The sequence below is a fragment of the Humulus lupulus genome, chromosome 4 (genome assembly GCF_963169125.1).
Source record: "Humulus lupulus chromosome 4, drHumLupu1.1, whole genome shotgun sequence".
Lineage (NCBI taxonomy): Eukaryota > Viridiplantae > Streptophyta > Magnoliopsida > Rosales > Cannabaceae > Humulus > Humulus lupulus.
The window spans coordinates 56,857,065-56,929,153 of record NC_084796.1 but is presented as its reverse complement, the minus strand read 5'-3'; the positions used below and the strand labels follow the sequence as shown (position 1 = coordinate 56,929,153).

General features: G+C 41.8%; 2 protein-coding genes across 3 annotated transcripts in view; one reads left to right on the top strand and one right to left on the bottom strand.

The window, feature by feature from the left end:
• Positions 1 to 41,648: 41,648 nt before the first annotated feature.
• LOC133830458 (protein JINGUBANG) lies at positions 41,649 to 43,347 on the top strand. The gene has a single exon (XM_062260434.1). The coding sequence runs from the start codon at positions 41,835 to 41,837 to the stop codon at positions 43,188 to 43,190; it is 1,356 nt and encodes a 451-aa protein (XP_062116418.1). The 5' UTR covers positions 41,649 to 41,834; the 3' UTR covers positions 43,191 to 43,347.
• A 28,309-nt stretch (positions 43,348 to 71,656) lies between these two features.
• LOC133830456 (uncharacterized) overlaps positions 71,657 to 72,089 on the bottom strand; it is an 11,116-nt gene continuing 10,683 nt past the window's right edge. For both annotated transcript variants that reach the window (XM_062260432.1, XM_062260430.1), the window contains exon 7: positions 71,657 to 71,930. In XM_062260432.1, coding sequence (XP_062116416.1) covers positions 71,883 to 71,930 — 48 coding nt within the window. In that variant the 3' untranslated portion in view covers positions 71,657 to 71,882. The remainder of the gene's footprint in view (positions 71,931 to 72,089) is intronic.

The window sequence follows — 72,089 nt, the reverse complement described above, 5'->3', positions numbered from 1 at the left end:
AAAGTTATGAAATCTTTAGATTAATTGCTGCTAGTACGGTCCACTAGTATTATGAATACATGTGACCTAGATCTGGGTTACTAGTGTAGTAGGACACTTTAGTGGAGCTACTTTGCATGCTGAGTGTTTACCGAGTTTTTCGGAAACGAATAACTAACGGAATAATAAAAAGATAAGAACTGTAGAAATGCTGAAATGTAACTAAACAAACAGCGTTTTTACGTGGTTCAGGCGTTAACAAGCCCTAGTCCACGAGTCGATGTTATTATACTTGGAAAAGGTTACGGTAAGATGGTTGGTGCACCAGAACTTCACACACTCACAGTGTTTCTCTCGGGTTCTCTTGAAGAAGATGAAGCTAGAGAGATTTTAGTAGAGTTTTTGCTATATGATTTGTTCGTCCCTCTTCTTGTAAAATGAAGGGGTCTTTATAGCTAGGGTTTTGGATTAGGGTTTTTCTCTACGTACATGAGTCTTAATTACACCAGCCATAAATAGGGATACAATTACTGTAGTAGCATGGCTACAAGACTCTATGTGGGTATATTTACGTGAAAGTATGGGGAACACACAAAGTCAGCCGTCTTTTCCAAGTTGTCAGCGGAATAGTAGGCGAAAAGGTACCCTTAGGCGTGCTGGGATGTGTGCGGCTTTGACCTGACGGGCGTGTCAGGCGGGATCCTGTGTCAGGCGGATATCATTCCAAATATGCCTCCTCCAGGACTCGACCGTTTGGCTTTGTTCCGTGCGAGGCACGGAACTGCTTCCGCGGAGACCACTCGAAGAGCTTCTCCTGGAAGGAGCTTCCCCGAAGGATACCCCTTCGGGAGTCCGGGAGAGTTGATGAGTTTCCGTATTGTGCTTGCTTGGAAGAGTAATCCGGACACCAAGCGGGAGAGGTGAAGCCTTTCTGTTCATCCGCGAGCTCTGGTCACCTACCGTGAAAGACATCGATAATTCTGCTTCCCCGAGGCCATCAATCTAAACGCTATCCGGAAATCTGGATAACATTTACCCCCCAAGGTCACGGAGCTTTGAGGGATCCGGGAGCTTGTACAATCGGTTTCTTAGTTTAGGCGAGGGGGCACCTTCTGTGTTCCCGGAAGGGTTCCTTTTTCCCGCCTGAGTGTTAGTATGAAAAAGAAAGGGAATTTCTTCTGTTTGAGATCAAGTACTCAAGTGCGGCAAGGACCACGTGTCATTCTGGGAATGGTTCTGCGACCAAGACGTGTGCGTGAGGCGACTGGCTGAGTATGCGTGCGTCAGTCATCTGACTAATGATTTGACGGTTTTTAATGGTACTCCGGGCCCGAGGTGGTGTAATGATGGGAAATAAATACTTTATTCCCATCCGAGGAGTCATAAATAGGATCGTCGCTTCCTCTCCAGCCGTTGGATCTGATGCACACGGAATGGGAAGATCGGGACCGTCCACTTGAGGAATTCGAAACGGCCTCTTCCCTGCTATAAAAACGAGGGAAAGGGCCTTTCTTCCTCTTTACGCTTTCAGATTCTCCATCTTTAGGATTTTCAGATTTCCAAACCTTCGAACTCTCAGGCTTCCCAGCTTACGTTCCCCCGAACTTGCCATTTCTTTTGGTAAGTATCTGGAAACTTTTCTTTTTGATTTGGCAGTGGGTTTATTCCCCGAAGTTCCTGGTTTGAATCGCCGTTCGTCTTTGCAGCTTTTACTTCTCGCGATCGTGCTGTGCAGTGATCCAGTTACTCCTTCAACCTCCAACTACCCGAATATCAGTAAGTATTTCTACTTTGCTCTTTCCTCCCAAACCTTAGGTTGTTGGTAGTTGTTAGAGTAGAGGTTTCTGCCATTATTGCTTATGTGCATGTGTGAATAGGGCTTTGGTAGGCATGTGATTGATTGTGAGTCGATAAGTAGCCTTTTCTGCATGTTTTGGCGATTTGCGTTTGGAAAGTCGTCCCTTGTTTTGCTGTTTTAGGGCATAAGCATGAACGCCTTTAGGGTGTCTTTCTCTGGAAAAACACTTCTTTTGGTGGGCTTAGGCTCGGGGTCTGAGTCTGGTTCCTTGCTGTCCTTCGGGTGGCATGGTGCCAATCCCTCGGTAAGCTCGGTGGGAGCCTCTCCAAGCAGTTTTCGGGGAGGGTCTCCCCGACGCCTTTGATACCACTAGGGTATGACAAGGGTGCTGACTGCTTAGAGTGTTTTCTTCTTTCTTTTCTTTTGTCCAGTGACGAACATCTCGAAGGAACAACTCCTTGCTGCGGGGGAGGCTGATTCTGCCCAAGAGAAGGGCTCTCTTGTCGCTGGTGGAAAGGGGAAAGGAAAGGCGAAAGCGGTCGCGGCTAGCCCACCAACCTCCAATAGTTCCATCTGGGAGATGTACCAAAAACCGAACCTTTTCAGGAATTATGGCATGCTGGAGCTGTATTCCTCTGAGGCAGGCCTAAAGAACATCCCAGGTCTGATGTGGCACTGTCTGTCGGTGCTGGGCGAGTCAGCTAGCCAGAGTCACGAGGGCTTTGGTGCCTGGAGCTGGGCACACATAGTGTGCGGGGCGCACTTGCCCCTAAGGAGTTACTTTGCCAATTTCTGTGTGAAGGTGGGGATTGCCCCCTTCCAGTTAATTCCTCCCAGCTACAAGCTCTTAGCAGGGTGGTTCATCTTTTGCAAGTCCCGGAGACTGGAAGCTCCTACCCTGGAGGAGGTGCTGTACTTTTACGGGTTGAAGTCTCAGCCTATGAGGGGTCATTCAGACAAGGTGGGGTTTTACAGGCTAGAAAGGCACCCGGACGTGATGTGCCCCACTTGTCATACCGCGAGGGTTCCAGACCTCCGGGAATACTGGTTCCTGACGACTGGCTTCCCGCTGAAGAGGGTGCCAGCCCTATCTTTGGACTTCAAAATCCCTGGTAAGCGCTCCTTCCTCTCCTTTTCTACTTTGTTTCTTTGCACTTGATTTGCTTTTTGGGAGGATCTCTAACGCTTGTATTTGATTTTCGCAGAAGTCGTTCCGCAGACACCTCGCTGCGCGGAGATGATAAGGAGGTCCAAGTTCTACGAAGGGCTTTCTGAGGAAGAGTTGAAAGTGGAGGGACTTGTGACCTCCGAATCGTTGAGGGAGTATGGGCTACTTGCCTCCTTCCAAAACATCGAGCCAGTGAGTGGCAGGGGGCAAACTCAGGTGTCAGCTGATATCCGGGAGCAGATTGCCCTGGAGCTATCTAAGGTGATCACCCAAGCAGCTCGGGACGAAAATACTCTATCTCCTAGTTGGGCGGAGAGATTCCCCGACCCCCAGCCGGAGGAAGAGGAGATCGAGGCTCGCCACGCTGCGGCTTACCCTAACGAAGGGGCTCCGGGGGCTAGTACCTCCGGGAGAGGTAAGACTAGTTTTCGATTGATCCACACCCCCAGCCTGTCTGAGGTTTCCCGGACCTCTCAGATGGGGTTTGATCCCCGTTTCCTTAGGCTAGATCTGCGTAGGATACCTTTCGACAGGTATTGCGATAGGGTAGATGAGCTCCTCTGGTGTCTGAGTGATGGTAGTCTGCCAGAAGGTGTCATCATGGTTGACCCTTCTTCTCTCAGCATGTCATTCCCGGACTTCAAGGAGTACGGGAGCTTCCTGGAGCAGGAAGCGATGTTTTGTTTTGCTCGGGGAAGGCCATCCACGTTTCTCGTGCATGGTCGTCCCTTTCAAACTTTTCTTTTTCTTGTTTCTTGTTCCCTGCCGGCGGACTTGCTTGTGCTTTTATGTTGTTGATTGTCTTGTCTTCCGCTTATCTTCTTTCTCATTGCTTGTTGGTTCGTTAACCTTGCTTTGTACGTTTCTTGCAGAGTATCCCGAAGCCAAGATGTTGGGGAGGGTTACTTTGCTTATTAAGAAGGCTGCCACCAGCCAAGACCCGTCCACGGGGAAAGGACGGAAGACCAAGGCTGGTAGGGGAGGTAAGGCTGCCTCCCCCAAGAAGACAAGTGGCGAGGCGCAAGCGTCTCCGAGGGTAGAGAAGTCCCCTGCTGACGGGCCTTCCGAGACTATGATGGTCTCGAGTAGCAGCAGCGACGGGGAAGGGCTTGTGTTCCCCGTGAGGACAACTGGGGTGAGCAAGCGTCCCGGAGAAGATGCTGAGGGCGCTAAGAACAAACGCCTTAGACACTCTTCTCCCGGTCGAAGGCAACAACAACAGCAACGATAGCAACCACAACTATAACAACAGCAGCAACAGGAACAAGAGAGACAATCACCAACGCCGCAGCAGCAGCAACAACAACATCCAAACCAGCAGCAGCAACAAGGGCAATTACTTCTGCTGCCGCAGCAGCAAAAGCAACAGACCGGGGCCTTAATACCCCGGCTGCCTCCTCCTCCAGCCCAAAGGGGGTCCACCCTTCCGGGGTCTCCGTCTTCTCAGACAACCAATCTTCCCCTGCCTGGCCTGAAGTTCCACTTTCCGCGGAAGCCAACCAGTTTTCCCGCTGCTCTCTTGGAGGGTGTAAGACGGGCCGATAGTTTTTTGAAGAGGCGGTTAGAGGCGGAGAAGGCCGTTACTCAGGGAAGGGCAGATAACTTGTCTGCCGTGAAGAGAGCTGAGCTGGCCGAGGGGGTGAGATCTCTTCACCCGGCCGGAGCGGTTCTGGATGGTCCAGCCTTGGAGAAGAGGCTGGTGCCCAGGCTCGGACGTGCATTGGCGCCGTTCGGAGCTGAGATGATGGAGGACATGGCCCTGAGCTTATGCGAGCTCAATTCTGAGAAGTGGGCCATCAGTAGCAGCAAGGATCCGCTGTTGCTGACACACGCTGTGAAGCAGCAACTGTCCGGGGTAAGCCGTCAGTTGTTATTTTTTGGGATCACCTGTCTTTTGGTCCGGCTTTAGCTCATTCTGTTGTCTTTCCTTGCAGGCCTCTATGATCGCGGAACGCTCGTTCCGGGAGGTTGGTGCAGCTCTGGTTCAGCTGGAGGAGAGCCAGCTGGCTCGCCAGGCCTTGGAGGCGGAGAAACAGAAGCTGACCCAACAGGCCTTGGGGGCTTCGGAGAAGATTGATCAGGCCCGGCGTACGGCTGAAGAAGAGGCGGAGAAGAAATATCTTGCCAAATATCAAGAGTACCGGGCCAAGGCAGAGAATGAGTTCAGACAGCGGTCAGATGGGATGAAGGCCGAAAACTCCAAGCTCCGGGAAGAGCTGTCCCAAGCCAAGGTGGAGAAGGATACCCTGGAAGCCTGCTTGCAATCAAAAAACGATCTCCTCCTTAAGCGGCAAGAGGAATATTCCACTCTTCAGAGTAAGCTGCACGAGGAGGAGCAACTCCATAAGAGGAGCAGGGATCTCGTGTCTATGCTGCAGTTGGGGCTCGCCGAGAAGGATAAAGAGATCGGGGCCTTGCAATTCACTGCCAGGGGGCATGTGACCGAGAAGCAATCCGTGCTGAACCAAAATAGGGAGCAGCGCAAGGAGATTGATTCTCTTAAGGGGGAGCGGGATGCCTCCAAGGCCGAAATGGAAAAATTGAGGGCCCAACTAACTGTCGCGGAAGCACAGCTGGCAACCTCCGAGGCGGAGCGCTTGAAGGAGAAGGAGGATGCTGAGGTGATACTGAACAGGACGATTAATATATCGCATGTGGTCCTCATGCATCAACTCTGGAAAGTGAACCCGGAGGTATTAGGCTATCTGGGAGATGATGCCGAAGCCATGAGGGAGAAGCTACTCGTGTGGGATCAGGGCCCAGAGGCGTACGTCCAAACTTACAACATTGACGAACGTGCTGAAGCTCCTGAGGCGGGAGATCCCGGAGAGGCGGGGACCTCTGAACCTTCTCATGACCAAGTTCCTCCTTCCAATGAGCCGACTCCGCCAGCCTCCGTTGAAACCGATGCCCCCGAAGCTGCGGTCGTGGAAGCTGTAGTTACCCCCAATGCTTGAAGGGGTTTTATCTTTAATTATTTTTCATTTTGAGTTTTTCATTGCGGACATTTTTACCATAATCATAGCATTCTCCTTTCTTTTCTGCCGAGTTCTTCATTTATCCTTGCGCTTAGGGTAGACATTTATACGGTAGAAACTGTTGTAGGGGCGTATGGGGTTTTGGTTCCAACGGCCAAAACCTATGCACTTCCCACTTGAAGCTTTAACGGATGATGTCTTTTCCCACGTAGTTTCTAGGTTACGAAGGTTTCCTGGTTCCAACGGCCAGGCTCCTTTCACCGTATTTTAGCTTTCCTGAGGCAAATAGCCAATCCCGGGACTTGTAGTTATACTGTCGCTGGCTTTGCTAAGGTGAGTCGTTCCATTGTTTGGAACGGGAGTTCTTTTGGTGAGCGTCGCTAGACTTAAGGTTAGATCTTTGCGAAGCAAAACTAACTGTTGTTGCGAACCTCATTATGGCTGACTTCAGGGACCTGGCATGGAGCCCTGCGAGGCAAGGCTTATTGCTATCGGGGAAATCGCCACGCCCACCAGGTGTGATCCTGGAGCAGGGGCTTTGCGAAGCAAAGCCGGCTGTGAGTGGGGGGATCAAGCATGTCTGCTTCTGGAGCTGAAACTTGCAATGGCCATGGAGCTTGCCATGCATTATTTTGTGAGATCCGGAGTTGGAGCCTGCGAAGCAAGGCTTACAACGGTCGCGGATCTTGCCATCTTTCGCCTCGCTGGACCCGGAGCTGGAGCTTGCGAAGCAACGCTCTACAGCGCTCGCGGATCTTGCCAACTTTCGCCTTGCGGGACCCGGAGCTGGAGCTTGCGAAGCAAAGCTCTACAGCGCTCGCGGATCTTGCCATCTTTCGCCTTGCGGGATCCGGAGCTGGAGCTTGCGAAGCAAAGCTCTACAGCGCTCGCGGATCTTGCCATCTTTCGCCTTGCGGGATCCGGAGCTGGAGCTTTGCGAAGAAAAGCTTTACAGCGCTCGCGGATCTTGCCATCTTTCGCCTTGCGGGACCCGGAGCTGGAGCTTGCGAAGCAAAGCTCTACAGCGTTCGCGGATCTTGCCATCTTTCGCCTTGCGGGACCCGGAGCTGGAGCTTGCGAAGCAAAGCTCTACAGCGTTCGCGGATCTTGCCATTTTTTGCCTTCCGAGATCCGGAGCTGGAGTTTGCGAAGCAAAGATCTACAGCGATCGCGGAGAATTCTGCAAAGGACTTGTCAGGGAGTTGGGGGTTTTTTGGCGTAGCTCTATGAACGTGCCTCAACCCCCAGTCCCGTCCATCGCTGGGCTACACAGGAGATAATTCTCATGATACATAATGGCAGGCATTTCCATGGCAATTTTCACATAAGCACATAATGCACATATGACACGTAATGCAAGCATGTTCATGGCAACAAATAAACCTAAGCTCAACAATTTAAATATTTCAAACAATTTAAAATTTTCAAACACAATGCTAGCACATAAGTGGTGTTCTGTGTACGTTTTGTTCAAGGGGCGTATGGTTATGCCTTAGCCATGTATACCCCCCAAGTGAGCGTGGGGTCCGGACGTCTCCGGACCGCGTGGTCACTTGTTAAAACGCAGCTTTGAACACAGGGATAAAAAGTGCAGTAAAAGCGGAGTGAATCTCTCCGTGTTTCATTAAATTAGCCTGCTAGGCGTGAGTTTTACAACAGGGAGGATTATTTCCACATTTTTCACTTTTGTTATTTTCACCAAGGACTTCCGACTGGATGGTCCGGGGCCTACTGGTAGTAACGGCGGAGGTGCTCCGCGTTCCAGGCGCGCGGGACTTTAGATCCGTCGAGTCTCTTTAAGTGATACGTCCCATGGCCCACTTTTTCTTGGACTTCGTAGGGGCCTTCCCAGTTGGGTCCGAGGACTCCTACTCCCGGGTCCTGCGTAGCAGGAAATACTCTCCGTAGGACAAGATCCCCAACTTCGAATGTACGGCTCTGGACTCTCATGTTAAAGTGTCGGGCTATCTTGCCTTGGTACATTTTTAGTTGGACCTGCGACTGCTCCCGGAGCTCCTCGATCATGTCCAAGGACTCCTGGAGGAGGGCATGGTTCCGGGTAGGATCGTAGGTGTCTTGCCTGTGAGAGGGGATCATAGCTTCTACTGGGATGACGGCCTCGCAACCGAAGGTCATGGAATAAGGCGTGTGCCCCGTCGAAGTTCTCTCTGTTGTGCGATAGGCCCAAAGTACTCGCGGAAGTTCTTCCGGCCAGTGAGCCTTGCAGGCTTGGAGTTTTTTCTTCAACGTGGTTTTTAATATTTTGTTTACAGCTTCCACTTGCCCATTAGCCTGGGGTCTGGCGACTGCGGAAAAGCTTTTGATAATTCCATGCGAAGCACAGAAGTTCGTGAAGTGTTCACTGTCAAACTGCCTTCCGTTGTCGGACACAATTTTCCGTGGAAGCCCAAAACGACACACTATATTCCTGATGACAAAATCCAGTGCTTTTTTTGATGTGACCGTGTTCATAGGTTCAGCTTCAGCCCATTTGGTGAAGTAGTCTACCGCGACTATGGCGTACTTCACTCCACCCTTTCCAGTTGGGAGGGAACCTACTAGGTCAATGCCCCAAACGGCGAACGGCCAGGGGCTGGTCATTAGGGTAATTTCTGTAGGCGGCGCTCGCAGAACCTTGGCGTACCTCTGGCACTGCTCACACTTCCTGACATAATCCACACAATCCTTCTTCATGGTGGGCCAGAAGTATCCTTGTCGAAGGATCTTTTTGGAGAGGCTCAGCCCGGAGGTATGATCGCCACAGAAGCCTCCGTGAATCTCATGGATGATGGTGCTGACTTCGGTTCCGGCAACACACCTAAGGAAGGGTATGGACAACCCCCTGCGGTAAAGCTTTCCATCCATAACCACGTATCGGGGAGCTTGATATTGGAGCTTCCTTGCGTCAGCTTTATCAGTGGGGAGCTCTCCGGTGGTGAGAAATCTGAGGATGGGTCCTATCCAGGAGTGGGAATGGTCGATGATGGCGTTTATCCTTCGTGTCTCAGTACTGGGGGCTTCTAAGTGCCCGATGGGGACTAAGCCATACTGTTCAATCTCCGGGTCCGTTGCAAGCTTGGCCAGCGTGTCCGCGAGTGAGTTCTGGTCCCGGGGGACCTGGCGGATTTGGTAGCCTTTGAAATGCTGCAGTAGATCGCGGGAGAGAGACACGTAGGCAGCCATCCTTTCGCCTTTCGTCTGGTATTCCCCGGATATTTGGTTTACCACAAGTAGGGAGTCGCTGTATACTTCGATTTTTTGGGCTCCGAATTCTCTGGCCAGTCGTAACCCAGCTAACATGGCTTCGTGTTCTGCCTCGTTGTTGGATGCTAGGAACGCGAAACGGATGGCGCTCTGGAGCTGATGCCCTTGGGGAGATATTAGGATGACCTCCGCTCCAGCTCCTTTTTCATTTGAGGCTCCGTCTACATAGACCTTCCAGGTGGGAAGTTCCGGGACAGGATCTTCCGGGAGGTCATTCATTCCCGAGCATTCCACAATAAAGTCCGCGAGAGCTTGACCTTTTATGGAAACACGCAGTTGGTAGTGGACGTCGAACTGGCTCAGTTCCATGGCCCACTTAAGCAATCTGCCAGAAGACTCGGGCTTCTGCAGGACTTGTCGGAGAGGGTGGTTGGTGAGTACTTTGATGGTGTACGCCTGGAAATATGGCCTCAGCTTCCGTGAAGCGATCAGCAAGCAGAGGGAGAGTTTCTCGATCATCAAATATCTGGACTCGGCGTCCAATAACCTCTTGCTTACATAATACACAGGGAGCTGGATACGGCCATCTTCCCTGACGAGAGCGGCACTTACTGCGTGCTCAGTCACAGCTAAGTATAAGAACAACGCCTCTCCTTCGACAGGTTTGGACAGAATGGGAGCTCAGGTTAAATGTTCTTTGAGGTGTTGGAAGGCTGCTTCGCATTCGGGGGTCCACTCGAACTTCTTGTTCCCTCGCAACACATTGAAGAAGGGGATACACTTGTCAGTGGCCTTGGATACGAAGCGGCTGAGAGCAGCTATCCTTCCGGTAACGCTCTGGACATCCTTATGCTTCCGGGGGGAAGGCATATCTATGAACGCCTTTATTTTCTCAGGGTTGGCTTCCACTCCGCGGGAGCTGACAATAAAACCGAGGAACTTCCCAGACGAGACCCCGAAAGTACATTTCTTTGGATTTAGTTTCATCCCGTATTTTCGGATCACGGCGAAAGCTTCCTCAAGGTCGTTACTGTGGTCCCCGGAGGTCTTGGACTTTACCAACATGTCGTTCACGTACACCTCCATGTTCCTCCCCAGTTGGTCCTTGAACATTCTGTTTACCAGACGCTGGTACGTCGCCCCAGCATTCTTCAAACCGAAAGGCATGACCACGTAACAGTAGACACCCTTATCCGTGAGGAAACTGGTGTGTTCCTGGTCCGCGACATGCATCTTGATCTGGTTGTATCCGGAGTACGCATCCATGAAGGATAAGAGTTCGTACCCGGAAGTAGCGTCTACCATCTGATCGATTCGCGGGAGAGGGAAACAATCTTTCGGGCAGGCCTTGTTTAGGTCCGTGAAGTCAATGCACATTCTCCAGGACCCATCGGGTTTCGGGACCAGAACTGGGTTGGCCAACCACACGGGATAGTGCGACTCCTAGAGAAAACCTATGGACATCAATTTGTCCACTTCAGCTTTGACGGCTTCGGCTCTCACTGGGTCCAGCGGCCTCCTCTTTTGGCGAATTGGAGTTGCAGATGGGTCTATGTTGAGTGCGTGGCACGCAACATTGGGATTAATCCCCGTCATATCAGCGTGGCACCATGCCAGGATATCCTGATTATCCTTCACAGTGGCCACGATCTTATCTCGAACGGCCGACGGCAGGTTTTTCCCCACCTGAATGACCTTGGTGGGTTCTCCCAGGTTGAGGATCACCTCTTCGACTTCCTCCATCGGCTCTATTGCTTTCTCGATTCCCACTCTTGGGTCGAGTTCGTCAAAGTATTCCTCCTGAGCACCCCCAGTTTCTGGCAATACTTCCGCCAAAGGAATGGCAGCAAACGTCTCTCGGACCGTGTAGACGGCTCGGACGGAGACGTTATAACAGCTCCGTGCACTTCTTTGGTCTCCTCGGAGGGTGCCAATACGCCCATCGTCGCATGGAAACTTCAAACATAAGTGGCGTATCGAGGTTATGGCCCCACAATCGATCAGGACCGGTCGGCCTAAGATGGCATTATACGCCGTGGGGCAGTCGACCACCACGAATGCGCTATGCTTGAAGGCACAAGCGTCGCTTTCTCCTCTGAGGGTGACTGGAAGTTGAATTTTGCCTAATGGCATGAGTGCGTCCCCATTGAAACCTTGAAGCTGGATGGGGCATGGGGCCAGGTCCGTCTCGGTCAATCCGATCGCATGGAAGGCCGCTTTGAAGAGGATGTTCACGGAGCTTCCGTTATCGATCAAGATCCGTGAGACCTTCTTATTGGCAATCTGGGCTTCCACTACGAGGGGATCGTTGTGGGGGAAGTGCACATGTCGAGCATCGTCCTCCGTGAAGGTGATGGGAAGATCCATCATTCGGGGACGTTGAGCAGGTGATTGGACCAAAGCGCACATCTCCTCGGCGTGCTCTAACTCCTTCAAGTACCTCTTCTGGGAGTTGCGGGTACTTCCGGCAAGGTGTGGTCCTCCGGAAATGGTGGCGACGTGTCCGTCAACGGGTGGCGGAGCAAGGCCGGGCGGATATGGGTTGCCTAGTCCTGGAGCCAACAAGGCAATGGGCGCCGGAGCGGGTGGAGCGGGAAGTGCTGGGAACTGAGACCCGGGAGCTTGGGGGTGACCGGCTCCAGGAGCGCTAGCGGCCCCCCTCTGTCCCGGGGAATATGCAGCTCCGTGAACTACCCCCTGTCCGGGATAGATAATGGGTATCCTCACCCACTGACCGAGGTGTCCCGCTCTTGCCAGGGACTCGATCTCATCCTTCAGCTGAAGGCACTCATTCGTGGTGTGCCCCACGTCTCCGTGAAACTCACACCTCTTATTGGAGTCTCGCGGACGCCTTCCTCCGTGAGACACTTTCGGGGGCTTCCTGTAGTTGACCATATTACAGGTCGCCCGATAGACATTCTCTCGCGAGTCTATCAAACTGGTATATTCCGTGAACTTGGGCTCATAGTCCTTTCGGGGTTTCTTTGAATGGTCTCCCCGGTTGGAGTTTCTTCCGCTTCGTTTGCTCCGCGATTGGCTCAAATTTCGTTCTGGGGCTTCCGCTTGCGGCTGCGGCATGCCAGGAGCGATACTACATCCGGTTTGTACTGCTCCGTACCCAAAGAAATGGGTTTGACTCGGCGTCTGAGCAGACGCGGAAGGCCCATACACACTTGGAGTGAATCGGGCTCCTGGAAGCGTGAGGGCTGGTGCGGGAGCTTGCGAAGCAAAGCTCGGCGCAGTCACGGAAGGGGTTGGAGCCGGGGGAACTCCAAAGGCCTGCTGGTAGGCATCCTCAAGGTTGATGATTCCCTGAGCTTTTGACATGAATTCGGACAGTGTTTCTGCCCGTCTCCTTTACATTTCCCCCCATAGCAGGGAGCCGACAGTAAGGCCCGATTGAAGGGCGATCAGCTTCATGTCATCGCTGACCTTGGTTTTTCCAGCAGCTTCCATCATTCTCTGAATGAAAGCTTTGAGGTTCTCAGTGGGTTGCTGCTTGATGTTGGTTAAGGAACCAACCTCCATGTGGTGGTCGCGGGCAGCAATAAACTGCCTCCTAAACGCGGACTGTAGCTCCTTCCAACTGTGGATTGATCCGGGAGCTAATCTTTTCCACCAGTCCTCCGCGGACTTGGTAAGGGTGAGTGAGAAGCACATGCATTTGGCGTCCTCACTGACACGCGCCACTTGCATCATTTTATTGTATTTAGCTAGGTGGGTACGCGGGTCTATCCTCCCATCATATAATTCTATGTGAGGCATTTTGAAGTTATCCGGGAGGGACGTTTCCGCGATCCTCCTAATACATGGTTCCGGGTCTTCCTCCTCAGAATCTGACAGGGCCCCACTTTGCTTCCGGACCAGCTTGGTCAAGGCAGCAATCTGTTCCTCGAGCCTCTTCGTATCACTTTCCGGGAGGTCACGTCCCCGGAGCTTGTCATTAATATGATTTCGGAGGTCATCTCCGCGAGGCCGGGCCTTTTCCCCTTTGGCCTTTTCATACTTGGCCTCCAACCTTCTTCTTAGGTCCACCGTGGACCAGCTATCTTCGGAGTGCGAGTTCGCAGCCCGACCGTCCTGATTGACGGAATCACTGGGGCGGTTGTTCCTTCCCCTAGGCCTGGGTGCCTTAGCACCGGGCCCTTTAGGCACAGAGTGCCCCCTTGGGGCTGAAGGACGTCTGGGCTTAGGAGCGTCAGAGACCTTCTGCGCGCGGGGGGGGCAGTCGGCCTGGTGATTCACGCCTTTAGGAGGTGCAGGGGCGTCGGCGCGCACAGGCTCTCCAACTTTTTCTTTGCCCTTGTTAGGGGCGGCTTTGGATGGTCCAGCAGCGGCTGGATCCGGCATGGGGGCATCAGCGCCACCTAGAACAGAGGCATCCTCGTCTGAGTCGCCTAGATCTCCGAACTTACTTTGGAGGCGTTCCATCATGCGTTGCATTCTTTCGGAGACGCGCTCCTGCTCAGCAAGCTTGGCCTTAGTGGCCACCAGTTCTTCGGCTACTTGGACCAGTTCTGGGTCCTTCTCATAGTAGCAACCGTCCTTGTAATAACCGTCTTGGACATACTCTTCTTCGTCTTCTAAGTATGTTGTATCTTCGGTACTGACCTGATCCTGGCGGGATGTCGGGTCTTCACCTTGGTAGTCTAAGGGTTCGCTTTGCACCACATCTTCCATCACGGTATCGGGGTTGACCGTAGCATTTTTGTCAACAGCGGATTTTCTCGTAGTCACCATCTCTTTAGCACGAAGTGAATACAAAAAACGTACACAGAAAAAGAGCTGACTAACAACTTCCTACAGCTCTCAATGAAAGCACCAAAATGTTTACCGAGTTTTTCGGAAACGAATAACTAACGGAATAATAAAAAGATAAGAACTGTAGAAATGCTGAAATGTAACTAAACAAACAGCGTTTTTACGTGGTTCAGGCGTTAACAAGCCCTAGTCCACGAGTCGATGTTATTATACTTGGAAAAGGTTACGGTAAGATGGCTGGTGCACCAGAACTTCACACACTCACAGTGTTTCTCTCGGGTTCTCTTGAAGAAGATGAAGCTAGAGAGATTTTAGTAGAGTTTTTGCCATATGATTTGTTCGTCCCTCTTCTTGTAAAATGAAGGGGTCTTTATAGCTAGGGTTTTGGATTAGGGTTTTTCTCTACGTACATGAGTCTTAATTACACCAGCCATAAATAGGGATACAATTACTGTAGTAGCATGGCTACAAGACTCTATGTGGGTATATTTACGTGAAAGTATGGGGAACACACAAAGTCAGCCGTCTTTTCCAAGTTGTCAGCGGAACAGTAGGCGAAAAGGTACCCTTAGGCGTGCTGGGATGTGTGCGGCTTTGACCTGACGGGCGTGTCAGGCGGGATCCTGTGTCAGGCGGATATCATTCCAAATATGCCTCCTCCAGGACTCGACCGTTTGGCTTTGTTCCGTGCGAGGCACGGAACTGCTTCCGCGGAGACCACTCGAAGAGCTTCTCCTGGAAGGAGCTTCCCCGAAGGATACCCCTTCGGGAGTCCGGGAGAGTTGACGAGTTTCCGTATTGTGCTTGCTTGGAAGAGTAATCCGGACACCAAGCGGGAGAGGTGAAGCCTTTCTGTTCATCCGCGAGCTCTGGTCACCTACCGTGAAAGACATCGATAATTCTGCTTCCCCGAGGCCATCAATCTAAACGCTATCCGGAAATCTGGATAACACTGAGAGTATGTAGAACTGAACCAGAAGTGATTTGTTAATATTTGTTTAAACATTGTTTCATAGTATTAATCAAACACATCAAACGATGATCATATACACGATGATCTTAATCCTGAGGTTACCATGAACTCCTATATATGTCATCTGATCCTTTGATTCATGCATTAAGGTTTGTCAGAATGATCAGGCTAAGAACAATTGTTTTGGGGACTCAATGATGTATATGGCTGGGGACGTAGTTTAACAGATATGGAATTTATACCTTCTTATAGATAGAATAATGCTTCCCTATTAGGTTGACTTTTGGAACTGAAAATGTTATGAGCGTTCACGTCGCAAACTTGTTGTGACACGACCTTCGCTAGTAAATTCAATGGTACTCTTGGAACAAGATATAGCTAAAAAGGTAAAACAGTAATTTTATTCCCTTTTAATTATGAACCATTAATAGAGGATTAACGTTGTATGTAATAATTATATCAATGGACACTTTATTCTTAATAAAGTATTTTATGTCTATAATTATCAAGAGTTCAATCTCGTATTTTTAGTGGAGTAATCATGAGATTAATAAATATGATTATTTAATCAAAGAGCTCTGATTAATAATGTAATATTTATTGGAGCTTGATATTATAGATCCATAGGTCCCCAGGAAGACTCTATCAACACCATATCAAGGTAAGAGTTGATAGAAGGGTATAACTGTGATTTGGGAATTTTAGAAGAATTTTATTCTTCGGGTCAAGTATGCAATTATATGATAATTGAGGTTGAATAATTAATTTAGAATTAATTATTAATTTTTGAAAATATATTTATTAATTTAAATATATAAAATTTCGAATTTCATAAATATAAATAAATTTTTTAAATTAATTATTTTATTTGAGTGGGAGAAAATAAAATTGGTAAGTCAAAAATAGTTTTTGATTTATTTAATTTTAAAAGATGATGATAATGATAATCATCAATTTGAATTTTGAATTTTGAATTTTGAATTTTGAATTTTGAATTTAAAATTTAACACTTTATTTTGTGAGAGATTGATTTTAATTAAATAGAAAAAAATACAAAATCCCTGAAAAGCGAATAGTAGTGCACGCCTGACACAGTCCAAGGATTGTGCCCTGCATGTACCACTTGTACTGATATTGTATCAGCATAGTTTTTATTTTATTTATTTAATTATTTAATAATTTGAAAATGTTTTTTTTATTTGGCAAGTTAGATATGTACCTAAAATCAAATCCTATCATCATTATTATAATATATTTATATTACTATTATTATTATGAATAACAAGGTAATATGAATCTCTATATATATGATATAGAAGAAGAAGAGAAAAAGAAACATACACAAGAAAAGATATCAGACACAACACAATGCACAATTCAGAATTAGTTCTCAGAGTTTTTTGTTAGACAAAAACTCTCTATTTCTTCTTCTTTATTCTAGTCATTCTCATACCATAATCCAAGTTCTCATGTGTTGAGAAATACTTGTGATTCCTAAAATACAAACTCGTGTTCTCTATGTGCCCACATACATCTTGAGGTGTAGAGAAGACTCCGGAAGATCATGGTTTGAGTGCTCAAAGCTTTGGATAGAAATATTGTTAATAATACAAAAAGACTCAAGGATACTTGATAGGCTTCAAGAGGTAAAAGTTTATGTTCTTATTTTTTTGTGTTTATATATTCTATATAAATATATTGTATATTTTTATATATGTTTATTGCATGATTAATAGCATTGTATGATATGTTTTTGGATTGTTTTCTTGGTCATATAAATTGTTTATATGATTAATGAAAAAAACTTATTGTTGTTGTTTTGTTGTTCATAAAGAGCAATGGGCTCACCACGCGTGAGTTTTCGCTGTGTGCTCTGATTGGTTTTCCAACAATTGGTATCAGAGCCAGGTTATTAATCTATACATATTATTAATTTTTGTGTGAGATTATATGCATTTTTATATTATATGTGATATATGTTTGAATAGATGGATGTTTATTTTCATGATGACAAATTCTTAAGGGTTGTTCATTATGGTTTTTTTTTTGTTTAGGAATTGTTCTTAAAATTTCTAGATGAAATGTGTGAACCAATTTGGGGCATAGGATTTTTGTAATTTTTTTCTATAAAAATTATGGGTATAAAATTCTATTGTGATCCCAACCCCGAGCACGAGCCCGAGGAGCTGCCTAGCCAGCCAACACGCCCATTCACCCAGGCAGCAGCACCCCTGCGCCCAGGCAAGAGTGCCCCTGCGCCCAGGCAGTCGCGCCCCTGCTACGAGCCTCTTGCGCTCACCCGAGCCCCACCGCCTGACCACCAACTACCACCGCCCCTTGGTACAACACTTAGGGTGTCGCTACCATAAATATACTTTTAATTATTCATTTAGTTAAAAGAATTAGAAAATGAATTAAAATAGTTTTAATTTTGTAATTTCTATCATTGAAATAATGGTGATTATTTACCTTAATTAAAAATGTTTTAATTGTTATCTTCCATAATTAAAATTTATTTAATTAAGATATCCAAAATTAAAATTATCTTAAATTTTAATTTATTAAAATTAAATTGTTTAATTTTATTTTTGAATTAAATTACCCAAATTCAAATTGGGCCTTAGAAAATTTTGGGTGTTAAAACCCAAAGTTTAATTATTTTAAATGTTTGTTTAAAATAATTAAGAAGTTGTATAATTCAAAATGGATATGGAAAAATGGTGGCATTGGCTCAACAAGACTACATCTTAAGGTTGAAGATCAAAGTGCTCTTCATCAACCTTAATTAGTCTAGGTTACATTTTTCATGTATATTTTTGCAAGTATTGTAATTTTTTCTAGAAATACCCAAAAGTTACCATACTCGCTATTATTTTATTTATTTATTATAAATGCTTGAATGTGATTAAAATGTTTAATATTTTGTCATCCATTATAACATGTCATTCATATACTCACACAGTATGCAACTAGCATGCATTACACTTGTAGAAACATGCTATTAGGAACGTCCTATAATTTTTTGTTATATGTTTATATATGATAATACATATTGTTGACGGTGAAATCTCGTCAACGAAATTAGATCGAAAAACTCAAAGGTAAGTGTGGCGATGTTTAGATAAGAACTTAGAATGAACTTATGGAAGGATAAACACAGGTCAACAATTGAGTAAAAAATGTATATTGCTTAATAGCCTCTGCATACAATGAATTTTCCAACCCCTTTTTTGGAGGGATAATGATCTATTTATACTGGAGCTCTAATGGCTCCTCATACATTGTGGTCCCAGGGGACAAGACTGTACATAAGTACATTGTCTGGGTAGTGGCACAGGTCATGGAGGAGCAGAAGGTCATGGTGTCGGCCTGGTACATGGTCAGAGGCGTGCACATAGTGTTTCCACTCTCTGTACAAATATGTACCTCCACTACCTGCATGATGTAGATGTCAGGGTCACGCTTCTATCCTCCTCATGGTCGTACGTCCTACACCCGTACACATACGGGTACTTTGTATCTGATGGTTATGTTGGTGCATGGCACCTTGGGGGACCGCGGGACCATGGTGGTGTGAGACCCTTGCACATGGGTGCATGAGGCCCTTGCACATGGGTGCGCGAGGTCTTTATGCCCAGGTGCGCGAGGCTAGTGGCGCGAGACGCCTTAGGGGGCCGCAAGACCATGGGTACGTGAGGCCCTTGCACACGGGTGCGTGAGGCCTTTATGCCCAGGTGCGCAAGGCTGGTGGTGCAAGACGCCTTAGGGGGTCGCGGGACCATGGGTGTGTGAGGCCCTTGCACACGGGTGCCTTTATGCCCAGGTGCGGGAGGCTGGTGGCGCGAGACGCCTTAGGGGGCCGTGGGACCGTGAGTGCGTAAGGCCCTTGCACATGGGTGCGCGAGGCCCTTATGCCCAGGTGTGCAAGACGATGAGCGCACAAGGCGCTACACGCGTGAGACGCTGGGGTGAGGCGCTGCGCGCGAGGTTTGCCATGGGCACGCGCGGGGACGCGAGGCGCGTGCGGGCGCGCGTGGGGGTCGTTTGGATCAGGGTCGATTTGAGCTCTAATTTGAGGGTTCAAATGGACTTCAAACATGGTTGCTTTGGACCTTCTAGGGATCTTAGGCATGAGATGTGGGTTCTTTACCGGTGTTGAATTTTGAGCATCCACACTTGCCCCCCAGTCTAGGAGAGGACCTTTAGGTGCTCTGGTAGACTCTTCTCTTTGATTCTTATAAATAGGTCTTCATGCCAGGCCTATATCGTGGCTCAGTGGTTTGCCGACTCGGCTCACGACCTTTCCACGTTGAATGCCGAGAGGCACCGTCTTGCGGTTCGGGTCCAGCAGCTCGAGGGGGAGCTTGCTGAAACTAGGTCTATGCTAGAAAAGGCCTTGGCAAAAATTTCTACCTCGTCGAAAAAGAAGAAGAGGGTGATTTCCAAGGCCACGATGTTACAGGAAAGGGTCACCAGTCTAGAGGCCGAACTCCAGGTGCCAAGGCTACCACGGATGCGTCGCAAGAGAGGGTCGCTTCCTTAGAGGGCGAACTTGAGGGTGCTAAGGCTGCTCCAGTCACGTCGCAGGAGAGGGTCGCTGTAACGCCCTGGTTACCCCAGGACAGTTACTGTGAACGATGAACAAAAAATTTGACCCGCTACCCGAGTCCTTTGGTTAAAAACGTGATCTAAGTGTTATTATCAGGTTAAGGTGAAAAATTAATAAAAAGGAAAGGATATGTTTTATTTAATGCATAAAAACTGTTCATGGGCCCATAAAATATTTACAAGTTATTTACAACTCAAAATGGTCATTACAGTTTCAAAATATCAAACCCGCCGACCTAAGCGGAAAAAATAGGGTAAACCCCCTAGTTCCTCTGAGAACTCCTTGGCCGTGGTGGTCAAGCGGCCGCACATGTACACATCACCACCTAAGCTCTCCACTCAAGCCTGGGTGAGCTTTTCTTTCCCTTTACCTGCACCACATAGCACCCATGAGCCAAGGCCCAGTAAGAAAACACAATAAAGCATGATATAATATCAACAATGATCATAATAATCATTCAGGACTATCAGTCCAAAACAGATAGGTGACAGTAGCAAAAGTCACAAAAGTGGGTACAGCTCCCTCTAGCCATGTGACGATAGGGTCACCAGGGCTTAACTGATAAGTGATCCTTTCGTAAGTTCGACTAGGATAGGTGTATGGTGAATAGTCACCAACATAACCTTCCTCATGACCATAGAGTCATAACCCTGGAACATCGTTCCCTAGCCATGTGACAACAGTCACCGGGGCCTTATGCCCTAGCTCTGAATACTAGTCTTAGACTAGTCAAGCGCTTATAAGTTCATCGACCTTAGGGTCGGTCCAGCATTAATGCCATAGAGCCATTCAATGCTGATATAGATTAGATCTAATCTTTATTCGGCCCTGCGTTCAGAATGCTTATGCCGTTTCTGACCTTTAGGTCAATGTCCCTGACTAGTCAGTGCCATATATAAGTAATCAACATTCACTAGCATTTAACATGCAATCCATGTCCACATCTATCAATCAACATGCATCAATGAAAATGATAAACAAAGGTTCCCAAACAAAAACCTAGCCTCTAAGACATCGAATCCTACTAAACCGGGTAGTAGGATCGATCCCGAAGCCTAAGGCTTGAATCCCCAAGCAAAAATCTCATTTCTGGCCAAAAATGCCCTTATGGGCCGCAGCTCACCAGAGCCATGCCGCGGGTTACCCCTCTGACAGAGGCATTTCACCCACAGAAACCAACACAGGCCGCGACTCACCATATCCGTGCCGCGGCCCTTTACGCAAAACAACAAGCAACAACTTGTCTTCCCCTGCATTTTCCCTCGAAACCAAACCTTCATACCAGTCCCAAACATCATTCAAACACTCAATCCAACCCCTAAACATCATCTATATCAAACCCTCATCAAAACCCAAGTTGAACATCAATCAAATCTTCCATTAATCCAAACTATCCTCAACACAATCATAAGCTGAAAATTAAAAGAAAAACAGGGTATGGCTAAAAATTCAGGTTCAATTCCTTACCTCAAGCTGGTTTGAATCCTTCCCAATGGCTGAACTAAGTCTATAATCCCCAAGCTTTGATTCCCTAGCTTGTTTCTTCAATTTGGGACCAAAAACCTCCAAGGGTAAGAAGAGGAGATGATGCACGAGTGAGAAAGATGTAAGGGCTATGTTTTTGTTCTGTATTTTCTACAGCCTTCAAAGTCAATATAAATCCAAACCAAATGACCTAAATGCCCATAGGTCATTAAAAGTTTCTAAAGTCACCCCAAGGGTAAAATCGGTATTTTCCACCTATCTCGTTAATCATAATTAACGCTTTCCAGTTCCCACTAATCTCGATAATTTCAAATACTAATAATTCATATCCCGTTACCCTATAATTCCTGGTAATGCTCTAATCATTAAAATCACCCCGAGACTCAACCCGAGCCCCGAGCTTAAGCCTATTATGACCAAATCGATAATTCATATTTAAAGATCGTCTCATGCCGAATAACCCGAACCAATCCACATTATAATGTGGCCTCACAATATATCATTGACATGCAAACAAATATACAATTATGCCCTCAACGGACCAAATTACCAAAATACCCCCTGTAAACAAATGTGGACCCACATGCATGCATTTAACATCATGTTATAATATAATTCTCATAAACATGCATAAAGTCATTTAATGGCATAATTAAACAGTTATGGCCCTCCCGGCCTACTAATCCAGCCATTAAACCATATTAGGGAATCCAGGGCATTACAGTCGCTTCCTTAGAGGCGGACAGGGCAGCTATTGAATATAGGTCCATAGAGCGCGCCCTTTACGGTGTATGGAGGCAGGATCCAAACTTCAATTTCTCCTCCTTTGGCGAGCACGTCGTTGCCCGGGCGGCTGGGTGGAACGCCCGTAGCAGGTGCCGTGGCTAGTGCGTAAAGCGAGGCAAGGTGCACGCAGGAAGCCTAGCGAAGTGCCCTGCATAGCGAGAGGGTTCAAGGTCCTTAGAGTGTCTCGCATAGCGAGGCAGCCCTTTAGGACCTATGTTCGGATGCATGCGTCTATGCATGCGGGACACGGGAAGTCTAGCGAGGTTGCACCCCATGTGATCACTTGGAGGCAGGACGCGATGTCTCGCGTAGACACGACGCGCGTAGGAGGCCAGCCGTGAGCTTCGCGTAGCGAGGGTGGCGCCTCGGGGTACCCGTGTCCGAGTGCTGAAGCGTGTGTGGGAGGTTAGCCGTGAGCCTCGCATAGCGAGGGTGGCTCTCTTGGATGGAATTCACAAGGGAAGAATTCCTACATTCACAGCTCTGGTGCCCTTGACATCTCTCGGCGTCAAGACAAGTAGGGCCTCGCTATGCAAGGGCCTCGTGCACCTGCCCTCTCGTGACGCGTATCTTGGCCTCTTAGCCTAGCAAGGCAATACTTCACGGGTCATAAGGTGATGCTTCGCTTGGGACAATCTCCTGGTTTCACAAGACTTACAGGTCTGAGCCTGACAATGTGACTAAGTGACCTTTAGCCTTGTATTTTAACCATGTACTGGAGATTTTTTTTACGGTGGATTTTTGGTATCCACACTTTCCCCCCAGTCTATAGGGAGGCCTTTAGGCGTTCTTGTAGACTCTTTTTTTTCATTTTTTTTTTGTATTTATCATGCTCGAGGTCCTTTGGAGCTCACGCGAAAGGGGGTTCGATAGGTTTCTCTTTGGTGCACCTTGATCGTATCTATAAGGATATATTGACCCCTTGGGTTCTAGTTATCCTTTTATATATTTTTGCGTGCACTTATTATTTCTTGCGAGAAGCGTCCTTCTCGTCATTAGGCATAGTACTATTTTTGCAAGCGTCTTCTTTGAGACCCTTTTTGCAAGCGTCTTCTTTGAGACCCTTTTTGGAAGCATCTACTTTGATACCCTTTTTGCAAGCGTCTACTTTTGAGACCCCTTTTTGTAGGTGTCTACTTTTGAGACCCTTTTTGCAATTTTTGAGGTGATCTCCCCTCGGGTCGGGACTTTCATGGCTAGATGGTCTTGGTTCAATCTCAAACTTGGTCTGTGTCCCCTCTAGCACGACGCCCCTTCTATATGGAATCTTCAGATGTATCGGTAGTGGGGCGACTAAAGGAAGGTTCGCTTTCTTCAACCTGCGAGTTCTTATGGCCCTCTTCCACACGTATGTACTTCTGTGCTCTCTCGAAGAAATCGTCTAAACTTGGAACTTCTCCTTTGAGCATGTTACTCCATAACTTGCTTCCTGGATGAACTCCAGCTGTAATAACCATCTTGAGCTCCGCTTTGGTTAAACTTCCCACCTTTGTTGCTTCTATATTGAACCTATGGATATAGTTCTTAAGACTTTCATTCTAGCCTTGTTTTATGTTAGCGAGGCTAGTAATTGGCATGACGTAATCACAGGCTGCATGGTGTTGCTGAAGAAATTCATCAGAGAATTGCTGCCATGACTTGATTGTTCCTGGCCCTAACCTCTTGAACCACTTGTACACCACTCCTTTAAGCGCAACAACAAAGCAATGGCACTTTGCTCTGTTGTTGACCCCTCTTAACCTCATCAAGTTATTGAAGGAGTCTAAGTGATATTTTGGGTCTGTAGTACCCTCGTACGGAGTCACGCGAGGCTCTCTGAAGCCAGCGGGCATTTGATCAGCCTGGATCTCCCTTGTGAAGGGCGAATCACGGTCAAATTCTTCGTCATCTTTGTGCCCCCAAGTGCAGTGGTAATCTTTCCTCGAAGGCTTCACATTTTGGTGTCTAGTCCTCTCCTCTTTTTGCTTGAGGAGTCTCGCGGGTCCTCAGACTGAACCCTTGCTCTGGTTGTGTTCCTCGGGGGAACTGTGGGGGGCGCTTCTTTTGAGGTGACTTCTGCTTCGTTCTTACGACCATCATCTTCCTTCCGCATTTGCTCCTGGGGGCGTTTCGTCGGCCTAGGTCCCCCATGTGACCTTGTCGGGGGAGTTTTACTGGTGGAAAGTCGGGTTCCCCCATCGTCTATGGGGGCAGTGTTTTCCCCTTTTTCATGCTCCTTCTCTTTACACTTAGGAAGGGGTATGCTTGACTTTCCTTGCAGTAGGTCGTTTAAGACTTCCTGCATGTTCTCTATAGTGGTCTCCAGCCTTCAAGTCTTTTTATGTAACTCGTGAATCTCATCTTTGTAGAAGCAAGTCCTTGAGCTGGAACTTACCGAGCGTACGCCGGGACCCTTGCCTAGCCCGTGCATCGATGGACCTGGGTCTTGGTGGCCTGAGCATGGTGCCACCGGGGGCCGGTGAAGTTGATGCACTGGCGGCTCAGAATGACCTCCGCCGGGCCGGATAGCCGGGGACGATGCTTTCTTCTCCTCCCTTAGGGGAAGAGGTTCCTCCGGTCTGCCTCCATGCTTGGGCAGAGGGGGCTCTTTCTTGGAAGCCCTCCACTCTACTCCATCCCGGCGAACCTCATCATCTTGTACTTGTCATAGGCATTCTGAACGTCTTAACATCATTCTTTGTTGGAAGTGATGGAAGAACGTTGGCTTGATCCTTATTCTTCCCACAGACGGCGCCAAACTTTTGACAGTGAAATCTCGTCAACGAAATTAGATCGGAAAACTCAAAGGTAAGTGTGGCGATGTTTAGATAACAACTTAGAATGAACTTATGGAAGGATAAACACAGGTCAACAATGGAGTAAAAAATGTATATTGCTTAATAGCCTCTGCATACAATGAATTTTCCAACCCCTTTTCTGGAGGGGTAATGATCTATTTATACTGGAGCTCTAATGGCTCCTCATACATTGTGGTCCCAGGGGACAAGACTGTACATAGATACATTATCTGGGTAGTGGCACAAGTCGTGGTGGAGCAGAAGGTCATGGTGTCGACCTGGTACATGGTCAGAGGCGTGCACATAGTGTTTCCACTCTCTGTACAAATCTGTACCTCCACTACCTGCGTGATGTAGATGCCAGGGTCACGCTTCTGTCCTACACCCGTACACGTACGGGTACTTGTATCTGATGGTTATGTTGGTGCGTGGCACCTTGGGGGACCGTGGGACCATGGTGGTGTGAGGCCCTTGCACATGGGTGCGTGAGGCCTTTGCACACGGGTGCGCGAGGCCTTTATGCCCAGGTGACGCTGGTGGCGCGAGACGCCTTAGGGGGCCGCAGGACCATGGGTGCGTGAGGCCCTTGCACACGGGTGCGCGAGGCCTTTATGCCCAGGTGTGCGAGGCTAGTGGCGCGAGAAGCCTTAGGGGGCCGCGGGACCATGGGTGCGTGAGGTCCTTGCACACGGGTGCGCGAGGCCTTTTTGTCCAGGTGCGCGAGGCTGGTGGCGCGAGACGCCTTAGGGGGCCATGGGACCATGAGTACGTGAGGCCCTTGCACATGGGTGCGCGAGGCCACTATGCCCAGGTGTGCGAGGCACTGCATGCGAGACACTGGGTGCGAGGCGCTGCACGCAAGACGCTGGGTGCGAGGCGCTGCACACGAGACGTTGGGAGCGAGGCGCTGGGCGCGAGGCCTGCAGCGGGCGCGCGCGGGGATGCGAGGCGCGTGCGGTGGTCATTTGGAGCAGGGTTATTTGGAGCAGGGTCGATTTGAGCTCTAATTTGAGGGTTCAAATGGACTTCAAACATGGTTGCTTTGGACCTTGCAGGGACCTTAGGCATGAGATGTGGGTTCTTTCCCAGTGTTGAATTTTGAGCATCCACACATATAATAATAAATTTAGTCTTGATTAGTTAAGATGGTAAATTAAAATTAAAGTTGTTTAATTTGTTGTTTTAATGAAAATGTTTTATTAAAATAAAAATGGTATTCTCTTAATTAAAGCAAAATTAGAATTAAGGGCACAATTTTTGGTTTTGCTTAATTAGATTAGTAATTAATAGAATATCATTTGGTAAAAATAATTAAATTTATTTTTACAACTAAATTAAAAAATATTGATTTTATGAAAATCACACTTTTTCAAAAATAGTGAGTGGGAGAGGGAGTTATGACAATAAGTCTCATGGTCTCCATTATTGGTTGAACACCAAGAGGCATAGGAAGGGCCTCGTGTCGCCTCCATTTGCGACCTCCCTAAGGAAAGGCTTCTGAATATGTTTATTTTATCTCAAGGTTGACATCTCTTATGAGAATATAATTAGTGATGTATTTCAAGTTTGGCTGTCCCTAAGGCACACTCTTGAGTTAAGTCATTGATTGAAAATAATGGGTTACACTCCAAAGTGTATCTAGGCTTTCGAGCACAACTAGTGCATCTTGACCAAACTAGCAGTAGTTCATAAGTCAAAAGAGAAAAATGTGTTTTTAAGTTTTCACTAATGAAATTGAGATTTGTCTCAAAATTAATTTGGGGTTAGTCTAACCTACCCTAAGGCAGTCCATTAACTTTTCAAATTAATTTATCGTGGATTAGTATATTTTTTATGTGTTTTTATGTTGCATTCATGCATCATATCTACTTTTCCAAATAAAATCTTATATTTATTATATGTTTTAATTCATTATATTTTATTTATTTATTTCCAGCAACAATGGTTAATCTTGTTAATCCTGATAAAAAAGAATCAATTAATCCTCGTGATGGCTTCCTAAGTGCTTTTCAATCTAGATGTTCGGTACAAAAACATACACATAAATTTATATGAACTAAAGGTGTATGATGCAATCATTGATGTGCCTCCAGATGAACCATCAACTTTATCTAATTATAATTATCATAAAAAATATTCAAATTGGATGAGATCTGATTATTTGGTTCGTCATTGCATACTAAAGACTATGCGAGACGATCTTAAATTAAGATATGTAAACCTCATATCCACATACGAGATATGGGAGATGATCAAAAGAGATTTTTTTGATCACTTAAGAAGTTTGCAAGAAGAAAGGCTAAATATGATTTGCTCATATCTTTTTAATATATTTGAATAGTTGATTCAAATTCATATGCCACCATATTTTTTCCTTGTTTTCAGGAACGCATTATTCAAGAAAAAAAAAGAATGTGAAAAAAAGACAAGAAAATGATTGCAGATTGGTAGACCAAGAGATAAGTGACATGGAAATTAGTTTTTCATTTTCAACTTTGTATTAAGTTCTTTAAAGTAGTTCTAGAATTTTTTCTAGAAACTATGTTTTTAGATTCCTTATTTGATGAATGAACAAGTTTAGTATTTCTTTTGAATAATAAATTCAGTTGTTATTTTTTGAAATATACTTGTTCCACATATTTCATCAATGAGTATAAATGATAATTATGAATTATTTATTATTGTACAAATCATAGATTTAATAAGAGAATTTTTATTCCAATCTCAATTAAGTGAAACATATATGTGAATTATTTTTTAGATTGACTTGTAATTAATTAGACACATAAAACAAACAAAAGAAAGTCTTTTATTGCAACCATTCAATGGTTCTCTCCATGTTTATATAGTCTATTAATTAAAGTTAATCAAAAGACATTTTCTAATAAAGGCTCAAAAATCACATAATCGTTTAGCTAATACATAGAGATGTATGTTGAACCTTTTAATGTTCAAAGCTAAAAGAAATAATAAATAGTAAGTCAATATTGATTGACATTTATTTTAGATATGTTTAACTTTCACCAAATGCAAAAAAAAATTATAGAAAATTTTAATGCAACATTTAAAGTAAAGTCACTTAGAGACTTGTTTGATCTGATCAAAAGGAAGTCTAAACTCGAATTTGGAATTCAAGTAATTTGCATGTGTACTTGGAATTCAAACCCAACTCACATACAACTAGAATGCTAAGCAAAATTAGTATTTTGGAAATATAATATAATCATATTAGATAAGATTAAATAGATAATGAGTAGTGATTATCGTCTTTATTATTTCTATAATTTTAACACTTGTTATACTATATACATGGTTGATTGTACAATACCAAAGACTTAGAAGTTGGTATTCACAAGTGGTTATGTGAATGAAAAAATTGAAAATTTTCCATGAAGTCATTTAGTAAAGAAATTTAATAATCATAAAAGATTACAAAAGAGTTTGTATCTCTTTAAATGCTACATTAATGAAGCATGATTATTACAATCACTATATTTTCTAGTTAAGTTGTATTATAAATAATGACTACAAGGCAAGTAAGCGAGTTACTGATAATTAACAATGATAAAACTAAAGAATATCACAGATTCTGTAAAGTATTTTTGTAGTGGGAGCGTTAGTTAGTAACTACTCCAATACAAATGTAAAGATGGTTAAATTGTGTGTAACACAATCTAACTATACTTCATTCACATACTAGTATATGAAATGAAAAAGTTTTTACAGAAAACAATGGTTGAAACACCATGAATCAAGAAATGGAATTTGAAATTCTATGACATCTGGACTCTTGAACATCCAACTTCAGTTTGAAACAGGATATTCAAGAGGAAGAGGAGAACAGAGGAAAGTACAGACTTTTCAAAGTTAGGTTAATAGCCAAAGGCTATAAACAGAAAGAAGAATTTATTACTTGAATAAATGTCTTCTACTGTAACCAAACTTGAATCTATTCACATACTCTTATCCACTGCTTTATGTATGGATTATGAGATTAATTTAAATGAATGTCTAAATAGTCTTTACTAGAATGACTGACATGACAAAATCATTTGAAGATCTCGACCAGAAAGATTCTGTTGTGATTCTTATTTTTAATATTGACAACGTTCTAATCATTGGGAATGATGTAGAGATGTCGTAAATATAAAAGAAATGGTTTGCTGAACATTTCTAAATATTGGATTTAGAAAAGCCAAGAATGTTATGTACATTCAATCTTGTAGAGATTGAAAGAACAATCCTCAAGATCTGTCTCAAGCAACTTATATAGATAAGAAGCTTAAATACTTTAGTTTACAAAATCCAAGAAAGGCTTTTAGCCTTCCCGGTAAAGCAGATGTATTATCTAAATAATAAATGTCCATTTATTATTTTACTAGAAAATAGGGCATGAGACAACATTCCTACAACTCAGTGATAGACTATTTAATGTATCGAATGTTATATTTTTTAATTGACATTTGTTAAATGGTGGGAATAGTCAGCAATTATCAATCCATTATGGATTGAATCATTGAATAATTATAAGGACTTAGTTTTTGAGTATCTTAAATATAATAGAGATTATTTGTATGTGCATTTAGACAGAGACCTACAATCCCAATGGATGATCTGATATTAAATCTTTAAAGATTGATATCAGAATCAAATTCCATAATTGTGGAGGAAACACATTATTCTAACACATTTAAAATGTCTAACACATATAAATTTGAAATGTCTAACACATTTCTAGATTAATGTGTTTCACCACAAAAAAAAAACTAATATATAATAGCCATGAGCAGTTAAATAGACTATTTGATTTAGTTAAGTTCTTTGACATTCTGGAAAGGGTTTCAGACTAGAATAAACAGCTAGCATCTCATTGCGAAAGCAATGGAGATACAACTATTCTAGAAGAACTAGAAATCATGAGAGGATAAAGCACATGAAATGAAGTATCATTTAATTCAATACAATTTTACATAATTGATGTAATAATCTTGAAGATAACTTCAAAACAGGTTCTTACAAAACTATTACAAAGACTTTGTTAGACAAAATCGGTCAGGAGAATATGATTGACGTATTAAAAGAAATGCCTCAATTTGCTTTAGGGCAAGTGAGAGATTGTTGGGAATAGTGCCCTTAAAACAATTGTAGTTGACAAATGTTTTAAATGAAATAAATAATTGAATCGAATTATTATATATATAAACTATGTCCGATATTATATGATAATATTAAGTGAATATCATAAAATTCCAAAGTTTATCTATGTGGTCTTATTCTCATATTGGTATGGGAGGATCGAGATTAAGATAATAAACTTAAATAGTTCGCAGTAAAATAAAGTTATGGAATCTTTAGATTAATTGCTGGTAGTACGGTCCACTAGTATTATGAATACATGTGACCTAGATCCGGGTTACTAGTGTAGTAGGACACTTTAGTGGATGTACTTTGCATGCTGAGAGTATGTAGAACTTGACCAAAAGTCATTTGTTAATACTTGTTTAAACACAGTTTCATAGTATTAATCAAACACATCAAACGATGATCATATACACGATGATCTTAATCCTGAGGTTACTATGAACTCCTATATATGTCATTTGATCATTTGATTCATGCATTAAGGTTTGTCAAAATGATCAGGCTAAGACCAATTATTTTGGGGACTCAATGATGTATATGGCTGGGGACGTAATTTAACAGATATGGAATCTATACCTTCTTATATATTGAATGATGGTTCCCTATTGGGTTGACTTTTGGAACTGAAAAGGTTATAAGCGCTCACGTCGCAAACTTGTTGTGACACGACCTTCACTGGTAAAGTCAATGGTACTCTAGGAACAAGATATAGCTAAAGGGTAAAACAGTAATTTTATTCCCTTTTAATTATGAACTATTAATAGAGGATTAACGCTGTATATAATGATTATATCAATGGACACTTTATTCTTAATAAAGTACTCATTTAATATATGTATATAATTATCAAGAGTTCAATCTCATATTTTTAGTGGAGTAATCATGAGATTAATAAATATTATTATTTAATCAAAGAGCTTTGATTAATAAAATAATATTTATTGGAACTTGATATTATAGGTCCATAGGTCCCCAGGGTGGCTCTATCAACATCATATCAAGGTAAGAGTTGATACAAGTGTACAACTGTAATTTGGGAATTTTAGAAAAAATTTATTTTTTGGGTCAAATATGCAATTATATGATAATTGAGGTTGAATAATTAATTTAGAATTAATTATTAATTTTTGAAAGTATATTTATTAATTTAAATATATAAAATTTCGAATTTCATATATATCAATAAATTAATTAAAATTTAAAATTAATTATTTTATTTGAGAGGGAGAAAATAAAATTGGTAAGTCATAAATAGTTTTTGATTTATTTAATTTTAAAAGATGATGGTAATTTGACTTTAAGGGAGAAAATGATGCTTCAATTTTTTCTCTAGTTTGTAGTTGAGGGGGAGTTGATTTCTCCGGCCTTTGTTTTGTACTGTTGGTTGATCAATATAATTTTCATTTCTTGATCAAAAAAAAAAAAAAGATGATGGTAATGATGATCATCATTTTTAATTTTTAATTTTAAATTTAAATTTTGAAATATGGTTGTCATATTTTTCTTAAAAAGAATAACACCTTATTTTGTGGGATATTGATTTTAATTAAATAATTAAATAGAGAAAAATGTAAAATCCCTGAAAAAGGAATAGCAGTACACGCTTGACACAGTCCAAAGATTGTGCCATGCGTGTACCACTTGTATTGATATTGTATCAGTATAGTTTTCATTTTATTTATTTAATTATTTAATAATTTGAATTTTTTTTTTTTTTAAATTTGGTAAGTTAGATATTTACCTAAAATCAAATCATATCATCATTATTATAATATATTTATATTACTATTATTATTATGAATAATAAGGTAATATGAATCTCTATATATATGATATAGAAGAAGAAGAGAAAAACAAACATACACAAGAAAAGAAATCAGACACAACACAATACACAATTCAGAATAGTTCTCAGAGTTTTTTGTTAGACAAAAACTCTCTATTTCTTCTTCTTTATTCTAGTCATTCTTATACCATAATCCAAGTTCTCATGTGTTGAGAAATACTTGTGATTCCTAAAATACAAACCCATGTTCTCTATGTGCCCACACACATCTTGAGGTGTAGAGAACACTCCGGAAGATCGTGGTTTGAGTGCTCAAAGCTTTGAATAGGAAGATCGTTAATAATACAAAAAGACTCAAGGACACTTGATAGGCTTCAAGAGGTAAAAGTTTATGTTCTTGTTTTTTTTTTTTTTGTGTTTATATATTCTATATAAATATATTGTATATTTATATATATATGTTTGTTGCACGATTAATAGTATTGTATGATAATGTTTCTAGATTGTTTTCTTGGTCATATAAACTGTTTATATGATTAATGAAAAAAATTTATTGTTGTTGTTCTGTTGTTCATAAACAACAATGGGCCCACCACATGTGAGTTTTTCGCAGTGTGCTCTGATTGGTTTTCCAACACCAAGTGCCACTGGCAGCTTGATCTACCCCATCAGAATGAGACCTTCCCTCGAGAACCCATAAATTGTGGAGGTGCAAAGGGACAAGTCACTAACAGCCAACCCAATCTTCTCGAAGGTTGACTTGAATAGGATGTTCATAGAACTCCCATTATCCACCAGGATCCGAGCCACCATCTTGTTGGAGATTTGGCTTTCGAGCACTAGATGATCATGGTGTGAAAAATGCACCCTCCGAACATCGTCCTTGGGGAATGTGATGACTTTATCTATCATTCGAAGCATTTATGTTGGCAGCTGGGCTAGTGCCATCACTTCGTCGTCGTGGTTTAGGGCCTGCGCATAGCAATCTACGAGCCCCTTGAAGTGCCCCCCAAGTGGGATCTTTCGGAGATAGTCCCTTCTCTCCCATTCACCGGGGGAGGTCCATGGGCTACCTGCTGCTGCGAGTTCATGGGAACTTGGCTCGAGGTCTGAGGAACCACCTACTAAGGAGGCAATCATGTGGATGGAGCCTGGGATGGGCGTGTTCCACCCCTAGCATACTGGTGGAGGTATCCAAGTTTAATAAGACTCTCAATTTCATCCCTAAGTTGCATGCACTCGTTGGTGTGGTGCTTCACATCATTGTGGAACTGACAAAACTTAGTGGAATATCTTCTCTCCCAATCCCTCCGCATAGGCTGCTGTTGACCATGATTTTGGCCAACGATGAGTAGACGTCAAAACTACAATAAACCTTCAAGAGAAAAAATATGACACAGATAATTTTATAGTGGTTCATCCCCAATTTATTGGTAATAGCCTAATCCACTTGGAGTTGTGATATATTTAGCCTACACTTAAGATCAGATGAACTTGAGCCAACTGGGTTTCTTAAGTGCAAGTAGAAAATATAGAGTTTCTCTCTCTAAACTCTCTCAGAAAATGCCCCAAGAATGCCCCAAGTAACAGTCCCCAAAATCTCAAAATGAGAGAGATTTTCTCAGTCTAAAAGCTCAGATCCCCCCAAATGATGCCATGAGCCCTTTATTTATAGGCTCATGGATCGTACATAAATATATCCCTTTTACCGGGTCACTAGTTCTTCCAACAGACTTTAATTAATAAAATATAAATAAATCTAATATTAAAACAATATGGCTATTATTCCGGGATATCTGAGAGATTCCCGCGGTAGTTGAGAATGATTCAGGTTGAAGTTGTTAGTGATGAAATAGGCAAGCACCTCTGGTAGGCAAAGCACTCCTCTAGCACACCTCTGGTCTAGCAAAACACTCTACTAGTCGGCCATACACTCCACCAGTCGGCCAAATACTTCAGTGGTCGACCAAACACTTAACTGGTCGGACCAACACCTCACTGGTCGGACAAGCACATGACTGGGCAGACAAGCACATGACTGGGCAGACAGGCACACGACTGGGCAGACAAGCACATGACTGGTCAGTCATGACACTTGACTGGTCAGTCAAAAATCCTTATCGGTCTGACAGAATCTCTACCAGGTCGGTCAGATCACTTTATCACAACTCCGAAAAGCCAATACATTTATTGACTATTAATGTGTCGTTTACGGACCATGTATTGCCACTTGTCACTTCTATTGCCACATCATCGAACTCCAATTTTTGGGGATAACATTTGCCCCCCAAGTTTATTATACGATTTACTCGTATGATAAACTTTTTCTCTAGCAAAATGTTTTTGAGGTCATCCAAAAGCTTCCATCCGGTCAGTAACCTTCATTTTTGTATTAAACCCACGATTGAACTTTTCCTTTCATGAAAACGGTAGTTATTAGTTTCTCATTTCCATTGTTCTTTTGGGCCCACAGGTATAGGATAATCATTGATGTTATCTTGAAGTTTATTAAACCCTTGAAACTCAACTTGTTTTTTCGAACCTTATAGCCGATCGGTCACTATTTTTGGTTGATAGGCCTAGCTCCTCGGAAATAGCTTGTTGGGAAAAATAAATGCATATGGCCGATCGGTCATTTCCATCCAACCGCCCGGACACTCGGACATGCCCCAAGCTGCTCGGATGCTCACCATCAATTTTCTTGGATGCACGCCTAAGCCACTCAGACGCAGCTCCATCCCGCTCGGACACGCACGCCACCCGCTCGGACGCAGCGCACACCCGGTCGGACGTAGCCCCACTGCTCGGATACCAGCCCACACACTGCTCGGACGCAGCCTTGGCTGCTCGAACGCTCACTTAAGCCGCTCAGATGCAGCACCATCCATTCGGACGCGGACGCCAACTGCTCGGACGCACCCTCCAGGCGCTCGGCCATGCACCCCAACTGCTCGGGCGTGCATCTCCTTGGATGCGCATCCCCTCGGCATGCTCCTTGAGCTGCTCGGACACGAGACTCCTTCATCCGTTTGGGCAAGCCGCTCGGGGGCATTGCACAGCCTCCTGGACACACGTCCGAATCACTCGAACAACTTGTGTGCATCTCTCATAGTATTTTGAGAGATTGATTTCTCTCAATCAATCTTGGGGAAAATCGACTTCTCTTCTCAAAAACATTTTTCCACTATGTAGTATTTACTTTGCATGCATTTGTTCATGTTTGTTTGATTCACTCCAGGGACTCATCGTTGTTAGTCATGCTCAACAACAAAGTTTCCTACTTGACCAGTGATATATGCTTAGCTGACCAGGGAAGTTGTATCTGCTCTCCCAACCAGGAAAACTTTGCACCTGATCAACTAAACCTTGTACCTGGCTAGTAGTTTACTCCTTATTCTTGTGAAGACAATTGTTGCTTAGCAACTCTGATATTTTTCTCGTACAACCGAGCTGTTGGCATTTATACTTTACTTTTCTTTCTTTTCCTCATGGTGGTCAGACCCGTTATTTCCACGTTTCTTTCCACCATCCTTAGGAGGATCAGTTGATCCGCCCGGATAGTTTATGCCATTCTCCTCTTTCTCGATTGCATCATCCAATTTCATATACTTGTCTGCTCGGTCAAGAAATTGTTGAAGTGTTGAAATTGGATTTCTATGTATGCTATCCCACAAAGGGCTCCGATAAGTTATCCCAGCGGATATTGCAACCATCTTCCCCTCATCTCCTACAGCAGTTGCTCTATTGGTTTCTCTCATGAATCTCTGTATATAATTCTTTAGAGACTCATCTTTTCCCTGTTTGATATCTGCCAAGTGGTTGGCATAAACTGGTGGAGTCCGGACAATGTTGAATTGTCTACAAAACTCCTTCCTGAATGCTTCCCGAGAGGTAATGGAGTTTGGCTTAAACTTCCAATACCATTCCTGGGCAGTATCCGACAATGTAGTCGGGAAAACTTTACACCGATAATCGTCACCTACTCCGAGCAATTCCATCTAGTCCTCGAACTTCCCAACATGTCTGATGGGATCTGCCTTTTCTGTATATATTGGCAGAACTGGTGCTTTATATTTTGCTGGCGGCTGGGCTGCTCTAATCCGGGCACAAAATGGGCTGCCACTCCGGTGGTCTATCGCATCTATCCCTGAAGGTCATTTTGACAAACCTTGTACTACAGCTGTTAGCATGTCAAGCTGGGCTTGGATGGCTGGTGCAACTGATGAAGTTCCACGGTCTTGACCGCCTGGTCGGGCATTACCATCTGGTGCACTGTCGTCAAGTATTTCTGCTTGACTGATAGGGCGGTTCAGATTTTGCCCTTCGACCGGGACGGTCCTCCTCTTGTTGGTGATAATGTCCCTCAGATCCTTCCGGGAAGCATGCTCTCCTGCCCTATCGAACACTGTACTTTTCGATTTTTCAGAGGGCTTACTACGCGGGAATTGCGCTCTCCCACTACGCTGCTGGCCGGGGTGCAATGGAGGCCTTTCGGTATGCCCCGGGTAGTCTTTTCCTCCTTGTTGGTCGTTTCCCTCCTTTTCCTTTGACTGGTCAGTGTGATGACTATCAGCCTCATCATGACCATGCCCATCTTTGAATTGTGAAGTCCTCTTATCTCGAGGAGTCTTGGTCTGATCCTGCCTGGGTGGAGTCTTTTTACTGCTCGATCGGTGACTCCCTGATCTAGAAGTTTCTGATCAGTGGCTCCTGGAGGGGGTTCTAGAGTGCTCCCTTTGCGTCGAGGCAGTTCTGGATCGGTCCCCATCATCTTCCCGACCAGGGGGTTACTCCTGCTTCTGTCCGGTCCCCGAGAATTAGCTCTGTCAGTGGTCCTCGGACCAGCAATATTATTTCTTGCTCCCTGGGTAGCTGCTTGTTCCGCGGCTTGAGCATTGGCTTGGGCCAATTGGGTAGTTGCTTCTAGAGCAAGTGCTGCTTCACGATGTCTCCAGTCGACTTCCTCCTATCGCTGTCTAAGCTCTTCGCTTCTGGCCTCCATATCGTGTCTTTGCTGCTCTAACACAGCCCTCTGCTTGGCCATCTCTTCAGCGAAAGACTCCTGTCGAGCATTGAATTGCATCATCTCCTCTTGGAAAGCACCTATTTCTTCCTGGAGTTGTTCAACTTCTGGAGTGGTCTCCTCGAGAAACACCCTGGGCTCAGTCTCTGGGTTTTACGGTCCAGGCTCTTCTGATCTAGCAGGCTCCTTTGACGTGCCTGAATTTTTGGATGCCACACTGGTATTCTTGGGCGCCATCTTGATACGATAGTCGTGTGTTTCTTCTCTTCAGGCTCTCAATGAAAGCACCAAAATGTTGACCACGATTTTGGCCAACGACGAGTAGACGTCAAAACTACAATAAACCTTCAAGAGAAAAAAATATGACATAGATAATTTCATAGTGGTTCAGCCCCAATTTATTGGTAATAGCCTAATCCACTTGGAGTTGTGATATATTTATCCTACACTTAAGATCAGATGAACTTGAGCCAACTGAGTTTCTTAAGTGCAAGTAGAAAATACAGAGTTTCTCTCTCTAAACTCTCTCAGAAAATGCCCTAAGAATGCCCTAAGTAACAGTCCCCAAAATCTGAAAACGAGAGAGATTTTCTCAGTCTAAAAGCTCAAATCCCCCCAAATGATGCCATGAGCCCTTTATTTATAGGCTCATGGATCGTACATAAATATCTCCCTTTTACCGGGTCACTAGTTCTTCCAACAGACTATAATTAATAAAATATAAATAAATCTAATATTACAAAAATATGGCTATTATTCCGGGATATCTGAGAGATTCCCGCGGTAGTTGAGAATGATTCGGGTTACAGTTGTTAGTGATGAAATAGGCAAGCACCTCTGGTAGGCAAAGCACTCCTCTAGCACACCTCTGGTCTAGCAAAATACTCTACTGGTCGGGCAAAACAAAGGACTGGTCGGCCATGCACTCCACCGGTCGGCCAAACACTTAACTGGTCGCACCAACACCTCACTGGTCGGACAAGCACATGACTGGGCAGACAAGCACATGACTGGTCGGACAAGCACATGACTGGGCAGACAAGCACACGAATGGGCAGACAAGCACATGACTGGTCGGTCATGACACTTGACTGTTCAGTCAAAAATCCTTATCGGTCTGACAGAATCTCTACCAGGTCGGTCAGATCACTTTATCACAACTCCGAAAAGCCAATACATTTATAGACTATTAATGTGTCATTTACGGACTATGTATTGCCACTTGTCACTTCTATTGCCACGTCATCAAACTCCAATTTTTGGGGATAACAGCTACGGTTTCCGATAATATACATGCTGCTCCATGGCCAAGAAAGTATTCGCCCAAGTATCCACCAAGTTTATGTACTCGGAGTATTGTGGAGCATACATCTTGTCGGGAGCTGTTCTAGTTCTCTTGGGCTTTTTGCCCTTGCCTTTTCCCCTGCATTTTTTCTCCCATTGGGGGCCTCACTGGGTGCTGCAGACTGGGCTGGAGCCACAGTTCCAGCACTGAATGCAGGCTGAAAAGATTTTTATCCAGTGGGGGCTGCTCCATAGCCTTTCGAACGGCACTAAAAATAACATTTGGCATGGCACTAAAGCCAGCTGGGTTGAACTATGTAGCGCTCACAACACTCCTTTGGGCTGGAGTATATGGCGAGTACTGGGTTCCTGGAGCCACAATAGTTGGGAACAATGGAGCGGGAAAAAGGGAGTGGTCCTTCGAATGCTCCAATCTTGGCATCCTCCTAGTTGATGTACTCTTGGGCTCGACGTATGAAGTCGTCGAGCATGTGGCATCCTCCTTGCTGGAGGTCATCCCAGAGTGGGGAATCTGCTCGGATGCCAACTTGTAGGGCCATCAGTTGTTGTCCATCATCGACCATCTTGATCCTAGCTTTTTCTTCCTTAAAGTGTTTGATGTAGGCTTTAAGGATCTCAAGTGGTCCCTACTTTATGTTGGCCAAAGCATTGACCTCAAAATTAAACTTCGAGCAGCTAAGAGTTGTCTTCGGAAGAAGAAGGAAAGTTGGTGCAAGGACTGAATGGATCATGGCTTGTGCTTATTGAACCACGCATATGCTTGTCCCGTCCAAGTCAATGGGAAGACGTGGCATTTAGCAACCTCGGAGACGCAGTGAATCGACATCAATCTGTTGAACTTCAAGAGATGGTTGGTTAGATCGGTGCCTCCGCTGTACGAATTGATGTTTGGCATTTTGAAGCCTCGAGGCAATGGGGCTTCCACAATGTGGGGAGCACAAGGATCCCCATCTTCATCCTTCGAGTCGGAGTGATGACCTTGTCTCCAGACCATCTTCAGCATTATCCTTTTCAAACTCTCCAACTTTTCACAGAGATGATCACGATTTTGATTGGCACTCAGTGTCGGGTGTTCTCTCCTCCGAGCATTAAGTTCATCTCAGAGATCTGGATGTTGTTGTCTCCCAGGATTGTCCTCGGGAGCTGCTCTGTTCCTGCAAGCATTCAAGTCGTCTCGTAGGTCAGGTTGTGCTTGGTGGCGACCATCGTCATCGGGGTTTCCTATTGATTCCTTGTCATTGATTGGCGGAGACAATTCTCTTGTTGGCCCCTTGGCCAGGGTTTCTTTGAGGTTGGTGAGGTGTCGGGGGGACACCACCTCTAGGCCTAACGCGGTCTGTCGCAGCGTGCCTGGGCGAAATGCCCTGGGCTTCGTGGATGCTAGCGGCCTAGCGGTGTCCTCAGTTTCCACGTCCTTGGCCCGTTTCGGGGCCTGAATGGGCTTGGAAGCCTGACGAGTTCTCTTCTGCCCCTGCGCGGGATCTTCGTCAACTTAGCCCTTGCCATGATCTTTTTGTGCAGGCGGGGCTCGAGCTCCAGCAGGGTGCGCAGGTGGCACGCCAGCTGGCGGATCTTGCGCCATGTCATAAGGGTGCTCGGGAGGCACACCAACTGGTTCAACATATGGCACTCCAACTGGGTGCATATGTGGCACACTAGCTGGCTGCCTAGGTGGTATCGCGCCATGAGGGTCAACTCACAGCCCTTGGGCTACCAGAGTAGCCCTCATGGCGTTGACCATCTTCTGTAGGGCGGTGATATTCCCCTCCTGGGTATCGATTTTCTGTTGTTGGGTGGTGAATTGGTCTCTGAGAGCCACCACCTCTGGCAGTTCCTCCACATCCATGGTTTAAGGATATTCAATCTCATAAAACTCGTCGTCTTCGCTGTCATAATCAGTGTTTTCATCGTAGTCCTCCTGGGCCACCTCTGGGTATTCTGGTAGAGGTGGTTGGTTCTCCTCCCTCAGCTCCGGTGGGAGGAGCAACGTTGTCTGGAGCGTTTCTTCTAGTAGTCCCCATGATTGAATCTTGGGACCTTTCTTCAAGCTGTCAATGAAAGCAGTAAAATGTTGACTGTCTTTTTTCATTATGAACTAATTAAACAAGAATTTAAGGAAATGTAGCTAAAAGACACATATTTTACGTGGTTCATGTTATAAAATAAACCTAGTCCACGATGTTTTAGTATTAGTGTTCTTGAAGCTTGAGATGGCAAGTTTCAATGGAGGTTTTCTCAAGCAGCGTATATATTGCTCTGAGTACAAAAGTGGGATAAAATGTCTAAAAGCCATAAAATTCCTTTAGAATGGAAGCTCCAACCCTATTTATAGTGGCTGAGGACAATTAATTCCCCTAATGGAGATTTATTAGAAATATTCCCAATCATTTGGGAGTTTAATGCTAATTAACACCTCTGGGTGCACTAATTAAGGTGGTAGGCCAAAGCATATCGAACGGGGCCCAATTCGTAGGTTGCAGCCCACTACTTTACAAGAGACACGCCCCCTGACACTGTCAGAATGAAGTTGTATGTTTCCCATGTCAGGCGGCGAATTGGGACATGCCAATTGTCGAGTGTATAGGCTTGACACCACTACTCGAGGCACAAAAAGTTGTTAGATAGTCACTTCCAGTTCAAAGCCGCTGCGATTGACATCTGGCATTCCCCCCAAGTCTCGAGGTCAAACTCCTAGACCTAAAGGACTAACTGACCAAGAAGATGGGAGGACCATAACGGATGTCCTCTGGGCGTGGCCTAACTTGAACACATCTACGCCTGGAAACAGATCATAATGCGCTGGTAGGAGTCTACGCTCTGAGGAGCTCTAGGTGAGTTCCACAAGACTTCATTAGCTCTCGAGGGGCCTAATTATTTTTTTAATGACCACCATGTGTCAAATGATGAAATTATGAAAAACACTTCTAAATAAGGTAAATAAATTATTTTAAAAAACTAAAAAGTAATAAAATTATCTAAATAAAGTAAATAAATTAAAAATAAATAAACATTAATAATTTCTCATCACATATTTTAAAATTTCATATTAAAGTATTTAAAATACTTTATTAATTATATTTTCAAAACTATAACTAAAAAATATTTATGTGCTTAATTTTTTTTATTAATTATTTATTTTATTATTTAACATGTTCTATTTATCCATATATATATATATATATATATGTAATAGTGAAATAAGACAAAAATATAAATATTTTTTCTTATTTTGTCGTTTTAGTTTTTTTTAATGAGAAGTTATTTATTTTAATTACTCTAGTTATTAATTAAATAATATATATTTATATATAACATTTTGTAGATTTTAATTTTTTCTAATTAAATAATTAAAATTTCAAATAAACTAGAAACATCGTATCTTTATTATATATAAAAATTGTGTGTATAAGAGATTCTTGATTTAAATAACTTTATATTTTTAAAGTTTTTATAAGATACTATATGGTTGTCAAAATAAAACCTTTGAAACTTTTGACTTAATTCTTGTGAAATTTATTACTAAAATTTTAATGAATAATCTAAATATTCTTACTTAAATTTTATTAATTAATTATTTAAAAAGTAATTGAATAAAAAATTAAATAATTAAAGTATTTGGAGATTTTATACAAAATTCAGTATTAAATTTACCAGATTTAAAATAAAAATGAATTTTGTTCTGGTTTGACCATCATATTATAATGATAATATTATATAAATTTTTTTAAAAATATCTAAACATATATCTATATTATGTAGTTACAATTATATAATATGATATGAACCTAAAAAATAAACAGTAAAAAAGTTTCTGAGTCAAATGAGCCAATATTATTTTATTTTCCACCAATAAACTTTAATGAATCAGCCCAACTATTTTAACACAACTTTTTGCCAACACACACTAACCTGCTTTCCATGATCCAACTGCATCTTTTGGCCAAGTATACTTTCCGTCCATTTTTCTCTCCTTCCTTCCTTCCTTCCACTACGCTCTCTCCCGCCTCTTCTCTATATATACTTCTTAAACCAACTGCCCTTTTCCCTTCCCTCACAAGATATGGGAATAGTCATCATGGAATGTCACCAAACCAGCTTTAATAGTGGTCACCACCGTCATCAATTCCCAATCACTGATCATATTTCTAATCAGGATGATGATCATGATCGTGATAGTGATCGTGATCGTGAAAATCAATCTGATCTTCGGTATCCAAGTTTTCTCTCTTCTCAGCGGAGTCTCCAATCCATTCCTTCCCTCGCTTCAAATTTCAAACCCCAGAATCACTACCAATTTTGCCTAATCTCCGATTTCAAGCCTCATTCCACCTACCTTTCTTCCCTCACACTCGCCGGGAAGCTCGTTTTCACCGGCTCTTCCGACCGAGAAATCGGCTCTTGGAACATCATCAATAACAACCACAACAATAACATCGTCTTGGCAGGAAACGGTGCGGTGAAATCTCTTGTCGTTTCCGGCGACAAGCTCTTCAGCGCACACCAAGACCACAAAATCCGAGTTTGGAAGATTGAAAACGACAACGATGAGAATAGAGACGACAAGAGCAACCACCAACAACCCCATGCGATGAAGTACACGCGCTTAGCCACGCTCCCGACGTTAGGGGACCGGGCGGCGAAGCTCCTCCTGCCGAAAAACCAAGTCAAGATTCGCCGCCACAAGAGCTGCACGTGGGTTCACCACGTGGACGCGGTGTCAGCCCTGGCCTTATCACCGGACGACCGGTTCCTCTACTCAGTCTCGTGGGACCGGACACTGAAGCTATGGCGGACAACCGACTTCAAGTGCCTGGAGTCGATCACCAACGCCCACGATGACGCCATAAACGCCATCGCACTGTCGCACGACGGCGTCGTTTACACGGGCTCAGCGGACAAGAAGATCAAGGCGTGGAGGAAGAGAAGCTTGGGGAACAAGAAACACTCTTTGGTTTGTACATTGGAGAAGCACAATTCGGGGATTAACGCCTTGGCGCTGAGCAACGACGGGTCGTTTCTGTACTCGGGTGCGAGCGACAGGTCGATTATCGTTTGGGAGAGAATCTTTAGTGACGACGACGATGACGACAGTGAAGATAGGGGTATTGATGTTGTCGTTTTGGGGGCCCTCAGAGGGCATGGGAAGGCCATACTGTGCTTGGCGGTGGTTGAGGACTTGGTGTTCAGTGGCTCGGCAGATAAAACGGTTAGGGTTTGGAGAGGTATGGAGAGAAGCTATTCTTGTTTGGCGGTTTTGGAAGGTCACACTGGCCCAGTCAAGTGTCTAAGTGCCACTGTTGAAGATTGTAATACGACGTCGTCTGGTGGTGATACAACTTGTGTGATTTACAGTGGTGGATTGGACTGTCTGGTTAAAGTCTGGCAAATCATGGTTCCCAGTCAAGATTTTCTCTAATCTAAATAGCTTGAATGTGAGTTTAGTTACACTTTATTAACCCATGCTCGAATTGAATAGGACTAGTTCTCTAAAAGGGTTTCGTTATTATTTTCGGTATTAAAATTCTGTAATAAGCGATTTGGTGTAGATAATATGAGTTTATCATTTTGTTTTATTTGTTTCCTTTGATAACAATTTGACTTTTCTTGTTCATTTTTGCTTAGTAATATTTATTGTTTATTAAGAGGATAATTGAGCTGAATGACATGTTGGGTCTTGATTTAAATGTGATTGATTATGAATTGTCGTTGACTTTGATGTTTTACTTGTAAAATAGTTGAAAATGCTTGTGAGTTTAATGAAAGCCAACTGCCTAACAAAGTTTGATGAGACTCTTTGAGAGAAAAGAAAGCACCTTTACGTTTTATTATACTTTGTAGGATACCATTTAAATACGATTATATATGTGTGTATAATATATACTATACTAAAAATTGGAGTGAAATCTTGTAAAGATATTACAACATCTATCAACTAACTTTTTTTTTTTTAACAAGGGTTAGTTAAATTGTGGGATAGATTAGGTATTTGGATAAAGATAATTCCTTCTAGAAGGATACACATCATCTTCCTACCAACCTATAGCTATATAGTATAGAATATGCATAGCCATGTAATGTCACGGTTAAAAAAATCAAATTATATGATGAAGTAATACATGTTAATGCTAATGTTAATAATAAAGATTATTATAAGGATATATATAGGGTCAATATAGACTCTACAAGTGTCACCCTTTCATGTGGGGTTAAAGTATTAGTTGGACTGTGGGCCTTAATGCCAATGGTGACAAAAGTGAGCAATAATACTATAATTTTTGAATTTGTAAATTGTAAATTGTAAATTGTAAAAGCTACCCTATATTTTTCATAATTACATTTCTTCAATGTATGCATGCAATCACAAATATATATCATATCGCAATCGTTCCATAATAAAAACAATAATAATAAGTTTCTTCTATAGGGGCAGGTAGGACAACCTTAAATTGTTTAATGAAACTTTATCAGTAAAAGAGAAACTTACGATATAGAAAAATTATTATTTAATGACAAAGGAATGAATAGAAATTCCATTAAGTATCGAAGAGGAATATAACACCTGGCTTAATAATGGATGTTGGTTGGACTCGTGTGTAATATGATTGGCACAACAATATTTTCATCTTGTGATTAAATTATTGTTTTGATTTTATTCAATATATATGATTAATATATATATATATATTTATATACTCTTTGATGTAAAACGAACTAAGAAGCAAATAATAATAATAATCTATTTGCACATGTTCATTTGCTTGCTATAAAATTTCATTAATTATGTATTGTAAGATCTATACGATATATATAATTAACCTACAATCTTAGTTTTATTTATAAAATTTATTAAATTTATATTATTATCACATAAATTTTAAATAAATAAACAATATTATATATAAAAAATTGACATAAACATATTTAATTAACAAATTAAACCAAAACATTGTTTATGATTTTTTTTTAAAATATATATATAATATGATAATCTTTCTAAACATAAATGATATTTTATTATATTGAAATATATATATTAATATAAGTATTAAATAGGGTAAATACTCATTTGGTACCCTATTTTTTTTATCAACATATAAACTTGGTACCCTCTGTTTTTTATAATTATCAATCAGTGCTCACTGTTTGCAAAAATTACATAGTTTGGTACCCTCCGTGCGTTTAAATTTTTAATATTCATATATTTCCCCTTATTTATTGATTTATTTTATTTTCAATTGTTTTATTTTTTTTTTTGAATAATTTAAATATATTTTCAGATTTTATATAATAAAATAAATATTTAATTAAAACTTTAAATAAATTTAATAAATAAAATTATTTTAAAAATAAATTTAATTAATTAAAAAAATAAAAAACTAATTAAAATTTTATTAATTAACTTTAAATAAGCCTAAAACTTTAATTTAATTAACAAATCAATCCAACTTTGAAACAAAAAAAAAATGTTGTGGAGAATGGGAGGGTGGGGAACTGACATGGTGAGGGTGAGATTGAGTGAAATATGAGTTTTGTTCATTAATTAAATTAAAATTCAGGTTTATTTAAAGTCAATTAATAAGATTTTAATTATTTTTTAATTTTTAATTCCATTTTTTTAATTAATTAAATCTCTTTTTAAATTATTTTAAAGTTTTAATTAAACAAACATTTTATTTTATGAATTCTGAAAATATATTTATACCATTTAAAAATAATAAACCAATTTAAAATCAAATATATCACTAAAATAAGGGTGAGAATGAGAGGGTGGGGAACTGAGATGGTGATGGTGAGATTGGGTGAAATATGAGTGTTTATTCATTAATTAAATTAAAATTTAGGTTTATTTAAAGTTAATTAATATGATTTTAATTAGTTTTTAATTTTTTGTTTTTAATTAATTAAATTTATTTTAAAAATAATTTTTCTTGTTAAAATTATTTTAAAGTTTTAATTAATAATTTATTTTATTTTATGAATTTTGAAAATATATTTAAATCATTTAAAAATAATAAAGCAATGATAAATCATTAAAATAAGGGATAATATGAAATATAAAAAATTTAAACACACGGAGTGTACTAAACTATGCAGTTTTTGCAAACAGATGGTACCGGTTGATAATTATCAAAGGCAGAGGGTACCAAGTTTGTATTTTGATAAAACACAGGGTATCAAATGTGAATTTACCCTATTAAATATCTAGTCTTGTGTTAAATATTATTATAATAATATTTTATAATATTTGAATTTGTTACACCCAAATTTCGATAATAGAATTTATGACCTCAAAATGTAGACTCGTAAAGTGTAAGCTCGAAAATAGCAAGTAAGAGTTCAACACTTGTATAAATTATCATGTTTCCTGATTTGTTCTCATTGGCGACCGAGCACCAATTAAGAAGGCTCGAGGCATCAAGCTCGAAAGTGAATCTTCTCTGAAGTTTGAGTGCAATTCGAACCTTCATGGCAAGCTCGAGGAGGTTGATCTTCGATGATTGAGCTCGGTAAAGTCACTGGCTAAGGACGAGGTTAATCAGAATGACAAGCTCGTGATGTGGGTCGATCTCGAAGGTGTGTAAGTTGTATGTTCGAGGTCGATAATCCAGTTTGAACACGGCTACTGTTTTAAAATCCCTATTCCTCAGGGATTTGTTGTAATTTGATAATAAATCTCGATTATCATGGGATATTATGCAATTAATGCATTTATTTGTATTTATTTCAAATTTGAATTGTAACTTCCCAAAATAAAAGGGAATATATTTTGTTAACCAGTCTATAAATAGACTGAAGAATTTCATTTGAAAACACAGACAATTTGGTACTAAGAATACTCTGCGAAAATTGATTTCTAAAAGCTTTAAGGAGAATTCCACCACTCAATAATATTGACTCGTGGACTAGGCAGATTTTAACTGCTGAACCACGTAAAATCTCGCTTGTTTTTTATTTGTTTTCTTGATTTAGTGTTTAGTGCTTTTCTTATTTAAGTTAACGAAAAACGGCGTCAAAAATTTGGTGCTTTCATTGAGAGCATTAAGCAAGTCGTTAGAATACTTAATAAGAAACCTCCTGAATTATCAATGGCCACCACAAACAACCCCAGCACTGGTGGGCAACCATTGCCCCAAATACCAAAGGAACAAACTCCTCGCAGTGAAGACTACCCACGTCAACCTGGGTAGCAGCCCATGGCTGACCAGGGCCCTGAGGAGAGGAGTGATTCATCTGATTCCTAGGGACCGCCTGCTCCCAGACCTGATGAGGATCTCTACTATAACCCAGAGAAATACATTCCTATTGTTGAACTGGAGAATCGCCAACTACGCCAACAATTGGCAGAAGCTACAAGGCGCAACGAAAAGTTGGCTAGATAGGTTGTTGAGGCCCAAGCACTACCCTGGAGGCCAAGAAGACGTCCCTGAGGGAGCACGACTGCCAGGAGAGCTGGGTAAGGGGCCCAACAAGCTCAGCCGAGGCCCAGAATGAATCCTGGTGATGAACGCCCCAGGAGAAACACTCGGGCTGATGCTACTGAAAATCCGACTGTGGAGTTGTCTACAAGAACAGGGAATAACCGAGCTCCTCCAGTAGCTAGGAACCCGAACCCTGAAACAGTAAGGAACAACCTGGAACTCATCCGGGCCAATTTTGGACCATCCAGGCCCAACAATGGGAGGCTTCCACCGTCACCAATAAGACATTCACCCTCTCCAATAAGACACCCCTCACCAGTCCGAGAGGCCCCACGGCCTGCCCCACAGAGGCCCTCTCGCAGTGGCAGTCGAGATGGGAACCGTCGGGCCAGAACCAGACATAGGAGCGAAAGGGAGGCTCCTCGAGAACACAGGGCTCGCCAACCACCGGGAAGCCATGTGTCGAGATCACAAACAGTTGGGGCGAGGAGGCCAGTGGATGATCCACCTCGTAACAACCAAGCCTCTCAGTCGGAGAGAAATGTTAGCTTTGTAAGTGGGAGCTCAGATTACACTCGGCCTGTAAGTATATATAATACCAAGCCTAGGAATACTGGGAATCAGGGGATTCATCCTGACCTTCGGGATCACCTGAACCATAACGGGGGCAGGCTAATCCTACAAACCCTAACTTACGCGACCATTTGAATGGTTGAAAACAGTCGGCATATGGAAACCAGAATAACCATATGTCGAGACAGGGAGCTAGAGTTTTTATAAACAATAACCAGCTCCATCAAGCTCAAGCTCGGCCCTCAGTGGACCCAGTCCAGGAGAGAATTGACCAGCTCGAAATGGTGTTCAGGCTCTTATAGGATGAGAGGAACAGAGATAAGGCTAAAGACTCCAATGAGGAGCTTGAGCCTTTTGCCCCACATATCTCTAACACTCCATTTCCGCAGGGGTTTAGGATACCCCATGTAGCACCATTTGATGGGACCTTAGACCTGTACAGTCATCTGAGCACATTCGTTACCATCATGCGAGCCAGCAATGTTGGTTATGAGATCCGATGCATGTTGTTCCTAGCTACTCTGACAGGACCAGCAAAAAATTGGTTCGAGAAGTTTAGAAGACATTCGATCTCGTCTTGGGATCAGTTAGCAAAGGAGTTTAAGAAATAGTTCAAAGCCATGGTAGGCGTTAGGCCCAAAGCCTCTACTTTGACTAATGTCAAACAACAACAGGGAGAGTCACTAGAGTTACCTTACGAGGTTTAATATAGAAGTGGCTCGAGCCCATAACATCGATGACAATGACCACCTGATGGTTATTAGACTTGGTATACTACCAGGGAGTCCCCTTTGGGAGGATATGCAAAGAAAACCCATAAGGTTATTAACCGAGTTCAATCGAAGGGCCAAGAGATTTGTCAATGTAGAAAAGGCGAGGTCAGCGTTAAATCTGACCTCTCAGCCTGTAACTACAATGTCAAACATTAACTCAGCCTTGACCTCGGCGGCCCCATCGACGTCAAGATTCTCTGGGGATACCCTTCAAAAAGGAAGAAAAATGAAGGGAATAACCCCAAGGCTAATGGGGGAAAAGAAGAAAGAAGAAAAGTATTTATCCATTTACACAGTGTACACCGAGTTCAATGAGACTCGGAAGAATATATTTCTTGCCAATGAGAATCAAGTCCCATTTAGACGACCTGGCCCAATGCGAAATCAGAAAGCAAAGAGGGATTCTAATAAATATTGTAGATTCCATAGAGACGTCGGACATACAACTGATGAGTGCCGACAACTGAAGGACAAGATCGAAGGCTTGATCTCGAGGGGATATTTCTGACAATATGTGAGAAATCGGAATCCCAATCAAGCCTCGACAGGACAAAGGGCAGTAACTGTGCAACTTGCCCAACAGAACAACTCTTAAGCACAGGAGGATGATCGACCTCCCTCAATAGATGGGAGGATGTGGTAACCATCTCTGGGGGACCACATATTGCAGGATCGGGCAGAAACGTACAAAAGAGATATGTTAGCAAGCTAAAGACTGGGGTTCTCCCTACGAACCCGAACCATGAGCTCCAAAGCAACAAAGGGTTGAAACTCAACCCATCACGTTTACCGAAGAGGATGCGTCACACGTCTAGTTTCCTCACAGTGACCCCCTGGTCATCACTCTTCAGCTCGTGAATAGGAGGGTACGCAGGGTCCTAATTGATAACGAGAGCTCTGTGAATATTCTTTACAAGGCCACTCTAGAAAATATGGGACTCACACTTTGAGATTTAAAAGCCTGTGCGACCACATTGTACGGATTGTCTGTACGGGATCCATTGAACTCCCTGTAACATTGGGAGACCATCCAATCTCAGTAACCAAGATGATGGAGTTTGTGGTGGTGGATACCCGGTCGGCCTACAACGTACTGCTCGAGAGACCAGCCTTGATTGGACTGGGAGCAGTATCGTCTGTCAGGCATCTGGCCATCAAGTTTTTGACGTCTAGTGGCATCGGTACACTGAAGGGAGACCAGCTCGTGGGAAGATAATGCTACATCATTTCCATAAGGGAGAAAAACCAAAAAAGTGCCCAGACACTTGTGATCATTCAGGAGATGGACAAATCCATCTTCAAGAGAGAAGAAGAGATCGACCCTAGAGTCGAAGAAAGGGCCGGTCTCGAACCACTGGAGGAGCTCAAAGAGGTAGGGCTCGATGAAAAGGATACCATGAGGGTGGTAAAATAGGAAAAATCCTTTCTGGAAATGCAAGATAGAAATTAACTTGCTTTTTGAAAGAAAACCAGGATGTATTTGCGTGGTCACACTTCGGACATGGTAGGGATTAGTCCAAATGTCATAAGCCATGCACTTAACATTGATAAAAGATTACCCCCAAAGCAGAAAAAACAGAGGCTCCTGGACGATGACTGAAAGAGGGCCCTCAAAGAGGAGGTCGAGAGGTTAAAAGCAAATCAGTTTATACAAGATGCTTTTTATCCCGATTGGATCGCCAATCCGGTGCTGGTCCCAAAACCCAACAGCAAATGGCGAACCTACATCGACTATTCGGACCTCAACAAGGCGTGGCCCAAAGACTGCTTTCCCTTGCCTCAAATAGACCAGCTCGTAGATGCCACTTTAGGCCACGGGATCATGTCATTCATGGATGCTTATTTTGGATATAACCAGATTGCCACGCATGCACCTGACCAAGAACATATGAGCTTTGTAACTGATAAAGGATTGTATTGCTACAACGTCATGCCTTTCGAGCTCAAAAATGCTGGAGCCACATATCAAAGGCTGGTAAATAGGATGTTTGCTGAACAAATAGGGAATAACATGGAAGTTTATGTAGAAGATATGCTGGTCAAATCTAAACATATTAATAACCATGTGGATGATCTCGCTGAGTGTTTTGTTGTACTTCGAAAATGCAACATGAAACTTAACCCACAAAAATGCTCATTCGGAGTATCTTTGGGCAAGTTCCTTGGATTCATAGTAAATTCTCGGGGAATAGAGGTTAATCCCGACAAGATCAAGGCATTAATAGGCATGCCCTCACCTCGAAAACATAAAGATGTCCAGAGCCTAACTAGACGAATGGTGGCCTTAAGTAGGTTTATCTCAAAATCTACAGACTGATGCCTTCCATTCTTTAATCTTTTAAGAGGGGGCAAAAAGTTCGAGTGGACGGAGCGTGAACTCGCGTTTTAAAATCTTAAGAAACACCTCGTCGAACCACCGATCTTGTCCAAACCTAATACATGAGAAATTTTGTACTTATACCTCACTGCGACCGAGCACGCTATTAGTGCAGTATTGGTACGATAAGATAAGAAAATACAAAAACATGTATACTACGTTAGCAAGAGATTACTGAGGGTAGAATCAAGATACCCATTAATGGAGAAACTGGCTCTGTGCCTGATGCACGCATCTCAAAAGCTTCAACCCTATTTCCAAGCACACCCTATTCATGTGTTAACTGACCAGCCACTGAGGCAGGTTTTATCAAAGCCTGAAGCATCCAGAAGATTGTTGAAGTGGGTTGTCGAGTTCAGATAGTTTGAGATCACTTATCACCCAAGAACAATAATCAAAGGACAGGCTCTGGCAGATTTTATTGTCGAGTGTACTGGGATCTCCAACGATGAAGTTGTAACCCCAGCCCCCAAGCTGTGGAAACTTTATGTCGATGGATCCTCTAATGAAAATGGATCGGGGGCAGGCATCATTTTAATTACCCCAACAGGAAATCTCTTCCACTCGGTGCTAAGGTTTGGCTTTGAGGCATCAAACAATGAGGCTGAATACGAGGCATTATTAGTAGGACTTCGAATAGCCACCGAGCTCAAAGCAAAGGCCATACATTGCTATAGCAACTCGCAGTTGGTTGTTAACCAAGTCTTGGGGGAGTATCAAGCTCGTGGTATTAAAATGGTCGCATACCTAGAGAAGTTAAAAGAAGCACTCAAAGGGTTTGAGTTCTATGCTATAGAACAAGTCCCCCGAGAGCAAAATTCAAATGCAGACGCATTGGCCAAACTCGCCATGACTAACGAAGCTGACACACTGAACATGGTCCCAATAGAATTTCTACCGACCCCAAGTATTAGCGAGCTTGACGAAGAAGATGTATGTAAGATTGACTCACAACCAACTTGGATGACCCCACTAGTTGACTACCTCAAAACCAAAACTCTCCCAGTAAACCGAAACGAGGCTAGAAAGTTGATGTACCAAATTCCAAGGTACACTATTGTGGAAGGGAAATTGTACAGAAGGGGGTACTCTATGCCATTACTTCGGTGTGTAACTCCTCCCGAGGAAAAAATTTTTTTTGAAGAGATCCATGAAGGATTTTGTGGAGATCACACTGGGGGGCATAGTTTGTCAAAAAAGGTGATTAGGCAGGGGTACTTTTGGCCCACTGTCAATGCAGACTCGTTCGAGTATGTAAAACATTGTGCTAAATTTCAACGGTTTGCCTCAATTCTATGAGCTCCACCCACCAAGCTCACCATGATGAGCTCCCCATGGCCATTCGCAGTGTGGAGGATTGACCTCATAGGCTCTTTGCCAACTAGAAAAGGTGGAGTAAGGTATGCTATGGTCACAGTAGATTATTTTACAAAATGGACCAAAGTTAAACCCTTGGCCACTATTACCTCGAAGAAAGTCCTAGATTTTGTCGTAAAGAATATCATCTGCAGATATGGAATGCCCAGGAAGATAGTATTAAATAATGGGACACAGTTCTATAGCGATTTATTTACACATTTCTGCGAAAAAAATGGGATAATAAAAAAAATTTCCTCTGTGGCCCATCTCTAGTCAAACGGCCGGGTCGAAGCAATCAATAAAACCATAAAGAGCTCCATGAAGAAAAGGTTAGAAGATGAAAAGGGGAAATGGCTAAAGGAGCTGCCTCGAGTCTTGTGGGCTTATAGAACCACAGCCCGAACTTCAATGGGACATACCCTCTTCTCCCTGGCTTATGGATGTGAGGCCATGTTTCCTATCAAGGTCGAGATCCCAACAATAAGGCGCAATGCATACAATCAGGCCTCGAACCAATCCCAGCTCGAAGTAAGTCTTGATTTCATTGAAGAAAGACGAGATGAGGCCCAATTAAAAAATGTTGCATACCAGCAACGAGCCACTAGATATTTTAACAAGAAGTTCTGAGATAGAAAATTTGGATTGGGAGACCTGGTGCTAAGGCGAGTATTCTTGGCCACACAAGACTTGTCTACTGGGGTACTTTGACCTAACTGGGAGGGCCCCTATCAAATCAAGTCCATTATTCGACCTGGAGTATATAAGTTGGCAAGGTTAAACAGAGAATTGGTTCTGTGAGCTTGGAATGGTGAACATTTACGACCTTATTATCAGTAATGTAGGAATGATGCTTTCATTGTAACCAAGCATGTACTTGATTTTTTTCTTTTTATCAATAAAATTCTGAATTTCGTTCAAAGGTGTATTTTTGTATTGTTATATTTTTGCAAACCCTCATAATTCAATAACCTAAGATCAAAATCATAGGATATTAAGGGGGCATAAGTGGTATACAATAATACCATAGGTTCAAAAAAATAAAACATAAAAAAAATACACGTTAACTAAAAATATCTGGATTATTAACCCGACATGAAAAAATTAATAAGTGTATGGATCATTAACCAAACATGTTAACAAAAAATGTCTGGATTATTAACTCGACATGAAAAAATTAATAAGTGTATGGATCGCGAACCAAACACGTAAGCTAAATATGTCTGGAACAAACCAGCAAAACCTAACCGACGGTAAAAAGTTAGAATTCTAGATAAACCAATTGTAAACTAAGTCGACACTAGAGCTGGAAACTTTTGCAAACAAGTTTTGACCTCGCAACCTCAAGGCCATACTCGAGGATGAGGAAAAGTAACTGGAAAAGAAAAATATAACTAGACTACTAAGGTTACATACCAATTAAGTACTTCTCAAGTACATGGTAAGAGTAAAGTTTGACCTTGGCAATAACGAGGTAGAACATGGATATTTTGAATAAACTTTGCATGAATGCATTGAAATTCGAACTTAAATCCAATATATATTTGTACAAATAAACAAGTATAAAAGCATGTCCTTAATAATGGTGTGCTCGAAATATTTCAATCCAGAAATATAGGGCATAATATTAAGGCAAAAAGCTAAATGTTAAACCAAATGCATAAAGATTTTCGAGCTATAAAATTGTGAGCATAAAAGTTGCTATTTGTATAAATTCATAAGATAATTAAATAACTCAAAATTGAGCTGTAAATTGTCTTTGCCCCGAGGGCATAGAAATCAAAAAAGAATAATTACAAAAATTATTACAATGGGTCGCAGCCCATAATCTTGGCCTCAAGACTTAGATGTCTCTCCAGCCGCAGCCCCTGAAGCTTCTGTTGTTTCCTCAACCTCGAGCCTGGTCTCCTCCTCCTCAAGTCGAGCCTGCCATTTGGCGATGAATTCGGTCTCCAGGTTGGCTAGGAAACTGGTTTCAAGGTCAGGATTGTTCACCCAAATCCGATACATCGCCATGTCTACAGCGCGATCTTTTTTGGTTTTGAACTCCTCCAGAAGACAAGCCTTCTCACCTTCGATGATGTCTAAGGTCATCTTCTTTTCCTCTTCCATCTTGGCATTGAGTTCTCGAATCTCCTTGATCTCGGAACTCTTCGCCTCGACCTCCTTCAAGGTCACCAACAGCGTCGATTCAAGGTCAGGGACCTTCTGGACCTCTTTCAAAGTAGCCTCCACCCTTGACCATGCTAAAAAGTTATTTCTAGGGTCTTCACAAACGACTATCACGCCAGGCTTGTGTTTAAGCATTGACGGAGACCACATGGAGTGGTCTAGCACAACTTTACCTCCATCAGTCGAGCTCGGTGAGGCCTCATCATGGGCTTCGTTGCCCGAGGCTGATCGCTCGTGTAGGCGGGAGGTAGTGGCATGAAATCGCGAGCCTGAAGGTCTCCTCCTGGGGGGAAGTTTGGCTATGGGGAGTGGCACATCTTCCCACCTCTGGTATTTTTGAATCCCTGAGTCATCGGTGGATTCGCCTTCGCCTAACAGGTCACAACCTTGGAGCTTGTCCTCATGGAGAAGGTAGGTCAGGGACCTTCGACCATAAGGAAGCTGGAGAATGGTTACTTTATGTTCCATCATCGCTTCTGTTGGAGTGGGGCGGTGGTAGTTGGCTGCAGGCAAGGACAAGTGTGAATATTTTGAGCTTGACTATTCAATGAAAGATGGATAAGTGCGTTGAAATACTTACGGATGCATTGGAAGGAATAAAAATGGGAAGGAGTGAGCCCATCCGTCCAGAAGAATGTGTTCTTGAAGTTTGGAGGATGATTTGGCATATCTTCGAAAAGTTATTTCTCCTTCAAATAGCTCGATAAATAATAGAATTCGTCTCTTCCACAAGCTCGAGATGGGTTGCTCTTAAGACAAAAGAGATATAATATCTCTTGTGTTGAAGGTCCTTCCCACTTTATCTCGTGGTACAGCGACCTGAGGGCTGACAAGACCCTAAAGGAGTTGGTTTGGAGCTGGAAGGGGGCGAGCCCAACAAAGTCCAAGAAATCCTTGAAGTATGTCTTTAGGGGTAGCAGAGCCCCAGTCCTCATATGCTCGCGGCTCCATGCAGCGAGCTTGATCTTACAGTCGGGATTGCCAACTCCCGGGGTGTAGCAACTTCTTTCATTCGAGGTTATTGGTCGGCACATCAATGTACCAGAAAGCTTAAGGCCATGATAAGCCAGCAACTCAGATATATGGCCGGTAGAAGTGACTGAGGTCCGATATTGCTCAGCCTCGATAAACTCCTCCCTCGAGGTGGGGACCGAGAGAACTTGGGAAGTGGAAGGACGTGTTGAAGAGTCTTCCATTAGGGAGAAGGAAAGTACTCCAGGTGCGAAGGCGACGGTGACTTTGAGTTTGGGATCTAAGGGGATAGGCCTAATCTCGGGGTCTGGATCAGGATAAGCCGCAACTCGGAGTCTCTTCCTCTTTTTCTCTTCAACCTCGTCTATCTGACGTCGAAAGTGGTCTCGTATATTTTCTTGCTCACACATTTCTTTGTACTCGCGGATCAGTCGCTAATTTCGGGTAAAAGGTGACTCAAGATTGGGTGTTAATGGGTTATAAGGGATAGCGAACTTGGGCCCCCACCAATTCTTAGAGTACTGTGACATCTAACAAGGAAGAAAAAGGTGAGGGCCCATCATATAGGTAATCATAAGGAAATTATAATTTTGATAACTCGAGCTCGAAAGCTCGAGATAACAAGATTGCCTCAATCGAGACTAAAGGCTCGAAAGGGCGAGATTAACTCAGATGTCATTCCCAAACTATTGTAAAGTTCGAACATTGAGGATGCACCCATGCGAGAGTGGGGAAGTTAATACTATTTTAAAAGAATCTCGGATTTTTAGGGAAGAAGTTAGCAGTTAATCAAAAAGGTGATATTTGTTGGATTTGTGTGTTTAAAACCCTAAACCAAAAACTCCTATTTCTTAAGCTACACGAAACCCCCCATTACCAGGAAAACCCTCATTTTTACATGTTTATGCTAGAAATTGTTTGGTCTAAAACCATGATTCTAACTACATCAAAACTATTTGAATCAAAAGCTTCCCTAATATCAAAGTGAAGCCTTAATAAACTGGTAAAAACCAGTGAAGATATTCTCACAAACCCAAAGGAACATGTAAAAAAATATATATATGCCAAAGAAAAGGATCAAGAACATGGACTTACACAAAGTTGTTCGTGGGAATGATGAAATTGTTGACTGGAGGAGCGGCTGCAGGAAAGCTTTCACGGAGTCGAAAGTACTGGAGTTACTTTGCTTCTTCAGTTTAGAGAACATGCAAAGGAAGAAATAAGACTCTGGTTCGTTTTTTTTTCTTTTCTCTGAAAATTAGAATGAGAGTGATGAAGGAGAAGAGAGGGCTTATATATATGTCCCAGTGGGATGCTAAAGGTCGAATTGATCTGGGCCTTTGGTTTGAATTGAGAAAGGATCTGACAGATGGGGTTTAATTATAGCATTGGTAGCAAAAAGGGGATATATGAAAGGACGTTGGCAGGTATAGGGAGTACTTGAGTACTCTGAGTGTGCAATCCCCGAGGGACGCATGTCCATACTCGAGTATGGTAGGTGGCACATTTTTCAAAAGGAGAAGTTCAAAAGTTTCCTTCTCATAGGATTTGAACCAACACTTTTGAGGGGGCAAAATGTTACACCCAAATTTTGAGAATAGAATTTATGACCTCGAAATGTAGACTTGTAAAGTATAATCTCGAAAATAGCAAGTAAGGGTTCAATACTTGTATAAATTATCTTGTTTCCTAATTTGTTCTCATTGGCGACCGAGCACCAGTTAAGAAGGCTCCTGCTTAGGCATTAAGCTCAAAAGTGAATCTTCTCTAAAGTCTGAGTGCAATTCGAACCTTCATGGAAAGCTCGAGGAGGTTGATCTTCGATGGTTGATCTTGGTAAAGTCACTGACTAAGGACAAGGTTAATCAGAATGACGAGCTCGTGATGTGGGTCGATCTCGAAGGTGTGTAAGTTGTATGTTCGAGGTCGGTAATCCATTTTGAACGCGGCTGTTGTTTTAAAATCCCTATTCCTCAGGGATTTGTTGTAATCTGATAATAAATCCCGATTATCATGGGATCTTATGTAATTAATGCATTTATTTGTATTTATTTCAAATTTGAATTGTAACTCTCCGAAATAAAATGGAAGATATTTTGTTAACCACTCTGTAAATAGACTGAAGAATTTCATTTGAAAACACAAACAATTTGGTACTGAGAAGACTCTGCGAAAATTGCTTTCTAAAAGCTTTATAGAGAATTCCACCACTCAATAATATTGACTCGTGGACTAGGTAGATTTTAACTGCTGAACCACGTAAAATCTCGCTTGTTTTTTATTTCTTTTCTTGATTTAGTGTTTAGTGCTCTTTGTATTTAAGTTGACGAAAAACAGCGTCAACAAAATTCATATTAATATAATTAGTAAAAAAATTAGGATTATATATTATTATAATAATAATATTTTAATTTATATTGTTACACCCAAATTTCGAGAATAAATAAATATCCTCGAAATGTAGGCTCGAAAAGAGTAAGCTCAAAATTAACAAGTGTTGGTTGTACACTTGTACAAATAGACATAATCCCAAATCTGCTCAGTTAATGGCACTCGAGCATGAGTTGAATTGTTTGAGCCTGATTTGCAAGCTCGAAGGCATCGACCTTCTCTGAGGGACGTATTCGACTAAGTTACTAGATGAGGAGGAGGCTGTAGCCGAAATGACGAGCTCGAAGTCTGGATCGGTCACGAAAGCGCATCAGCCCGACAATCGAGCTCAACAACGCATTTTGCACGCGGAAAGACTGTTAAGAAATCCCTATTCCCGAGGGATTTGTTGTTATCATATATTAAATCCCTATTACCATGGTATATTATGTAATTAATGCATTATTTGTCTTTATTTCAAATTTAAATGTTTTATTGTAACTTCGCGAAGTAATGGGAAGATATTCTTTTAACCAGGTCTATAAATAGCCTGGAGTATTTCATTTGTAGATACGCACAACTTGTACTAGAGAATACTCTGCCAAATTACTTCCTGAAAAAGCTTTGAGAGAGTATTGAGAGAAATAATATTGACTCATAGACTAGGCAGATTTTAACTGTTGAACCACGTAAAAAGCTTGTGAATTCTTTTGTAATTTCTGCAACATTGTTTAGTGCTCTTCATATTTACCTTGACGAAAAACAGCATCAAAAATTTGGTGCTTTCGTTGAGAGCATTAAACAAATTTATGCATTTTTCAATCAAAAACCTCCTGCACATCATCAATGGCCTCTACGAACAATCCTGGAATTGGTGGGCGATCATTACCACAAATCCATAAGGAACGAACTCCTTAAACTGAAAACTACCCGCGAAGGCCTGGGAAGCAGCCTATGACAAATCAGGGCCCAGATGAAGGGAGTGCATCATTCGACTCCAGGGACTACCTGCTCCAATCCCAAGGCCCAATGAGGATTTATACTATAATCCTGAAAGATATGTGTCCATTGTGAAATTGGAGAATCGTAGACTGCACAAAGAGTTGGCTGAAGCCACACGTCGTAACGAGGAATTGGCTAGGCACAAGCACCACCTCAGAGGACGAGAGGGCGTCCCCGCGAAATTACACCCTCTAGAATGGCCGAACAAAAGGCCTAACAAGCCTAGCCTAGGCCTAGGACAAATACCGGCAACAGTCGCCCTGGGAGAAACGCTCAAAATGCTACTACTGGCAACCCTACGGTGAGTGTAACTGCTGGAACGGGGAATAACCGAGCTCCCTCTGTAGCTCAGAATAATAACCCTGAGCCCGTCATGAAGAACCTGGAGCTAGTCCAAGCCAATTCTGGAACTTCAAGGCCCAACAATGGAAGGCCCCCGCCGTCACCAATAAGGCACCCATCTCTAGTTCAAGAAGCACCCCATCCAGCTCCTAATGGGAACCGGGCGAGGGAACGAGCACCCCAAAGACCCTCTCAGAGTGGTAGCCGAGATAGAAATCATAGGGCTTGACCTGGATATGAAGGTGAATGAGAAGCTCCTCGAGGGCATAGGGCATCCCAACTAGTGGGAAGTCATATGTCTAGATCACAAACTACTAGAGCGAGGGGGCCAGTGGAAGACCCACCTCACAACCATCGAGTCACACAACAACCTGAGAGAAATGTTAGCTTCATAAGTGGAATTTTGGACCTCAACAGGTCGGTGAGTGTATACAACACCGAACCTAGGAATACTGGAAATTATGACAACCCTGATCTTCAAGATCACTTGAATCAAAACTAGGGGCAGGTTAACCCTTCAATCCCAAATTTACGAACACATTTGAATAGCCAAAAATAGCCCATGCAACAAGTATACGGGAATCAATATAACCCTGTACTAGGGCAGGGAGCTGGAGTTTTCACAAACAATAACCAGCTACCCCAAGTGCAAGCTCAAACTCCGGAGGATTTAGTCCAAGAGAGAATTAACCAACTTGAAAGAGCATTCAAACTCCTTCAAGAGGAGTGAAATAAGGACAAGGAAAACGACTTCGATGAGGAGCTCGAGCCTTTTGCTCTACATATATCAAACACTCATTTCCTTACGGATTCAAGATACCCCATGTGGCCCCTTTTGACGGGACCTCAAACTCGTACAGTCATCTGAGCACATTTAACACAATAATGCGCACCAGCAACGTCGATTACAAGCTCAGGTGCATGCTTTTTCCAACCACATTGACGAGACCAGCAAAAAACTGGTTCAACAAGTTCTGAAGGTATTCGATCTCGTCCTGGGAAAAATTAGCAAAAGAGTTCAAGAATCAATTCAAAGCCATAGTAGGCGCTAGCCCGAAGCCTCGTCCTTGACCAATGTTAGACAGCAACCGGGAGAGTCATTAAAGAGCTACTTGGCAAGGTTTAACATAGAGGTTGCATGAGCCCGTAATGTCGATGACATCTTATGGCAGTACGAGCCGGGGTATTTCCAGAAAGTCTCCTTTGGGACGATTTGCAAAGGAAACCTACAAGGACAATAACTAAGTTCAATAATAGGGCTCAGAGATTTGTCAACGTAGAGGAGGCGAGGTCAACATTAAAACTGACCCCTCAGCCTGTTATAACTACAACAACGAACATCAACTCAACCTCGACCTCAGTTGCCCCCTCAATGTCATGGCCCTAAGGAGACAACCCTTCAAAAAAGAAGAAAAATGAAGGGAATAACTCGGAGGTGGAAGGGGGAAAAAAGAAGAAAGGAGATAAATATTTCTCCATTTACACAGTTTATACCGAGCTTACAGAAACTCGTGAAAAAAAAATTATTACAAACAAAAATCAAGTCCCGTTTAGACGACCTGATCCAATGCGAAATCAAAAATCAAAGAGAGATAACAATAAATACTGCAAATTCCATAGAGACGTCGGTCATACCACTGATGAATGTAGACAACTGAAGGACGAGATCGAAGGTCTAATCTCGAGAGGATATTTTGGGCAATATGTAACAAACAGAAATCCGGCCCAAGCGTCGGCCGGACAAAGGGCAGATCCTACATAGCATGCCCAACAGAACAAGGCCACACTCACTAGGGAGGGCGATCAACCTCCCCCAATAGATGGGGAGGATGTGGTAACCATTTTCGGAGGACCACACCTCGTTGGGCCAGGTTGAAATGCCCAGAAAAGATATGTCAATGAGCTTGAGATGGGGGACGGATCTCCCGACGAACCTGAACCGCAAGCTCCGAAACAACAAAGGGTTGAGACTCAACCCATTACGTTCACAGAAGAAAACACATCGCACGTCCAGTTTCCCCACATTGACCCTCTGGTCATCACAATCCAGCTCGCCAATAAAAGGGTGTGTTGGGTCCTAATAGATAACGGGAGCTCGGTTAACATCTTTTACAAGGACACGTTGGAAAAGATGGGACTCACAGTTTGAGACTTGAAAGCCTACGCGACGATGCTGTACGGATTTTTGGGATAAGGAATAGCTAGCACGGGTTCCATTGAGCTCTCGGTAACCTTGGGAGACTATCCAGTCTCGGTAACCAAGAAGATGGAGTTTATAGTAGTGGATACCCCGTCAACCTACAATGTATTGCTTGGGAGATCAACCCTGATTGGGCTAGGGGCAATGTCATTTATGAGGCACTTGGCCATCAAATTCCCAACATCCAATTGTGTTGGGACGCTGAAGGGAGACCAGCTCTCCGCCCGAGAATGTTATAGAATTTCCATAAGAGAGAAGGGCCAAACAAGTGCGCAGGCACTTGTTGTCATTTGGGAAATAAGCGGGACAGTCTTCAAAGTCGAAGAGATCGACCCTAGAGTAGAAGAGGATAGGGTCGATCTCAGACTAATAGAGGAGTTCGAAGAAATAGAGCTTGATGAAAAGGATACCGCTAGGGTGGTAAAGATAGGGAAAAACCTCCCCAAGGACGCGAGGTGGCCATTAATTCATTTCCTGAAGGAAAATCAAGATGTGTTTGCATGGTCGCACTCGGACATGGTTGGGATATGCCCAAACATTATAATCCATGAACTCAACATAGACAAAATCTTCCCTCCGAAGCAACAAAGAAGAAGGCTCATGGGCGATGAAAGGAAGAAAGCCCTAAAAGAAGAGGTCGAAAGGTTAAAGGCAAATCGGTTTATCTGAGATGCTTTCTGCCCTGATTGGATAGCCAATCTTGTGCTAGTTATGAAGCCCAATGGCAAGTGGCGAACTTGTATTGGTTATTCAAATCTCAATAAGGCATGTCCAAAGGATTGGTTTCCCTTGCCTCGAATTGACCAGCTCGTAGATTCCACTGCAGGTCATGGCATCATGTCATTCATGGATGCATACTCTGGATATAACCGATAGCCATGCACGCGCCTGACCAAGAACATACGAGCTTCATGAGCAATAAAGGCTTGTATTGCTACAATGTGATGCCTTTCAGGCTCAAGAACGCCGGAGCCACATACCAAAGATTGGTGAATAGGATGTTTGCCGAACAAATATGGAATAACATGGAAGTTTATATGGACGATATGCTAGTCAAGTCCAAGCACAACTGTAACCATGTGGATGATCTCGCTAAATGCTTCGTTGTACTCTGGTAGTACAATATGAGACTTAACTCGCAAAAATGCTCATTCGAAGTATCCTCGGGAAAGTTTCTCGGATTCATAGTAAATGCTCGGGGCATAGAGGCAAACCCGGATAAGATTAAGGCATTAATCGATATGCCCTCACCTTGAAAACATAAAGATGTCCAGAGCCTAACTGAACGAATGGCGGCCTTAAGTAGGTTCATCTCAAAATCTACAGATAGATGCCTCCCATTCTTCAATCTTTTGAGAGGGGGCAAGAAATTTGAATGTTTGGATGAGTGTGAGCTCGCATTTCAAAACCTTAAGAAGCACCTCGCCGAACCACCAATCTTATCCAAGCCAATCACAGGGGAAGTATTGTACTTATACCTCGCCACAACCAGCATGGTACTTGTTCAGAAGGATAAGAAAGTGCAAAAGCTTGTTTACTATGTTAGCAAAAGGTTACTAGGGGCAGAGTCGAGATATCTGTTAATGGAAAAGTTGACTTTGTGCCTGATACATGCATCTCAAAAGCTTCGACCCTATTTCCAAGCACATCCTATACACGTATTAACTGATCAGCCATTAAGGCAAGTACTATCCAAGCCTGAGGCCTCCGAGAGATTGTTAAAATGGGTTGTCGAACTTGGGAAGTTCGAGATAGCCTATCATCTAAGAACAACGATTAAAGGGTAGGCCTTAGCAAATTTCATAGTTGAATGCACAGGAATCACCAACGAGGAAGTCATAACCCCAGCCTGTGAGCTATGGAGACTTTGCATCGATGGATCTTCTAATGAGAACGTGTTGGGGGTAGGAATCATTTTGATCACTCTGACGGGAAATTGTTTTCATTCATCCTTACGGTTTGGCTTCGAAGTGTCAAATAACAAGGCTAAGATGAACCAATATTACCAGGACTTCCGGATAGCTTCTGAGCTTAAGGCGAAGGCCATTCACTGCTATAGTGACTCCCAATTAGTCTTTAACCAAATTTTAGGAGAATATCAAACTCGTGGCATTAAAATGGCAGCCTATGTTTAGAAAGTTAAGGCGGTGTTCAGGGAATTTGAGTTCTATGCCACAGAACAAGTTCCACCGGAGCAAAATTCAAATGCGGATGCTCTGGATAGGCTCGCCACGACCAAAGAGAGTGACACTCTCAGCATGGTGCCGGTCAAATTCCTACCGATCCCAAGTATAACCAAGCCTGAGGAAGAAGATGTCAACATGATTGACTTGAAACCTACCTAGATGAACCCCATAATTGACTACCTCGAAACCAGGAGTCTCCCGACCGACCGAAACGAGGCTAGGAAAATTATGTATAAAATACCAAGATACACCATCTTGGAAGGGTGCGGTACAGAAGAGGGTATTCCATGCCACTACTAAGGTGTGTAACTCCGCCCAAAGCGAATTTTTTTTTTTTGAGAGGAAATCCATGAGGGATTTTGCAGAGACCACACTGAGGGCATAGTCTATCGAAAAATGTGATTAGGCAAGGATACTTTGGGCCTACAATTAAACCAGACTCATTCGAATATGTTAAGTGTTGTAACAAGTGTCAAAGGTAAGGTTCGCTTCAATACCGCAAGCTCCACCCATCGAACTCACCATGATGAGCTCTCCATGGCCATTCGCGGTGTAGAAAATCAACCTCATAGGTTCCCTGCCAACAAGAAAAGGAGGAGTAAAATATGTTGTAGTCGTTGTTGAATATTTTACAAAGTGGACCGAGACTAAACCTCTAGCAACTATCACCTCGAAAAAAGTCCTGGATTTTGTGGTGAAGAATATAAAATGTAGATACGGGATGCCATGGAAGATCGTATCTGATAACGGGACCTAATTTGACAACGATCTACTCATACAATTATGTGAGAAGAACAGGATAATTAAAAGTTTTTCCTTTGTGGCCCATCCACAAGAAAATGGTTAGGTCGAAGCAGTAAATAAAACTATGAAGAGTTCCATTAAGAAAAGGCTAGAAGAAGCTAAAGGAAGATGGCTAGAGGAACTACCGCAAGTCCTATGGGCATATTAAACAACAGCACGGACCTCAACGGGACATACCCCATTCTCCCTGGCTTATGGTTGTGAGGCCATGTTACCTATTGAGGTCAAAATCCCAACAACAAGGCGCATGACATACGACCAGACCTCAAACCAATCCCATCTCGAAGAAACTCTAGACCTAATTGAAGAAAAACGAGACAAAGCCCAACTAAAGAATGTTGCATGCTAGCAAAGGGCTACAAGATACTTTAACAAGAGGGTTCGAGAAAAAAAAATTGGATTGGGAGATTTGGTGCTTAGACGCGTGTTTTTGGCCACATGAGACCCCTCTGCGAGTGTGCTCGAGCCTAATTGGGAAGGACCATATCAAATTTAGCCCATCATTCGACTTGGTGTTATAAACTAGCGAGATTGAATGGAGTATTGGCCCCACGAGCCTGGAATGGTGAACATCTACAACCTTATTATCAGTAATGTAGGAATGATGTTTAGTCATTTTTAACCCAACTTGTATTTAATTTATGCTTTTATCAATAAAGCACTGATTTTTATTCAAGTTTTGTGTATTTTTATTATTATACTTTTTTGCAAGCTCTCAAAATTCAATAACCTAAGACTGTAATCATAGGATATTGAGGGGGCATAAGTGGTATACAATAATATCATAAGCTGGAAAATGTAGCATCAATAAAAATGAAATAAAATTAATCGAAGTGTAAATAATAATAGTGTATGGATTGTTAAACTAACACGAATTAAACAAGTCTACGACAAACTAGCAAACTCTAATCAACACGATCACAAGTTGGAATTCTAGATAAACTAACAAAAGTTTACAAGTCGAGACAGAGCTAGAAATTTTTTGCAAACAAGTTTCGACCTCGCAACCCTAAGACCATACTCGAGGATGAGGAAAAGTTACTATCAATAAGCAAGAAATAACTAGACTAACGAAGTTACATACCTAATAAGTATTTCATAACAAATATATGAGGCAAAATTAATATTTGACAACTAATTTTCTGGTGGGGCTGCGGCTTTGTTCTGGAGCACCGCGGCCCAAGCTTGAGAAAAGGAGAGGAAGTGGCTGAAGGGCCGAAGGGCCACGGCATGGCCAGGGAGGGCCGCGGCCCGTGCTGGGAGTTGAAGGGAGGCCGCCTCTGTTTGAGGGGCGGGCCACGGCATGGCCAGGGAGGGTCGCGGCCCTTAGTGGCATTTTGGCTAGAAATAGGTTTTTGGCTTGGGGATTCAAGCCTTAGGCCTCGGGATCGTTCCTACTGCCCGGTTTAGTAGGATTCAACGTCTCGGAGGCTAGGTTTTGATTTGGGAACCTCTGTTGTTCATTTTATTGATGGTATTCCATATTTGATTATGACCAGGTCACCGCCAAGGAATTAAAGGGTTGATCGTTCTCAAGGGTCGTTCTTATATTAATTCTCGCTCGAACCAGAGGTAAGAAAACTGCACCCTGTGTATATGACATGCATGATTGATGTTGAGGTGTGTTGGTTGTTAAATGTGGACATTGATTGCATCTAGAGTGTAACCACGCGAGAGTAGGACAATTATTATCAGTTTAAAAGAATCCCAAATTTCTAGGGGAAAAGTGGGAAGTTACCCGAAGAGGCGATATTACCGAGATATGTGCATTAAAACCCTAATCCAAAACTTTTTTTTTCTTACGCTACACAAAACCTATATCCGATTACCCCATAATCAGAAAGAAGCCATTTTTTACCAGTTTTTCGCCATAAACAGGTTTCTACTAATCAAATTTTATACACCCAATGAATAAAAAAAAAACTCCTACATATGGTAAAGATCATAGAAATATATCAAGGACTAGATTTTCTTTCATGCATGAAGGTAAAAAAAAAGCGTACAAAAAATAAGTGATAAAGTCTGGTGAACTTACACAAGGTTGATAGGAATGAGGAAATGCTGGATTGAAGGGTCGAAAGTAGGAATGATGCAACATAATCAAATGAGCCGATGTTGATTTGCTTCTTGGGTTTAGAAAACATAAAAGTCTCGTGTTCTTTTTTGCTCTGGTTTTTCTTTGTGAAAGGTTGAAACGTAAAAGTGAAGATGAAGAAGGTAAAGTGGGGGTTTAAATAAGCAAAAAGTTGATATTCAAAGGGAAATCTGAGCCCTTGATTTGGGTTAAAATGTGATGTGATGGACCACGTATGATTTCAAGAATTTGCAGCAAAAAAGGAATAAGCAAGGACGTGCGCAGAAAAAAGAGTACTTGAGTACTCTCGGTATGCAATCCCCCAGTGACGAGTGTCCACACTCGAGTGTGGTGTATAGGCACGTTTTTTGAAGGTGAAGTTCAAAAGTTTCCTTCTCAGAGGATTCGAACCAACACTTTTGAGGGGGCAAAATATTACACCTAAATTTCAAGAATAAATAAATAGCCTCGAAATGTAGGCTCGAAAATAACAAGTGTTGGTTGTACACCTGTACAAATAGACATAATCCTAGATTTGCTTTGTTAATGGCACTCGAGCATAAGCTGCATTGTTTGAGCTTGATTTGCAGGCTCGAAGGCACCGACCTTCTCCATGGAACGTATTCGACCAAGTTACTAGATGAGGAGGAGGTTGTAGCCAGAATGACGAGCTCGAAGTTTGGATCGGTCTTGAAAGTGCATCAGCCCGACAATCGAGCTCAGCGACGCGTTTTGCACGCGGAAAGACTATTAGGAAATTCCTATTCCCTTGGAATTTGTTGTTATCATATATTAAATCCATATTATCATGGGATATTATTTAATTAATGCATTATTTGTATTTATTTCAAATTTAAATGTTTGATTATAACTTCCCGAAATAATAGGAAGATATTCTTTTAACCAGGTCTATAAATAGCCTGGAGTATTTCATTTGTAGACACACACAAATTGTATTAGAGAAAACTCTGCCAAATTGCTTCCTGAAAAAGCTTTGAGAGAGTATTGAGAGAAATAATATTGACTCGTGGACTAGGCAGATTTTAACTGCTGAGCTACGTAAAAAGCTTGTGAATTCTTATGTAATTTCTACAACATTGAATAGTGCTCTTCATATTTAAGTTGACGAAAAACGACGTCAACATATATTAATATAAATATTAAATATCTAACATTGTATTATATATTATTATAATAATGATATTTTATAACATTTGAATTTGAATTTATATAAATATAATTATTATATATGTAGTCTTATATAAATATTATTATAATAATGATATTTTATAATATTTGAATTTATATTAATATATATAATTAATAAATATATATTCTTAGTTAGTTTTAAATGTTTTTAGAATATTCTGTTAAAGTTAACAAAACAAACCGTTAAAATCAAGAATTTTTATTATCTATACACTTTTTATATAGAAAAAAATATTAATTAATCATCTGATTTTAGTATTAATACCATTTATATATTTTATAAAAAAAATTCTTTTAATGATTAATATTATTATGATAATCTTTTTCTAGTGATATACATCTCATTCTGAGATATTCTTTTCAAGTAGATTATATTTTATAAGACATCTTTCCAGCAATTTTTTTTATATAAAAATTCTATACTTTACATTTTATGCAAAAATATATAGTTTATATTTTGATTCTAATTCCCAATTATGCAAATTTTTATCTGACAAAAAAGTCACCCTTGACAATTTTCCTTTCCCTTCCTCCCCCACTTGTACCCTTCAGCTACGCCATTAATTTGAAGTACTACCTCTACCTTTCCTTTTAAAGACATACACAAGTGCCCTCCCTTCGAATCACTAGGAAGAAAGAAATACTAATCAAATAAAAACCTATTTACTATGTAAAGTTATGTTCCTCTATAAGTTTTTTTTTTTTTTTTGGCGAATATGACAATTTACTCAACTCATTTATATTTTAGGGAGCAACTATAATAGACTATACTCTATCTGTGTTTACAGATCCCAACTATTTAAGATCGTACAATCTCTTATTAGTAAGATATTTGATAATTAATTAATGGTATCTTTTCTCAAAGAAAAATAAATTATTTGTGATTTACATTTTATTAAAATATTTTTTAGTAATTTATACTTCCCAACTAATTTTTTTAAAGGAAATTTTTTTCGTTGCACACAATAAATTAAGAATAAGAAATAAGCATGTCAAAGGTAAGAGCTTGACAAGCAGCAAGGAGCAAGACCCATTCCTAATAGCACTAGCTTTACATATCAAAGCATTCTTGGATAAAAAAATAGCAAGAAAATTGGTGTCTCTAGGACTGAATTGCACACAACAGTCACCAATTGAAGAGCCACCAAGGGATATTTCCCAACTAGCTTTTTTTTTAAATGTTTTACATTTAATAATAAAAAACTATGATTCATTTTTAATAATATTTTATATTTTTCTAAGGACTTACTTTTCATGACTAATTATTATTATTTTTTTCTCTTAAACATTTGTGTAGGAGAAGTATAGAACTTCTAAGTTATGACTATGATCACATGATTAATTTTTATTAGTAATTTATATACCATGTCTAGATTTTTTTAGAGATTTATATTTCATGCAAAATATAATAATATATTTATTTTAAGAAGATGATAAATAAACATGTATCTCCCATATTTGATAAATTACAAACTGATACACCCCCATATTTGATAAATAAACAAGTATAATACTTCTAATCTCTCTAAAATCATACATTTCAAAGTTTTTTAACTTTACTTGGTCACTTTTCTTTAATAAATAATACCTGTTCGTTTAACCAACGTTAATAACGTTATCAAGTAAAGCAAAAGTAAATAAAGTAAAGCAATAAATAATGTGATACTCAATAGGAAAACCCCATAATTAAAATCATACTCAATAGTTTTATCAAGTTGGTGTCTTTTCTTAAATATGATTTGAGAAACTCGAGCAAATTTCTAATAAAATATTGAGTGAATGATTAACTCTCAAATCGCAAACCCCCAAATTTAAAAACTTTAGTAATAAGTTTTCTTCAAGTTGGTGTAATTTCTTTTTTTTAAATAATAATAATTGATTAGGGAAGCTCAAGAAGCTTTTTCCAATAACGCAAACAACGTTTCCAAGTGTATTAAAAAAACACAAATTGCAAGGCCACACGAAAGAACCATAATAGTGTGATTAGTGTTCCCTAATGATGCACCAACTTAATGAATCTATATACAATTAATTAAATGTTGGAGAAAAGAAAGAAGGAAAATTAGAGGCCTAACCACCAAACCAAACAAGAACCAAAATAAACAATGCCCAAAGGTAAAAGAATCTTACATCATATGTTTACTTTAAAATCAAGTCCCTGATCCGTACGACATCGAAGTGGCAGGCAGTCTATGATTATAGTGATATAAACCATATCCATTAATAATCTCTAATCAAAACATATCCACAACCTCTTATCATACTTTTACATAGTCTTTAACTTTGGCTATATATATATAGGAATGTTTGGTAAATGTCTTTTTCTTTTTTTCCATGAACAACATTAAAAATATTTAAGTTTTTTTGAACATATGCAGAGAATGTTGAATTCATAACATCCGACATAGAAAAAGGTAGAAGATGGATTTAATACTCAATACCTATAAATATTAAATTACTAAAATGAAAAATCAAAACCTACCCTCCTCTCCTCCCTTCCCTATATAGCTTGAAATTAAATAATGTTGTAGAGAGCTCCTTGTGCATGTGATATTGCAGACTTGTCTGAAGAAAGCTTTTTATCTTCTGAATTTTATATTAAGAATGCTTCTTTAATGCCCAAAAAGTTATTGGGTTACTGGCACTTTTTGTGTTTGGAAGCCCCAGAAAATATCCCAGTAGAATATTTGGCATAAAGTGGATCATATTAGTAAAATAACTCTGGGAACCTTTGATGCACAAGCACGTGTACGCATATATATATGTATATAATATATAGAGAGTTATTGCTGTAGCTACAATAGATATAGATCATAGACCTAACCGAGGAGTAGATTACATAGCTGGAATCCAATAATATTGCCTAATGCCCTAATATATTTTGGCAGTGGATCTTGGTCATAATATCTATCAAAGGCAAGAACAACACACTCAAAGAATATATATATATTGAGCAATTACAACGCATCTTTTTTTTTTTTTTTTGCAACACTGATGCATTCTTTTTCTATTTCGGCATCTAAATAATTATAATCCTAAATTTTTTTATATGATGGTGTACATTATAGCTATATAGAACATCTTATAAATTTTTAAGAAATTCTAAATAAATTATGGTACCGAAACAGAGTCTAAACTGTCTGTTGCACGCGTGCCTGTTTTTCTGTATACGCGAGTAAAATTTGACAGTTTAAACTCTGTTTTCGGCTTCGTAAGCTATTCAAAATTTCTTGAAAATTTGCAGGATATTCTAAATACCTACAATGTACACTGTCATATAAAAAAATTTGGGATTATATCTATCCAGATGCCGAAATAGGAAAAGAATGCACCAGTATTACAAAAAAGAGATACGTTGTAGTCTTTCCCATATATATATATATATATATATATATATAAAAGATGCAGTTGTACTTGTTTGTTATATATAATCAAAATATCATCGAAGACAAACAAAACTAGCAAACTGGAACCAATCAGAAACTAATGTATTGATAATTAAAACTAAAAAATTGGCATTGATCATTATCCATGTGCTTTCATGATTTCCTGGAATATTTAAAAGAGGACGAGCAAATCTTCCATCTAATCAAATTTCAAAGTCTTCTATGTTTAAGCAAGCTTCTTTGACACCAAACATGCGTGTCAGCCCTTAATTTTAGGGTTCAATGATTGGGCTACATTATACATTTGCTCATTCAGAAGTACATATGCACAACTTTTCGTGAAACAATTTTGTCGTCTTATAGTTCCTAATCCATAATCAGCAATACTATAGCCAATAATAGTTTTAAAGTTATCTCTCAAGCAGGGCATATTCTCATTCCTGTTTTTATGTATTATTTTCCTCATTTTAGTCCATTTAATTCTCATTTTTGCAGCATCATTTATTATGGATTATCAAGGTAGCAATAGCTTTTTCTGCTCAATCATTTAGCTTTTTCTTTACCTTACACGACATCAATGTCTCACATTATGCTCCATTGTTTTCCACAAGTAGTAATATGACCAATAAATAAACAAATGCATGTAAAGCTCACCACTCAATCCTAGTTGATGAAAAGGTAAGTCTCATTGCTTCAATTAAAATTACTCACATTACAAAAGGGAAAATTTGGCATCTTCAGGGTACAAATTATCACACAAAAAAAATAAGGATGGGAAGGAATAGTTACAGCTAAAATGATTTTGAAAAAAATACTCGTACAAATAATTTACAGTGGAATTTTTGCTGGTGTACCTGGATCACGAGGATACTTTCTTGGTGTAGGACGCGCTTTCAGACATACAACAGCAGTTCTCTGTCCATGTGGACTTTGAGATTCCACTGGGTAGAAAAGGAGAGTATAAATAAGGAAGCAGATCGATACGTCCATACAAAATTCTAGCAATATCTCAAAGAATCTTATGAAGTTCTCATATTATAATTAAGGAAATTGAACCTTGACTTTAATAATTCTAGCAATATCTCAAAGAATTTTATGAA

Coding starts and splice junctions, on each gene's coding strand:
- LOC133830458 (XM_062260434.1), top strand. CDS start 41,835: ATGGGAATAGTCATCATGGAATGTCACCAAACCAGCTTTAATAGTGGT.